This window comes from Amphiura filiformis, chromosome 19 (assembly GCF_039555335.1).
Source record: "Amphiura filiformis chromosome 19, Afil_fr2py, whole genome shotgun sequence".
Lineage (NCBI taxonomy): Eukaryota > Metazoa > Echinodermata > Ophiuroidea > Amphilepidida > Amphiuridae > Amphiura > Amphiura filiformis.
In genome coordinates, this window is record NC_092646.1 from 45420880 (window position 1) to 45492968 (window position 72089).

Sequence of the window (72089 nt, forward strand, 5' to 3'; positions counted from 1 at the left end):
CCATACACCCCTTGAAAGACATGACCTTAATTGTTTACCCAGGGAGTGTGAATTTCAAATGGGGTTACCTGAATGGGTGACTCCATTTGAATTCTACTCTCCCTGCATGGAAAGGTCATGTTTTTCATAGAAGGTGTATGCATTTCAAATGTAATAGCTCTATGGGACAATCCACATGGGCGAGCAGATCTAGATTAATGTACATCAATGTGGAACTTCCATGGCTTGCATTACAAGCCATATACAAGCCATATTTCTTCAAGCTTGTGACAAAATGAAGATCTTTTTAGGCAAACTCAAATGTTTGCACCTACTCCGACTAAGCAACATTATTCTGGGGTTATTAAATAACCCCAGAAGAAATTTTCTTCTCCTTCTTTCTAGCCAAGTTTTTTTACATGGCCTAAACCACCCTATCATGCCCCAACAGGCACTGGATGTCACAACCCAATATCCCCAAGCTTCCTATGGCCACTCAGACTATGTTTAAAATGTTGCAACACTCATTCAGTTACTGTGTGACATTTGTACCTTGCAGACAGGCCAAAAGCAAGTCCATATTGATTCAAGATTTTGGAAGTACCAAATTGATGCAAATTTTGTATAAATTGTGTAGATTGTCCGACTTAACTTCCATTTTACATGTACCAACACTTTGCAGCCTAGACAGAAAGCTACAACCTCCTAACACTTTATCTGGTGCTTTACCTTCCATCTTTCATCACCCAAACCCGACCTGTGTAATTTGCATTGAATTTCACTGGGAGAACTCGCCCACTCTGCCATCTTTGCACAGCACTGATGGAGGAGAAATAGTGTACCTCCTGATTGTTTCATGGTCACTTTTACTCTGCACCTGACAAACTTGGCTTGTTAACAATTGCCCTGTAATGCTAAGGTTTATAGCAATAGCTTTTTGAACTGACTGAAGGCCCAGAAGGTGCAGAGGGTTTCTGGGTCCAATTTTGAACAGGGAGTTTTAGTGAAAATGATGGGCTCATATCAAATTCTAGCTAAGACCCAGTATATAGACGAATCCAACGAGGCCAAGTCATGGTCAGGATTTGGTCGGCCATGACAGGTCCCCGCATGCACCAAACTGGTGTAGTGACTGCCCAATTGGGTGGATTAAAGCCGCTTAAAATTCGATGTTAGATTCTTTTTTGTGTTGTACACTGCCATTATTCTTTTGTCTACGTGTAACACAGGTGATAGAATGCAGTTTAAAATAGCCTCCAAGGCCTCATCATTTCACATTTTAGGTGAGATGGAGCCGACGGGGACCCAACTTTGGCAGCCATTAAGGTGTACGAATGTGTGAAATTGGATTCGTCTATAGGGCCTTTGCACCAAAATGCAAGCGGTACACCATTTTGGTCCCTATGAGTGACAATCCAATATGGCAGACTACATGGCTAAATGGAGTCCTCCCTCAAGCCAGGTAGGTGAATGTGTTGATGCTGTTCTCGTCTCTCTTCATATACTTGTGTTCTATCAACCACTCAATCTGCTCTTTGATCATCTTCTTCTGAGGGAGGAACATGTTCTTCAGGATCTCCACCAGCTCCGCTTTGAAGTTGGGCATTTGTGATCTTCTTCCTCATCTTCATGATCTTCACAATTGCCTCCTAGAAGAGCAAAATTAAAATAAATGAAACATGAATTTGATGACTTTTTGAAAAAATTGTGAAACCAATGGAACTATACATAATTTTTTTTTTGCTTTTTGTCACTAGCATCTGTAAAATTGGGTCAACCTTTTCGGGCTGTTGATGAAGGGGGCAGTAAAATTTACCATTTCTGAAGCCCCTCAGGTAGGAGCATCCACAGTACGCCACAGAATAGAATGATACTGAGACTCACATTTACTTTAAGAAGTTTCCTGTTAAGATTACAATATAGTTTACAATACAGTTAATAATTGTTAGATGGACCAAATATCATCTTGTCACTTGATATGTCCACAAGTTGAGATAAATGGTAAGGTTGACGTATCATAACCATAACATTCTACAAATCTATGCATACCTGTGTTCTTAGGATTCTGAGTTGTACGATACCTTCCTTCTCCTCCTCTGCACTCCTCTCTGTAGACAGCTGTAGTCTTCCTATCAGGTTGATCTTGCCTCTCTTCTGGGGTTTACCATTTTTACTGGGAGGAGAAAGTAAACAAGTCCACAGATATAATGCAGAATTAGTCACTCATACATAGGACAACTCTACCAACTAGAAACATTCAATTTGGAATGCTATTTAGAAGCATTGGATGGTCAAATTAGCCATCAGAAGCTCATGGCGTGGTTTTCCTGTAGGTTTCAATTGCAACATGGTAAATGTGGCAATTTTTCTGCTTAAAAATCTATTATTTCAGGAAAAGCTCTCGAAAAATTTTATAGTCTGACGTAATCGTTTCATAAATATTGCTTTGTGCACTGTATGCAAAACTCAATATTCTGACTTTTTGTAGGAAGTTCTTCATGTAAAATTTGCAAAAACGTTACTCCTATTGTTCTGTGTGTGCAGGTAACAAACATGCAGGCACTGAGTGGTCTTGGCCTCGAGCCAGTGCTCTAATTAGATAGTAAACTTAGCCAGCATTCAACTTAAGCTAGCTACAATCATGCTAAAACTGCAATAAAATGTGATTAGTTGACTGCCCACATCGTTGGTCACATCACATACAGACCTATAAGTTTAATACCATTTTAAACAAAATTATTTCACATAAAGAACTATAACTTCAATACCATGTCACACAATGTCACTCGAAAGATTGGCATGTAGAATTCACCAAAATAAAAACTTTCAAGTGTCTTCTTCATAAAAAAAATACCCTTTGAGGAAAATGAATTTAGCAATAAATAAGTTTGCAGCAAAATCTAAAACCAGTATTGTATAGCTCTGTATGTGAAACACTTTTGTCCATTTTCGTACAAATTTAATGACAAAATCTGTTTTGAACACTTTTAAGTGTATCAAAATACTTACATGACTGCAAATTGTTGGTTAATCCAGAAATTTGTACCATCGTTAAAATCTTTGGGTGACCTTGCTTCTGGTTGGCATAGTAGTAACTGGCGCTTCAATTTGGCAAAGGCTACTAATGACTGTAAGGTGAGGAAGAGATCAAAATTGAGACCATTGAATATCTGACATGATCAAAACCCTCACACATGTCAAAAGAGACTCAATTCTCGGATCTGGCCCCAGCAAGGCAAACAGTCAACTGTAAAACAATTTTGTATGAGATATACGCACTGGCCAAGCCAAATCATTTATTGTAAACTATGAAAAGCCTTCAGATATGGTGGATGCAACATTCCTAAAACGTAACTTTTGAATTAAATTCTTATTCTTTGGATGAACAAAACTTCTTTTCATTCAGGCTCCCAGGCCTTCCAAAATGCAACTGATTACCTCCTTCCTTCCTTCTCTCTCTTTGCTGCCTATCTCTGCCTTAGACTAATTCCAATCAGCCGTCTACACTTCGCATGTACTGTGTATGCTTCGTAGTGACGACTGATTATCTTACAGCCAATATCATGACGGACTTCTGAAAACTATTCAATGCGACTTTTGCTTGTAGCGCCAGAAGCGCGACTGACTAGCGGCGCCCGTGTACCGCGTCAATTTGGACACAACTGCGCATGCTCTATGCCACAGGAATCCTGTTGCAAAATCCGTCACTTTTTTTCCACATAGTTTTCTCAGTCGTCAATCCAGATGGTTGACGACTGAGGGCAGCAGTCTATCTCTGCCTCCTGCTACCCCATCCATCTATCTCTCCTATCTCTAGCTCTGTCTACCTGTTATGTGTCTACCTTTCTATGTCCCTCTTATTCCCAAAGTGTCACATTTTAGCAGTAAGACCAAAAAAAAATAATTGTTTGTTTGTCCTCCACAGCTTTGAAAGAGGATGTGCTGGCGGGCAGATTTTTTTTTGGGGGGGTTGATTTGACGCATTCCTGGTCCTAGCTAGAGCTAAATGCTACAATCATTCATGGTGACCAAAAAAAACACCACATTTTGTTTCATTAATATGCAGTTAAAGTTATAATTTGTGTTCATGTCATAGTCTTTTAATGATTTCAAATCCAATGTATTTTGAAGTCACTAAAAATAATAGACTATGACATGAATACAAGTTATAACTTTGCATATTGAAGACACAAAATGTTTTAGGGGCTTTTTTAATTTTCAACCATGAAAGATCTTAGTATTTAGCTTTATAGCTAGGTCCAGAGATACTTCAAATCTGAAAAATAAATTGAATTTTACTTATTTTTATAAAAAAAAAAAAATTGAAAAAAAAAAAAGTATTGGTCAGGCCTTCATCTGAGGAGCGGGTGGTGGAGGACAAACAAACAACTTTTTTGGGGGGCCTAATCCTGCCAAATGGAGCTGACTAATCAATCTCTTACCCATAATGTTTTCCTGAGTTCATTATCGGGAAGCTCTGTGGCTAGTCTAAGATTCTCAAAAGAGATGATATCTCTCCTTCTATGGTTCCATGTGAATAGTACTGCCATTTGAAAAGTTGTGACCTCCAGGTCAAATACACCGACTTCATTCTTGAATGTGATCTACAGGTGTGAAAAACATGTGTCATTAGTTTGTAACCACAATGTTGTAACCCCAACGCTTGTTCATACAGAGATAATCCACATCATTGGTTGTGTGAATGAAGCATTCGTCAAATCAATATCCCCAATCAATTTGTGCAACCATCAAGCATGTGCACCTGTCAATAGATCAGGTTGTTCCTACATTATAGAAGCCCCCTACTTACATCCCTTCCCTGGTCCCTCCCTCACCCCTGCTTTATCATATTAATTACAATTCCATTGGGCATGAGTTGATACCACTGTAGTTTCTTAACACTATGTTTGTTCATGCAGAAGTCCTGTACTTCCATTGTTCCCTCCCTCCCTAGCCCCTCCCTACCTCCTATTTTTCATATTACTTAGAATTCCATTGAGCATGAGATGATGCCACTTGTTCCTATAGAAGTCCTCTTCTATCATCACTCATCCCTCCCATCCTCTATTCCTCTCTCACCGCCCTCCCTACCTCCTATTTTTATAATATGACTTACAATTCCATTGGACATAAGATGATGCCACTGTAGTTTTCTACCACTATGTTTGTTCCTATAAAAGTCCTCTACTTCTGGTATAAAATCTTCTAACTCTAATGGTAGAGACACAGGTACACGCTCACTACTTCTTGACCATGCCCCAGCATTGAGGATTTTGATGTTGATGTTATCTGTAAGATCATTTTATCAACAAAATAAGATTTAATCTTTGGACATTGGTGTAATTGATACACCTCTAAAGATTGATGAAATCTTGAGAGGGTTGAAATGGCCTATTACATTGCATGTATTTATCTTAAGAAACATCCCATGTTCTTTTTGACCCACTCTCATTTTCCGGTTCATACAGATGCGATTGGCGTCATCTTTTTGGTGAGACTAGTTAGGGAACAAACCAAAAGTTCCATGACGTCCTATAAACGAATGCGCTTTCCTTACGAGGCTGAATCTCACCCTCCTTAAAACGTAGGTGCGACATGTTGAATCTTCCAACCATAAAAATCAACTATGACTGATATTTAACTTGTTTTTATAAACGTAATTGGATTTTATGACCCCCCCACAAAATGAAATTTGTTGGCCATTATTGAACATTCAGTATGTTCCTTTACATATATAGGACTTCAGTAGTCTTTTGGTTTGTTCCCTTAAACAAGCAAAGATTGAATAAGCCACCGCATATAAGAAATATTGATTGCAAGAGTTGATACTACTAGTACTTAGATGGGTCATTAGTTCACTTTTAAAATAAGTTTTGATTTGTGATTGATATCATTTGCTGTGGAAGAAAATTCAACTCTTTAATACTGGCAAAATGGAATAAATTAATTGCACCCTTCATTCACCATTAATTACCATTAGCCCAGAGGAAGAACATAATTTAACTCACTGTTTCGGGTACTATAACCATGTAAATCTGAGGAAGGGTGTTTATTATCTGAAAGGTATCAAGATGATTTTCCATTGAAAACATGATTAATTTTCATTTGTGTTACTCATTCCTTTACAGATAATATGTCCAGTCTGTCAAGTTCCAGAATGAATATAACCATTTTTTTTTGCATAATTTGCCGTTTAATTTGCGAAAGAACCGAGTACCAGGATGAGCTAGCATACTTAAAATGGCACCGAATGAGGATAGAGCACAGATTCCTATACTCTGATCAGCTTATAAGAGGCAGGACTCAAAACATTGTGGATTGATATATAATGGCTTACACACACCAGGGTGCAGCACTTTGCAATGCATAATGTGCAAATGACGCTCAACTGATGCACACTTTTGTGAATAATGCGGGCGTAAGTTGGGACTTAAAGATGATGTGTGCAGTAACAGAAACTGGAAATTCTTGCCTATTACAAGTTGATCATACTCATAGTATGTGAATTTTCATTGAAGAACCTTTTCTGTGTAAAAATTTCAGCTTGGAACTTAAATTTTTGATGACAATGAGAGCAATTTCTTCACTAGATAAAAATTGATGATGAGAAACACCCAAGTACTTGACAGAAGGAGCTTGGTTGATCCTTACTATTTTATGACATTTCAATTTAGTTATTTTTGAAAATATTTCATCTTTGTATGCAATGTACTGATGAAATAAAATCTTCAAATATTAATTCTGATTAATTAGTTGATAGTTCATTAATAATGACAAGTATTGAGGCAGCATCGACAGTCGATGCAAAGATTAAATAAATTCAGCCGAGGTGCCTGAATTTCCTGACAACTGGGTGTCTGCAAATGACTGTGAAATGGCAGTGGAAACACATACATCCCTATGGAAGACATGAATTTAATCTCCCACACAGGTAGTGTAAATTTCAAGTTGAGTCACTCATTCATTTAACCCCATTTGAAATTTTCACTTCATGTGTGGGAGATTAAGGTCATGTTTTCCATAGACAGTGTATGGGTAAAGGGGTGGGTATAATAAAGTCCTAACCCACCTAAAACACATGTTACTGGTTTCGCGATTGTTGTTTTTTGACCAAGTACATGAGAATGTCCATCAATAAAGTATACAAGCATAAAGTATAGGATTTCTTCAACAGACTAACTGTTTTGTTGAAATCATTTGTACAATTTTTACACACAAACCGGTCACTTGTAAATTAGTGGGTTAGGAACTTTTTGCCCCAAGAATTCCACACTAGTTTCTAGAACTACTTATGAGATGGATATTTCTTGGAAAAAAATTTCGAATCTAGTCGTTGTTGATGTAAGAAACACATTCTCAATGATTCCAGATCAAAATTGTTGTTCATAGAAAATCTAGGACCCCAGGTTTAAAGTCGGTCGCAATATAGTGACTATATTACACCCACCCCTTCAATTGTAACTAGAATATAGCCCATACTTTAAATCATAACATTTGTGAATAAAATGTTAGTGATGAAATTCTAATATAACATCGTTGGGCAGGAAAAACCTCCTATGTGGTCCCCGAACATGTTAAAGCAAAACCTACTATATAACTGGTTGGCAGTTATGTTTTAAACATGTTCAGGGGACATATATATATAGGTTTTTCCTGCCTAACGACGATAAGCACAATGTATCTGACTCACCTGTCCCTGCTGCGCTGTCATAGTTGTTTTATGTAGCTCCTTGAATGCTTGGTTTAAGTCTTCACTTACTTTGATATCTTGGAACATTCTAGCTAGTTTGTTGACATAATCGGCTGGCATTCCTACCTCCTGTGTAACAATAATGAACAAAGATATAAGTTTGGTGCTTTGATTTTAGTAATGCAGTATTCTATGTATCAGTGGCATGCACAGGGAGTGGAAGGTGCCCCCTACGGTTATCTGCAAAATCATGCTAAAGCAGCCTATTTGGATAACGGATTATATTTCAACCAAACAGCACCCAGGTGGAATCCTTATCCCTCTATTCGTGTCCATGTGTGTATTATTTATAACTGGCAACAGGTGTACATACTGCACAGGAATACTGACGTTTAAATTCACATCTAATTTTTCCCTTTTAATCGGTATCTTGTAAATTCTGATTAATTAATTTACCATGATTTCACATTAGTTTTCAAATTGCTTCTACAAGACAAGTCAATTATGTTAAAAACATTGTTCCAAATGTGCCATAGTGCTCTTACCCTTAACCATTCTACCATGTTCTCCTCCTTCTCACTGTCAGCTGATGTGTCCAGTATAAGCCGTCTTGTCAGATGAGCCTTGTGATATCTCATAAATACATCTTTGTTCTGTACATATTTTAGCACCAATAACTGCAAACAATACAGAACATAATATATATAAATACTGTCATATGGGCATGAAACTTGGTGGGTACAGTCAACATTTAGAGCCAAATTTTGGAAGATCATTTTGGGGTCACCAGGGGTCATCTGAGGTCTATTTAGTAAAAACTGTCGAATGGGCATGAAACTTGGTGGGTACAGTCACCATTTCGAGCCAAATTTTGGGAAGGTCATTTAGGGGTCACCAGGGGTCACATGAGGTCAAATAAGTAAAAACTGTCGAATGGGCATGAAACTTGGTGGGTACAGTCACCATCAGCCCCACCATCAGCCAGGTAATCGCACCCACCTGAGAACCGCCAAATACGGGTAACCGCCTAGTCATAATATATATTACATAATGAGTGGGTGGAAACATATAATCCACATTCAGCATAAACCAGATTCAGGTGAGATTATCAGTTTTGCTTTATTCTAACACATCAACACACACACATGTCTGTGTTTGCCTCCAAACGTGGACATTGTGTTTTGCTATCTAACCGAGGACGTGTGTATGATGTTTTCATCGCCTAACCGTGGACTAAAATGGCGAATTTTTTGTGTGTATAATACGAAACGGAATTTTAGCCATCACCCTGCGGACGGTAGTTTTTACACGTGTGGTCCTCGGTTTCAGGCAAATAGCGTTTAAAGCATCTAGCATGCATTTGAGGTCTTTTGCAGCAGTTTCAGACCGAGGACAGTCCACAGTTTGAATGTGAAATGTCATGTGTGTGTCCTCGTTTGTCGGCAAAGAGATCACTCAATATACATTAAATATATACACATACCACATTCTTGAGTTTGCTTTCTATCTCTTCCGAGGTGAGTTTTTTACTAAGTGCTGTTTTCCTAAGTAGCATGTCACAGTAGTTGGCTAGTAGCTCCGGACACTTGGATTCAGGCTGCGTTTTACTGCTGATACTATATGGCATTAACAATGACAACATGAAAAGGAAAAAGTCATTCAATGGGCTATTCCAGTTGAATCCATACACCCCCTGTGGAAGGCATGACCTTAATCTTCCACACAGGGAGTGTGAATTTCAAATGGAGTCACCCATTCAGTGTCGTCTGCTCCAAAATGGGCTATTCCAGTTGAATCCATACACCCCCTATGGAAGACATGACCTTAATCTACCACACAGGGGGTGTAGATTTCAAATGGAGTCACCCATTCAGTGTTGTCTGCTCCAAAATGGGCTATTCCAGTTGAATCAATACACCCCCTATGGAAGACATGACCTTAATCTACCACACAGGGGTGTAGATTTCAAATGGAGTCACCCATTCAGTGTCGTCTGCTCCAAAATGGGCTATTCCAGTTGAATCCATACACCCCCTATGGAAGACATGACCTTAATCTACCACACAGGGGGTGTAGATTTCAAATGGAGTCACCCATTCAGTGTCGTCTGCTCCAAAATGGGCTATTCCAGTTGAATCCATACACCCCCTATGGAAGACATGACCTTAATCTACCACACAGGGGGTGTAGATTTCAAATGGAGTCACCCATTCAGTGTCGTCTGCTCCAAAATGGGCTATTCCAGTTCAATCCATACACCCCTATGGGAGACATGACCTTAATCTTCCACACAGGGGGTGTAGATTTCAAATGGAGTCACCCATTCAGTGTCGTCTGCTCCAAAATGGGCTATTCCAGTTCAATCCATACACCCCTATGGGAGACATGACCTTAATCTTCCACACAGGGGGTGTAGATTTCAAATGGAGTCACCCATTCAGTGTCGTCTGCTCCAAAATGGGCTATTCAGTTGAATCCATACACCCCTATGGAAGACATGACCTTAATCTACCACACAGGGGTGTGAATTTCAAATGGAGTCACCCATTCAGTGTCGTCTGCTCCAAAATGGGCTATTCCAGTTGAATCCATACACCCCTATGGGAGGTATGACCTTAATCTTCCACACAGGGGGTGTGAATTTCAAATGGAGTCACCCATTCAGTGTCGTCTGCTCCAAAATGGGCTATTCCAGTTGAATCCATACACCCCCTATGGGAGGTATGACCTTAATCTCCACACAGGGAGTGTGAATTTCAAATGGAGGTTACCTGAATGGATGACTCCATTTGAAATCTACACTCCCTGTATGGGAGATTATTAAAGGTCTTGTCTTCCATAGGGGGGTGTATGGATTTTCACTGGGCTAGCCCAATACAGTGCATGGTGTATACGTCTAAACACAATTAACAATTTTATTGAAATATTGGTTAATTGCAGTCCATGATGTTGGCATAACAAATGAATTATAATGAAAAATTCATAACAGTTACTGCATGAATCAATTCTACTCAACCGGTATGTGACATGATCTGATATAAACAGACTGAAGTAGGCGATAATGAAATTGAGAAAAAGGCAAAAATAAGGAGTAAAAAACAATAAAATACACAAGAATATATATTGAAAAAAGTTAAGAATCAAGTATGCTAGTAACTTACAGATTTGAACATCAGTAGGATTAGGTACTGATTAAGTTATAATAACTCAATTTTCAAAACTTCTAACTATGGTCGGAGTGATCAGATTGTCTAACATATATATGCAAATATTACTCTTCAGGCACTCTCTGTACTGTACTTTTGTCAATTTATTCAACAATACATATTTCAAGGCAAGATGGAATGCTTGGTATAACTGTAGCTCCGAAATAAACACACAGGTGTATAATGTGGTGCAGAAGACTGCATGTATGCCAGTAACTTACAGATTTGAACATCAGTAGGATTAGGTACTGAGTAAGTTAGTAATGGTAATAACACAATTTTCAAAACTTCTAACTTTGGTTGGAGTGATCAGATTGTTTTACATAATTATTCCGTATTTCCTAAAATAGTCACCCCCCTCAAATAAACGCCCCTGACCACTTTTTTCAACCAAGATGTTTCAAAAATGCCGATATTTCCATGCCATCTTGTGTTGTAAGCTTACCAAGTTGCTCACATGGTCGATAATAGCAGCAATCATAGACGAAAATCTGCATCAGAACCAAAAGTCAGTGTTTCTAGTTCATAGTTCATAGTGACTTTTAAACTTACCTAATGATTTTAACTGGAATTGTCATGCTAAAAATGACCTCTAATAAACGCCCCCCATTTGGAAAATGCAACGCCCCCCGGGCCGTTTATTCGAGGAAATACGGTATATGCAAATATTACTCTTCAGGCACTCTTGGTGCTAATTTAATCAACAATAGGTATTTCAAATAATTCCAAGCCAAGGTGGAATGCTAAGCACAATTGTAGCTCCGAAGTAAACACACAGGTGTACAACGTGGTGCAAATGATTGCATATACGAACCTTACATTGTGTATATGCTTAGTACGCTGAATGTTTGCAATAGATATGTTACACCATGGCTAAGAATTACTTAAAAAACTGTAGTAGCAATTTTCTTGGAAATATCTACTTATGATGTTAAAGTTAACCCTGGTCAGGCAACACAAAGTCAAAGGAATGGAACCTTTTTTTTTCAGTGGATGGCACCTGGCCCACAGTCACTTAATGGCTTGGTTTTTAAAGTACTTAGAAAACTGATCAAAATGTTTGCAACTTACGCTTTGTTCTTGACTGGTAGGTCAAGCCTAAATACCTTGGTATCATTGACTATGTGCATATATGCCTGTATGGGAGGCAAGAAAACATAGTGACAACATTAAACAATTGGGTGGGAATATGGAAAAAGTGACAAGACAGGTGTAAGAAAAGGCATGATTTTATTGTCTGATCCGATGTAAAGCTATCATTACAAAGCATTATTCAGTTGCTGATGTACAGTATGGGTAAGTGCAATAGATGGGACAACCCTGACAGAGAGATACTATACTTTGGTTCACCTCAAGTTTGGCAGTGACGTCATTGCTTCTTCGTGGTTGCGCTGCAAGCGTGCCAACAAAACGCTCATGTACGCGTGCGTGCACACTTAGGGCGTTTAACTCTATGCGCGCGATTTGATACTGCGGCACGGGAAATACGCACATACGTCACTACCAAACTTGAGATGAACCAAATTATAAATATCCTTTATTCAGGCTGCGCTCATATGTGAGGCAGATGTGTTTTTGAATCAGTAAATGTGGCTATTCCAGTTGAAATCCATACCCCCTATGCACAGCAGCTAAAGGGAGTATCCCATCATGCATTGCAGTATATCTCCATAGCAAATCTTACTATAAATAGGCTAATGTTGTGGGTATGTGGGTCCACGCAAAAGCTCCGTCAGTTTCTTTCCAAATGTCGCCAAATTAACACGGGAGATCGAGGAATAAACGACAATGTGTTTAAAATTTATTTGGTTGAAAACGGTCAAGAATTGGCCTCAAAATCAGTAAAAAGTGGGGTTTTCGGGCAAATTTATAGCGGTTGCTTTGCGGTGTCCCGCTAGTGTATACAAAATATAAACAAGAGCCGCTTAGATATTGAGAGCTATGGATAGTTTCACAATACTTTAGAGATCATATTTTTTCAAACAAAAGTCTAAGCTCCCCTGGCATAAGCGAGTAATTGAAAGTTGAAGTGAGGGATTTTGTGTACATTTTCTATGGCATGTGCAGTTCTACTATGGTACTACAGAGCATGATGGGATACACCTATCAGCTGCTGTGCCCCCTATGGAAGACATAAATTTTAATCTTCCACACAGGGGTTGAACATTTCTAAGGAGTCACCCATTCAGGTAACCACATTTGAGGTCTCCACCCGCAATGTGAAAGATTAAGGTCATGTCTTCCAAAGGGGGGACATGGCTTTCAACTGGAATGCTCAATACAGTATATTCTTGTAATAATATACAATGCTTGGGAGGGCAACACTGGGTATTGGAGTCAACATCAATAATGGTCTGTCCTCAGATGAAATCATCCAATATTTACATGTCAATAACATAATATAGAGAGTACATTTTTCCCCACAACAGGGCAGATCTGTAACAGTTTACATGTCATGTATGTATATATATAAGTTTATTTGCCTGTCACACAATTTGTTTACAAAAAGACAGATATTGCACAAATTGTGGGTCTACATTCACAGGCTTAAAAACAAAAGTCTTGCAATTTCTGCCTAGCTAAGGTTATCAGTTTATTTCGGCCTCACAACTCAATTTACAAAAAGACACATTTTTGTACAAGAATTTAGTCTACATTCCCAGGCCTAGAAACATGTTCCTGTCAATTTCTGGTGCTGATCAAAGTAAGATGAAGAAACTGGATTGAACACTTACCTTGTCCCTGGACGTGAGGAATCTTGGGTCATCGTTGAAGGCATCTTTGACTAGGGTACTGAATCTATTAAATAACTCTAATAACTGCTCCACATATTTCTCGGAATCCTGCAAAATCAAACAACAAAATTTACTTTGCAAACAAATTACACAATATGTGTACATCCATATCAAAACGATGCACTTGTCGGCTGCTACATGTGTCTCATTTAACATAATAGCTAGAATAAATACCAGACTCATCTCAAGTGGGCGTCACTTCAAAACATCCCCAGGTCACATAGTTTAGGAACATGTTCTCTGTATTCCTAAATCAAGTGACTTTGGTATGATTTGAGGTGACCTCCACTTGAGATGAGTCTGGTATTTATTCCAACCTAGTATGTAAAACGAGACACATGTAGCAGCCGACAAGTGCATCGTTTTGATATGGAAGTACACATATAGACATTTTATTTCACCCCATACACAATGTACATACCCCCACCCTACGTGTAACCACCTGCAAGCAGGACATAAAAACACAATAAGAATTTGTACACACATGGGTTTTTCACCTTACAATGGATGTGATTAAGGTTTTACTATTCAAGTGCCGACTCACCATATACCGGCATCTGCAGTCATTAGCTATATATATGCTTTCTTATGGCATTTTACATCTAGAAACACTGTCTGGGAACCCTGGAAATCCATGCTTCCTGTCCACTGTTGTACAGAGATTTCTCATGTTGTGTATCCTTGTTTGCATGTGTTAATAAACACACAAAGCACACACCCCCACCCACCCCAATACACCCCCATACCCATGACTTACTGTTGTAATGACTTCAGCTGATGCAAACATATCTGCTAAGCCTGCTTGCATGATGTGTTGTTCTAGATCTTTGAGCATGGGTTGAATCCCATCGGGCACTCTGTCCATCAGTCTGAACATTAGATTTAACCCTGCAAACACATAACACACCCCCCCCCCCCCCCCCATACACCCCATACCCCTCATGACTTACTGTTGTAATGACTTCAGCTGATGCAAACATATCTGCTAAGCCTGCTTGCATGATGTGTTGTTCTAGATCTTTCAGCATGGGTTGAATCCCATCTGGCACTCTATCCATCAGTCTGAACATTAGATTTAACCCTGCAAACACATAACACACCCCCACCCCCACCCCAATACACCCCATACCCATGACTTACTGTTGTAATGACTTCAGCTGATGCAAACATATCTGCTAAGCCTGCTTGCATGATGTGTTGTTCTAGATCTTTCAGCATGGGTTGAATCCCATCTGGCACTCTATCCATCAGTCTGAACATTAGATTTAACCCTGCAAACACATAACACACCCCCACCCCCACCCCAATACACCCCATACCCATGACTTACTGTTGTAATGACTTCAGCTGATGCAAACATATCTGCTAAGCCTGCTTGCATGATGTGTTGTTCTAGATCTTTCAGCATGGGTTGAATCCCATCTGGCACTCTATCCATCAGTCTGAACATAAGATTTAACCCTGCAAACACACACACACACCCCCACCCCCACCCCAATACACCCCATACCCATGACTTACTGTTGTAATGACTTCAGCTGATGCAAACATATCTGCTAAGCCTGCTTGCATGATGTGTTGTTCTAGATCTTTGAGCATGGGTTGAATCCCATCTGGCACTCTATCCATCAGTCTGAACATAAGATTTAACCCTGCAAACACATAACACACCCCCACCCCCACCCCAATACACCCCATACCCATGACTTACTGTTGTAATGACTTCAGCTGATGCAAACATATCTGCTAAGCCTGCTTGCATGATGTGTTGTTCTAGATCTTTCAGCATGGGTTGAATCCCATCTGGCACTCTATCCATCAGTCTGAACATTAGATTTAACCCTGCAAACACATAACACACCCCCACCCCCACCCCAATACACCCCATACCCATGACTTACTGTTGTAATGACTTCAGCTGATGCAAACATATCTGCTAAGCCTGCTTGCATGATGTGTTGTTCTAGATCTTTGAGCATGGGTTGAATCCCATCTGGCACTCTGTCCATCAGTCTGAACATTAGATTTAACCCTGCAAACACATAACAGAAGTTGTTGTCAGAGCGAGCGCTGGCTGCCGTATTTGGATTGCGCGCTACCATATTTGCACAGATTGTGATACACACTTTTGTCATTGGTCATCTTGTTTTAGCCTGATCGATTTTTGGAAAGGGAAGATGTAAAAATCATCTATTTTTATAAACTTTTGAGCAAAATTTTGTGTTATTTTGTAAGGTGAAGAGATTAAAGTAACGGTTATGAATGAGGTTAATAACTTTGCATCGGTAATATGTCAGGCATTGTGAAAAATCTAAACATTTTGCTTTGGACCTCTGCGCAGTTATTAACCTCTAAATAAATACGAGCATATTCCAAGACTATTTGAGTTGAAATTATCTTCTTTGTGTAAATTTTTAGCAAATTTTGATGCTTTTTAGAGATTCAAATTTGCTTAGTTATGATAATTAATAATAATTATATTAGTAATATGGATTCAGGCCTGGGCAATTATAACACATTGACCCCATTTCATGGGTTGTATCTCAAAATTTTAGACTTAATACTTTTTTCATCTTTTATGACCACCTAGAAAAAAAGATCTTGGTATTTAAAGAAATTGTACATTTGAAGCATATAGCTGAGAAAATTGCATTTGAATGGCAGCTCCTTTACATAATAACATATGGAGTAATGCATTCGTAATGTGCACTCACATAACAGGAAATAGAAAATGATTGAATACACACAACCTATATAACTACAATTTACATACTGTGTAAGTAGTTGGTTTCACGTACAGATTTTTCACAATTTCCAACACAAGACTTTTGTGTGTGTCGATATTTTCGCAAAATTAATGCCTTGCCAATGTTATCATATGACAAATTTTATATACACAGGTTGTTAAATTTGCGATATTACCTCTATTCGTGAAAATAAAACCCTCACAAAAATTACCAATTACACAGTACAATATAACAGGAAACAAATGTAACCTAATATATCAATTAGGGAACAAACCAAAATATCCATGAAATCCTATCCTAAAAATGTTATTCTTATCACATTCCTGTTTTGTTTCACATGGGGTAGCTTCATAACAAAACTACTTGCGTTAATAGTGCTTCATCAATCTTTCAGTTTGTTCCTTAAAACATATTCTGCTTTATATCATCGACTTAGTTTCAGTCTCATTATTCTTGACCAGTGGTGCACACCCTGAAAGATTTTCATATATCAAATCTACACACAATGTAAAAACATTGTATGCTTTGGACCAAGGTTTGTCTCTTAAACCCATGTGCATAAGTATGTCATAGCCATCCTAGCAAGTAAGGCCTAAAAAAAACCTGTTTGATTGGCGTAACTTTACCGACCCTAAAAATAGGCCCGACCCTAGACTTTTTTTCTTATTTTTTTTAAATAAAGAAAAATTTAAATTTAAAAAAAAAATGAAAAATTCATGATTTTCAGCTTAAAATGTGTAAATTTTTTTTTTTTTTTTAAATTGCCGAACGACATACCGTAATTTTTTTTCATGTTACGCCAATCAAACTATTTTTTTAGGCCTAACCCCCCTATGCGCTGGTCTTTTTAACAGGCTCCTTTTTATTTATTAAAAAACAATATACAACAAAAAGTGGCCATGTAGCAGCAAAAAAGAGCTGAAATAGTGGGCTAAAAACAAACACAAAATCCCTGCATAGCACAACTTGTTTTTCTAAAATAAAGCATAACACATAGCTTTTTTGTAAAATGATTGAGAAACAAGCCTCATATCAATAACTTACTTTCCGTTTCATTACTCTTGATCATAGGGGCACACTCCGTAGGATTTCATCTTTGAAGGCTGTTACTAGAACTTTCACACACCATTCTATGAGCTGCAAAGCAAAGAAATGCGTATTAATTTGGTTTCAATTCCTGTAAGCACTGCAGCCAAATCTGCTATGCTGCTTTGATACTAATGAACTAGTGACTACTTAATTAGAATTAATGGTAAAATATTACTGACCAATACATGACATACAAATATTTAATGTTATCACAATTAACAACATTCAATCAATTGATATTTCATATAAACTGGTCCCAAAAAGTAACTTACCAGGTAAGAAATTCGTCTGTCAAGTTCAAACGACAAATCGTATTATACTGAATAGCATATGAGTGGAAGCGGTGTACATGTACGCGGAGTGTGACACCTCATTTGTCGCAAACAGATCAAAACTTTTGAAGTTATGCTCATTTGAACAAGCCTACTATCAAATTTGAAAGTTGCAGGTCCGCCCCAATGAATTCACACAATAAACAGACACATGAAAGGATGTTCAGAACTTTTATTCTTTGTCAACTCACACTTTCCTGCTCAAACCTTCCTCACATGAACTTGGTCTTGTCAGGTCTTGAACCAACGACCACATGAACGCAATACTCTGGACACACCCAAGGTCCCCTAAATCCCTGGTCATCATATTGATTCTTTCATTCGACTTAATTTCTTCAGATGATTGAATAAGGACAATTGTCATTGAACTTTGATCATTCTTCATCCTCACAAGAAGCAATAGGAAAGTTAGTCATGCAAAGAAGAAGAGGAGAGCACTGATTACACCTGTATACTGCCAACCATCTCAAGTGGTATGAGTGCAACTTTCATTCCAGTGGATAGGTTCGGTTAAATAAGCATAACTTCAAAATACTCATCCGCTTGCAACAAATGAGGTGTCAAAATTAGCGTAAATTAACACTGCTTCCACTCATATCCCATTTAGTGTAACACAATTTGTCGTTTGAATTTGACAGACAAATTTCTTACCTGGTAAGTTTCTTTTTTGGAGCAGTTTATGACAAGGATCAAGTCAACCACCATGCATCAAGAGTTGATCCTTACATAATTCTTTACTACTTTCATTACAAAATACTAAAATCTGTACTAGCATGGTAGCAGTGTAATATTCATCTCCAAAATTGTTCACATTAATATTTTTTACTGATGCAGAGATATACTCACTTTTGGTCCTAAACCGCAGCAATAATGGGATTACACACTGGATATTCTAAGTGTGAACTTATAACTTGAAATCTCTTTAGGCAACTTACCGCTGATACTGAAGTGCTGCCTTTACATGTTTCTAGATACCGTGAAGCTCTCACTTCCTCTTCTTTTAATTTACTATCAGCCTGTTGATGTTTCAAAAAAAAAAGAAGAAATAATTGAGCAAACATTTCCAAGTTTAAAAGTTCATAAAAATACTAAGGCCAAAAAAAAAAAGATTCGTCTCAAAGCTTGCGCGCGTGTTTGTAAAATCCCACGATTTGACAAAAAACAAATGCGGATTTTTTTTTATTTAAAAAAAAAAATTTTTCCATAAAAAATCGGCGAAAATAAGAATTTTTTCTCAAAATACCATGAAAAAAAGTCGGAAAAAAAAAAAAAATCGCATTTCGCATTTGTTTTTAAATTTCTCGTGAGCTTTGAGACAAACCTTTTTTTTTTTTTGCCTAATCAAACTGATACCTAAGTGCAGTGAGCACAGAATATTTTGTAGCTTTCTGTGTACAAGTTGCCCTGTACCAAAATGTACCAATCAGATTCTACAGGGGCACTAATCAGTTTGACAGTTTATCAACAACTTTTTAGATTACCACTTCCTATGCACATCCTACATCTGGGGATTTCCATTCCTTGCATATCCAAGATGCTGCTATGATTTGAAAATGGTAATTGAATTATTCCCCCAAACAAGTTATGCATGAATTTCAAAAAAGTTTATGAGGAATATCCAAGATGGCCATTGTCCTATGTGCAACTTGCAATTTGCTACTTTAACTGGGAGGATAAGATGTGTTGAGACTCCACCTCCTAAGTGTAACTCGCAATATCGCTACTTGAACCGGGAGTGTAGGACGTGTCGAGATCCCAGCTCCTTTGTACAGCTCGCAATATCGCTACTTGAACCGCAAGTATAGGACATATTGAGACCACATCTCCTACGTGCAACTTGCAACATTGCTACTTGAACCGGGAGGATAAGATGTATTGAGACTCCACCTCCTAAGAGTAACTCGCAATATCACTACTTGAACCAGGAGTGTAGTACGTGTTGAGACCTCACCTTGTTAAACTAAATCGGACCTCCCCAAGTAAGACTTACATATTTCATGTAGTTTTGCACTCCGTTTTCAGCTAAGTAATCGGGTGTCTGTGTCTTGTAGAAGGCTTCTGTGGCTTCCAGGTACGCTTTCTCAAAGTTCTCCCGGTAGATCTGTAACCTATCATCCGCATTGGAACACAAATTCACTGCAAAATAACGAAATAATAGGATAATAGTTGCAAATAGGTCGTCCAATATACAAAAGAATCAACAATTCAGTTTCAAAATGTGACTTTATCTGTTCATGCCATATATTAAAACCTGCCACTATTTCATATGAAAATTGAGTTCAGGAACACTGTATGTGCACACGTACACACCAGGGTTTACTAAACAAAATCATGAAAAAACACCCTATTTAGGACCCATTTCAGCCATGAAGCCCTCTGGGTGCACTCTGAGCCCCCCGGTAGTCTATTCTGGATACACCCCTGCATAACAGTTCAGAGATCTACCATGTTAAGCATCTGGGGTTTCTACTAGAGTCAGTTGGGAAACTGAAAAGTATAAAAATACTTTCTTAAGGTGGTACATGTACTACACCCCTTGATAAATGTATGACTATTTTTGCATTTTTCTCAAAAACTAATAAAACACCGGTAACAAAAGTTATGTATATTATAAGGGCAAGGAATCCAGTTACTACACTGGAATTTCAGTGACTCAAGACAAGTAGTTATTGATTTATTGATCAAATATTGGTTTTCCCTCATTTTTGACTGTAACTCCACAACTGTTGTCTGTGTTGTCTTGCCCCTATGATATATATACATATTCATATCTTACTTGTCACCAATGCGCTATAATTTTTGAGCAAAATGCAAAAATAGGCACAAAATTGGCCAGGGGTGTAGTGCCATCTTAAGCACCTCCACAATTGTTTGAGTTTGATGGCTTTATCAACAGTAAGTATGAAAAACCTAAACCCAACTTGGTCTTAGTGCTGGAGTTCAGATTAGGACTGAGTTTCCAAAATCACTCCTTGACTCCTTACCATATGACTCTCTGACTCCTATGACGAGTTGTTTCTCAAATGCCTCCCCATTTCTCTCAGCTAACACTAATTTCATAGCGCTGTCTTGAAGACGTTGCTTTATGTTGGAGAAGATGTGTTGATTCCAACTATCTAACATTAACTGCAAAATAGGAAAAAAAATAAAAACATAAGATATGTTGGGGATCCAGCCCAAGATTGGTACTGCCTATTCCAATCACAAAATTGACAGATCGGCTGATCTCAAAAATTACAGGGTCGCTAATCTATTTTTAAGTAGTACTGTTGCTATAGAAAAATTATCAAATTCGTGGACATCATGGAACATACTCTTTACGTGGCTGTGCGTTAGGGTGCATCAAACGCCCCTCATGTCAATGTTATTTTTTGCTTGAGTGATTAAAGTGTGCCACTTATCAAGTTAAATAAGTGCTCCAAATTTAAATTCAAATGGAGGTCGGAAATGGGTCCTCCATGAGCTCAAAGTTTGAACGTTATTTGTATGTATAACGGTAGAACTACAAATGAGGCAGCTATTTTGTTTTACGCACTTTTGGACATGTAAAATAAAGGCTGCCATATTGATTCTGCATTAAACAGTGTGTTTGTAACTAAAATGTGTCACCTTATACTTAACAAATCATAACAATCATGCTAGGATGATGTCACAGGTTAGACATGCCTTAAAATGAATAGCTGCCCCATGTATTTAAATACATAATAAATCATACATTTCTCTTATTTGCGTTAATTCACCTGTTACTATCAGAAAGTGGGCAATATAATAATCATGTTGTCATAATCTTTCAAGTCATAACTGTCACTTTTTAGAAGTTGTTAGTATAGATAAAGTTCAGTTGCAGCTATACAGTTGACGCTTTCGTAGATTGGGTTTCTTTTTCCTATCTTGTTCAACCACCTGCAAAACATTCTGATAATCAGCGTTCGAAATTTTGGTTGTCCGCTGCCGGGACAACTAAAAAAAAGTCGCCGGACAACCAAAATACTGATTCGGTTGTCCGCCGGACAACCATAAATCTAGCCAAAAGTCACATTTGTAGGCCTACGGACAACCAGAAACTTAGACGGACAAACAGAAATTGTAATCTGGTTGTCCGTGGGACAACCATTTATTTTTCCTAAATTCGAACACTGCTGATAATGTTTCTCACTGTGGGCTGTAGCCAAGAAATCTGCACTAAGTTTCACACCGCGTTCTGCTGTGTCATTAACCACATTGATGGCTTTGACATTGCTTAGGGAAGACAGATATGCTGGGGACTCTGGCCATGTGTCTACAGCATCTGTTAAGAACTCGTCGTTAATCTATAAGATGTTCATAGTAAACCACGAATCTCTGCCTGCAAAATCAGCTAAAGCTGTTGTCTGTGTGATGTTCTCATCAGAGAACTTTGGCTTGCCAAAGCCTGAACCATACCGATTAGTTGGTGTGACCATCACTTCATCAGGTTTAACTGCGAGAAGCCTACTAGCAAGAGCTTGCTTGTATACAAGAGTCTGCTTAAGTATTCCGATGTCAATGCTGATGTTGCTGCAAGTGCCCTAAAAGCCATGAAACGACATTTTGTGGTACATCTCCCAAGAAATGATCCCACTGGCTCTCTTCAGTTAAAGGTGCCACCACAGGAGAAGCAAGCTCTTGCTAGTAGGCTTCTCGCAGTTAAACCTGATGAAGTGATGGTCACACCAACTAATCGGTATGGTTCAGGCTTTGGCAAGCCAAAGTTCTCTGATGAGAACATCACACAGACAACAGCTTTTGCTGATTTTGCAGGCAGAGATTCATGGTTTACTATGAACATCTTGCAGATTAACGACGAGTTCTTAACAGATGCTGTAGACACATGGCCAGAGTCCCCAGCATATCTGTCTTCCCTAAGCAATGTCAAAGCCATCAATGTGGTTAATGACGCAGCAGAACGCGGTGTGAAACTTAGTGCAGATTTCTTGGCTACAGCCCACAGTGAGAAACATCAGAATGTTTTGCAGGTGGTTGAACAAGATAGGAAAAAGAAACCCAATCTACGAAAGCGTCAACTACTACTAATAATTTCTAAAAGGAAAGTGACAGTTATGACTTGAAAGATTATGACAACATGATTATTATATTGCCCACTTTCTGATAGTAACAGGTGAATTAATGCAAATAAGAGAAATGTGTGATTTATTATGTATTTAAATACATGGGGCAGCTATTCATTTTAAGGCATGTCTAACCTGTGACATCATCCTAGCATGATTGTTATGATTTGTTAAGTATAAGGTGACACATTTTAGTTACAAACACACTGTTAAATGCAGAATCAATATGGCAGCCTTTATTTTACATGTCAAAAAGTGCGTAAAACTAAATAGCTGCCTCATTTGTAGTTTTACCGCTATACTTACAAATAACGCTCAAACTTTGAGCTCATGGAGGACCCATTTCCCGACCTCCATTTGAATTTAAATTTGGAGCACTTATTTAACTTGATAAGTGGCACACTTTAATCACTCAAGCAAAAAATAACATTGACATGAGGGGCGTTTGATGCACCCTACTGTGCGTAGTAAGCAGTTATACGCAGATAGCCTCGCTAATATGGACGCGTAGAGTAGCGTTGTACGCGCGTGTAGTTAGCATGATTAGTCGCGGAGTAACAAGCGTAGTTGAATGTTCCACGATGTACATGAATTTAATATTTTTTCTATAGTGGCAGTGCTGTTTTCCTATCTCGCAAAAAAAAAGTTGCCAATCTATTTCTAGTAACTCAGCCATCTTAAAATTTCCAGCAAATCATGATCCGTAGTACCACTAGTGCATAAAATTTTAACAGTCATTTGATCATTGTTCAGCGTAATGTGTACACACGCTTAATTTGTTAATCAATATTTACTTATCTTCATCACAGGATGATATTTTCTAATGTGAACATGGGCACTTTTAATCTTCATAGAATGAAGCAATTCCCGGTGTGAACAAGGTCATTTGATTAAAATCTGGATGTGAAAGAAGTAAAAAATCAACAGCAGTACCCTGCTGATGACTGAAAATGTTTTTTTCTCTGAAATTATTTGTTTTGAGACCAGCTGTATGCAACTTCTTTTTGATGAAACTACAGAGACATTTTGACTTACCTTTCTAACAATGGTATCTTCTGTTTGTGCCGTCTTCTTCTGTTGATTACCTCCTGCTGTTTTTGTTGTGAGAGCTGTCTCCAGGGGACCGAATGGTAGAGGTAAATAGTTACACTGTGTGAAAAACTTGCTCCATTCTGAAATGTAGGCTTTCAGTAGGGCAGCATCATCTTGATCTCGTAAAACACGCTAAAAAAACAAAGTATGATTTGTGCTGCATTACTTTTTGGCGCAGGTGGAAAAAAACATAATTTAACCATGGTTTATTCCACTTGGCAAAAAAGTTATTGGCAGCAAAAATGGCACAAAAAAAAAGAAATAGAAAAGTGATATATCTCACTTTTTTCATCTCATACTAAGAAACATATTAAAGGAGTATTTCGTGATCCTAGCATCCTCTTTTTATGACATTTTTCAGTACATATCCACGAAAAAAGCATATTCCCAAAATTTCAGTTGATTCCGATTTTGCGTTTGCGAGTTATGCATGATTATGTGTATTACACTGCTCCATAGACAATACGTTGTAATTTCGTTCTGGTACACCAGAACGAAATTCAAATTTTGCGATATCTTTGCTAAACGAATTAATCTGCAAGAAATAGTTTGTACATAAACATTATGTAGCCAGAGTATTCCAGTGATAAAAATCTCAACTTTTTTTGAGAAAAGTGGGGGGATGAGGCTGTGGATCACGAAATGCCCTTTTAAGAAATTAAAGGCATGAGTTTTCATTGCTCTTTAGTGCACTTGTGTCATATCAAATGCTTTCATTTTTCAAAGGACTTGATGAAACAAAAATATGCTGATTGCCCAGTGCCCTGTCTGATCTCTCAGTGATGATAAAAACTCTCTTTGAAATGATTTATTTGAAGTTTTGTGTTAAATTTTATGAGCTTACTGTGTTACTATTTGCCGGAATTTTTGCCAGTTATTTGCCATTTTGGCTAGTTTGAACCAGGCAAAAACAGGTTTGAACCAGGCAAAAACAGGTTTTTACCGGCAAAAGCAGATTTTTGCTGCAAAAAAAACCCTGTGTTGGTACTAAAGATTTTGAAAACGAAACAAGGATTAGGGATTTTGCTTGAAGGTTACTTACAGCTTTGGCATGGGTGACAAATTCCACAATGTCGTACTGCAGGGCTCCATGAACTTTTCCAGGACCTTTGTCATCCCACAAACATACAGAATGTACATCCCTGAAACAAACAACAATTATTTTACAATAAACTGACAAACGGGTATCATGTATTACAACGAAGTCTCAAAAAGAACCCTAAACAAGTATTTGTGAGAATTGAAAATGCAACCCTTAACAAGTATGAAAATGCAATTTTCTCAAACGACCCTGCATGTATGTATACTGATTTATTTGCAATGTATATACCCTTTTTTTTTTTTTTTTTATATTCATGATATAAGGCCCTTTTTTACATGAATCTTTGGTCATATGTAATATCCCTGTGTGAGTATCAAAAGCCTTTTGCGATATACAATCATGCTGAATGTTATAAACCACTGTTAGGAGCCTCTAAATGTCTATAAAAAGGTTACAAACCACTGTTAGGAGCCTCTAAATGTCTATAAAAAGGTTACAAACCACTGTTAGGAGCCTCTAAATGTCTATAAAAAGGTTACAAACCACTGTTAGGAGCCTCTAAATGTCTATAAAAAGGCACTTTATGATGCATTTTCGCAAGTACAACCTTTTGTTTAAGCTTGTTTACTTGCTGGTTTGGTGAATAGCCGGATTTCGGCTGTTGATGGCGCTATTCTAGAATCACAGACTGCACTAATTTCAAATCCTGGCTAATGCCCCAGTGAGTATCAGGGCCTTGTAATGAATCTCACAAAACACAAATTTGGCAACCAAGCAGATAGATGGGTTCATATAATTTTGGACATTCTAGCTTAAACAGGAAGCCCCGCTTGACCAGTACTCCACAGAAGAACTGACTTACACCTGTTACTTTGATGACAGACAGAACAGAATTTACATGGATAAATTTTAACCTTGACTAATTCCCTAAGGAACTTGAACCAAAGTGGGGCTTCCACTTTAATCCCTGTGCTGGATGCAGCCAGCCAGGCAGGTAGGCAGGGTGTCACTTACCAGAACAGATCCTGCCATTCTGATCGGCTAACATTTTCCTGGCAGAGTAACTTCAGCACTGTCGGTCTCATGTTTTCCCATTTGTCTTCAAACTGTAGCTGTGTCTTGTCCTGTATTTAGAAATAAAAAATGTTACTGTGGTTTTTTTTCTTCTAAATTACCTCATTATTTTGGCTAGAATTTAGAAAACCTTCCTGACAGCAATAATGAAATATGAAATATTGCTGGCAAAGATTAGCAGTGTTTGTAAAATTTGACCAAAATCACCTAATTGTGGACCATCCTTTTGATACTTGAGTATTTGGACAAGCGGAACAGTTTTGACAGGCCCTTTGTCTACCTCTCTGTTTGTAAACAAACGAGGAGGTCAAATTGTCCTCCTCGGCGAATCTGAAAGGCAGCGTAATAGTACGGCACTATGCTATGCTATGGAGACTGGAGGGATGTACTGGAGGATGTGCTCAATGGAAGAAGAGAAATCTAAGGGGTGACCAGCCAACCTTTTCTGAAAATTGGTTGTGTTGAGATGAAATGTTGTTTTGTTTTTCACTATTTTTTGTTTCTAATATTTATTAATTTAAAAAATTATATAATATAATTAATAATATCATTTTTTATCATGCAGCAACTCGTACTATAAACCAAACTTCATATCCATCAGTTTTGACAGGCCCTTTGTCTACCTCTCTGTTTGTAAACAAACGAGGAGGTCGAAATTGTCCTCCTCGGCGAATACGAAAGGCAGCGTAATAGTACGGCACTATGCTATGCTATGGAGACTGGAGGGATGTACGGAGGGATGTGCTCAATGGAAGAAGAGAAATCTAAGGGGTGACCAGCCAACCTTTTCTGAAAATTGGTTGTGTTGAGATGAAATGTTGTTTTGTTTTTCACTATTTTTTGTTTCTAATATTTATTAATTTAAAAAATAATCTTACTATAAATAGGCTAATGTTGTGTGTATGTATGTGGTTTATGTAAAAGGCTCCGTCAGTTTCGATCCACATGTCGCCAAATTCATACGGGAGATCGAGGAATATACGGGAAATTGCCTCGACTTTATTTGGTTGAAATCGGTCAAGAATTGGCTGCAAAAACAGTGAAAATATGGGTAAAAATGGGGTTTTTGTTATGAAAATCAGTTACCAGCCTGCGCGTCACTGCAGCTGGCAGGCAGCGTGTCGGCGAAGCGAGCGTAATGCGATTACGCCAATGCGCTGCAGAACGGCGCGAGAGCCACGCGACTTATGCAGCCAGAGACCAGTGGACATGATAATACAGAAAAAAGGAAAAATAAATAAAAATTAAAGGACAAAAAGGTACATGGACGGGTCACGGGATTATGATAAAGATGAACACGTCCGCAAGATACACGCTTCTGAGAGGACGATACGGGAAAAATATGTGTTGTATAAACAAAATGAAGCGGTAGACCTATACTATAAAGAAAAATGAAATTAAAATGACAAAAGAGGTACGAGTAATTAGGCCAACGGGTTAAATTAACTAAATGAAACGTGAACAAAACAAAGAAGGAAAGAAACTAATCAGGAAATGTAAGAAAAAAAAAAAAGAAGCTATAATAATGATAACAGAATTAAATAAAAAACATGGAAACGGGAAATCACAAGCAGCAAATAAAAAATGAAGCTAAAAGGGAAATGTGGAAACAGGACACCTCGCCCACACGCAACTTCGCCTACACGGCATCTCGCCTACGTGCCATCTCGCCCCCTATTCAATGCAATGCATTGCAATGGCGGTTGTGGATGTATCATGACGATCGATGTGACCAGAAGGGTCGTGTGTTCCTGTGTTGGTAGCAGACTATACGATCAAGGATTCGTTCCAATGAATGCACGGGAATATTCAACAAATTTGTGTGTGTGTGTGTGTGTGTTTTATAAATTGAGGACCCTACCGTCCCGTCCCCGTGTAGATTATGAGACACCGTGCTGATGTGATTATAACAATATTTTTAATTATTTTAATATGTGTATGCATTTTTTCAACATGCATTTTTAATAATTTGATAACTTCGTGTTAAAGTGTGTTATACGTGAATTTTTATGAAGATAATTATAAAGAAAATATGGCAGTCTTAATTTTCTTAATACCATTGATTGTTAAAACTTTCAGCTTACTTTTAATATTAAAAACAGGGAAAATATGACACAACATCCAATGGGGGATTAACATAGACATAAAAACAAAGTTAAAAACCAATGCAGCTTTTTATCTTCAGCTTTTTATCTTCTCTTTTTTTGATCAGAGCTGGTCTCCACTATACTGAGAACAGGTCTCTTATTTTATCCCTTGAGAAAAAAAAGTCTTGTCTTTTCGAAACGTCTAGTATTTAAAAAAAAAGAAGTAGAAAAAAGGGTTTTTAACTTTGTTTATATGTCTTATGTTACTCCCCGATGTTGTGTCATATTTTCCCTGTTTTTAATTTTATCCATTGCTAGTGTGACACGTGCTGTATCCTTTTGGATCCATCCTTTGGTTCCCCGCTGGTCAGTTGGAACAGATTTTCCCTGTTTTTATACTTTTAATAACTTGATAACGTGTTAGTGTTTAAAATACATTTTGGCCATTTTCAACGAGCAGGGCCTGTGCTGTGCGCTTCGCCCCTTTTTACACCGCGGGTATTTGCTGCCGACGATTACTTGACAAGTCCCCTGCTGCGTGACTGCCAGCCAAACCACGGAATATTGCTATTTCATTCCAGCCCCTATAATCTGTGTATCAGCTCGCCGATCATATTATTATCGGGCGGGAGCTAAAGGAAAATTATAAAAGACCAACTTGGACCCAAACCATACCGATCAGATAGGGCCTACCGCGAGTCAGACTCAGATGCCAACAACAACCCACCAGGAACCACGGAAATCCATCCAAAAGTGGCAATATAATAATAAGAAGTTAAGAACACGTGCAGTAAAACATAAAATCAGACCAAATAAAAGAGGCGAATAAAAGTAAAACAAAATTGTGACTAAAAATTTTTTTTTAAAGTAGAACCACATAACAAAACAATAACATAACACATGATAACAAAAAGCAGAAAAACAAACATAAAAATAGAAAAAAAGGCCTAAATCCAAAAGGAAGCAAGACCAAAGAAAAGCATACGCAAAAAAATAAAGAAAAACATAAAATGGAAAAACAAAAATAGGACAAAAAAAGCCCAACCCCAAACATGTCAGAAAACAATACCAAATAAACGAAATCAAAAGGAAACAGTACAAAATACAGACAGACATAATATTAATTGATAAAGACAAAATAAAACAAACAAAAACGCATAATATACAAAAACAATACGATCGTATTCAAATTAGTATATAGTAGGCTACAAAACATTACAAAATAAAGACAAGGCGGTTCTCGAACCACGAGTCTCGCCTGCTTTCGTGACCGCCTGCTTTTGCGATTACTTTGGTAGAGGTAAATGAATTTATGGTTATCGGCTGGGCACGATTATCTGGCTGATGGTGACTGTACCCACCAAGTTTCATGCCCATGCAACAGTTTTTACTAATTTGACTTCAGATGACCCCTGGTGGACTCGAAATGACCTTCCCAAAATTTGGCTTTAAATGATGACTGTACCCACCAAGTGTCATGCCATACGACAGTATTTACTCATTTGACCTCAGATGACCCCTGGTGACCCAGAAATGACCTTCCAAAAATTTGGCTTTAAATGTTGACTGTACCCACCAAGTTTCATGCCCATATGACAGGTTTTACTAATTTGACCTCAGATGACCCCTGGTGACCTCAAAATGACCTTCCAAAAATTTGGCTTTAAATGTTGACTGTACCCCCCAAGTTTCATGCCCATCCGACAGTTTTTACTAATTTGACCTCAGATGACCCCTGGTGACCTCAAAATGACCTTCCAAAAATTTGGCTTTAAACGTTGACTGCACCCACCAAATTTCATGCCCATATGACAGTTTTACTAATTTGACCTCAGAATTCCCCTGGTGACCCCGAAATGACCTTCCAAAATTTGGCTTTAAATGTTGACTGTACCCACCAAGTTTCATGCCCATCCGACAGTTTTACTAATTTGACCTCAGATGACCCCTGGTGACCTCGAAATGACCTTCCAAAAATTTGGCTTTAAATGTTGACTGTACCCACCAAGTTTCATGCCCATACGACAGTTTTTACTAATTTGACCTCAGATGACCCCTGGTGACCTTGAAATGACCTTCCACAAATTTGGCTTTAAATGTTGACTGCACCCACCAAGTTTCATGCCCATACGACAGTTTTTACTAATTTGACCTCAGATGAACCCTAGATGACCTCAGTGACCTTGACCCACTAACCAATACAAACCGGTTCTGTCTCGGGTCAAGATGCACCCACCCACCAAGTTTGAGGAACGTGCAACCCCTAGTCTCCGAGAAAATAGGCGGAAGGCAAACTTTAACCAAAACTTTAACCAAATTTGTCACATCCACACACACACACACACATACATACACACATACGGAAAAGTGATTATATAGTCTCCTGCCTTATCAGGCGAGACAAAAAGGATAACCAAACCAAAACGAGCCAAAATATAACTAGAAACGGAACAAAAACAAGCAAAAAGTCATAGACCTATCCCAAACAAAGAAATTATTCACCAAACAAAGAAAAGCATAAACAATACACTAATTAAAGGAAAAACTAAATTGAAAATATATAACCAAAAACCCACTCAGACAAAGCTCTAATAAATCCAAACGAAGAAAAAACAAATAAACATTTAACAATATAACAAATTATAGCAAGAACCAAGAACAACAACAAAGCCAAATACTAAAAAAACATTACGAAATATAAAAGAAAAATATTACAAATTACCCAATAAAGAAAACATGCAAAAGTCCAAAAGACTATTAAAAAAAGCGGTACCGTAGGGAAACGTGAGGCCTATTAAATTTTGATGCACTATACTTTCCTTATTTCGAAAACGCAATACTGAACTACTATTCTAAATTGCCGCTATAGCTAAATTAGGTGAGGGGGAATTTCGGGGGAAATACAACTATAGGGCCTACTTCTCAACTTCAAATCACCACAGCACCATCATCAAAAACAATCATCACCTATCGACACGGGCTATTCTCAAGACTACAACAGGACGTGGTCACTATATTCTCGCCATTCAATGGGGGCGATTTAATGAATACATCATTGATAGTACGATCTGAATACACACACATCCTGTGCGCATTGATTGTATACATCCACAATGCCATTGTGGTGCATTGCCGCTATAGCGGAGTAGGGGGCGAGATGGCAAGTAGGCGAAATGGCGTGTAGGCGAAGTGCATTGTGGGCGAAGTGTCCTGTATTCGGGAAATGTACCGTAACAAATAACAGATTTAGAAAAAAATGGGAACGGGTTTAAATAAATACCGGTAAATAACATGGAAACGGAAAATCAAAATGTATCTTTTCGATGATTCTACCTGTCCAATAATTCTTCCTGTTATAGTGAACGCTCCCATTTACTCATCTAGCGGGGACCCGCGCGAAGCGCGGGTATCCCGCTAGTATAATATAATTAATAAATAATATCATTTTTTATCATGCAGCAACTCGTACTATAAACCAAACTTCATATCCATAAGATATTAAACCTTGAATATCAGACAAGCATAGTGTTGACATGTCTATTGATCTCCAAATTACAAATAATATACCAAGGCCAAAGAGCTTTTGTATTGCAAAACAAATGCGCCCACACACAATAACGAACGAATTAGAGCATATTTAGGACGTGTTTTACTAGCAAACTATAATACTAATATAGATTCTAAATCAATGGTGCTATTCCTGTAATTCTTCTGAATTCGAACACAACATCAATATCGACATAAAAGAGAAGGAATGTTGTAAAATCTTAAAATAATTTCATTACCTTCAGCATCGCACTGCCTCCGGTGGACGCCATTTTGTGAAGTTTTCTTCCCTTTACTGTGACCTTTGACCCCTGACTTTGCAGCTGGTACTTAGTCTAAAGTTTCAGTCGTTTAATTCACATACATACAATTTTGTTTTAAAAGTGCTGTGCATAAATGAGCGGGGGAGGAGGGGTAAAATTGTGGCGGGGCAAGAATGTTTTTTGTCAAGCTAATAGGGGGCAGGGCAAGCAATTTTTGACAGGTCGAAATTTTGGCGGGGTACTTTTTACGGAAAAATTCCAGCACGGGTTTTCGGCTGTAGGGTAATTCCAAAAGGCTCGCCAAAAATAGCTCCACCCCTCCCAGCCCACCAAAAATTGCTTTCCCCCCCCCCCCCTTCTTGGCCTGCCGAAAAATCTTGCCCCCCCACACACACATGCCAAATCTTCTGGATCTTAATTTGTAAACCTTAAAGGAGGATTTAGTGATCACTCGCCAAAATAAAAATAAAAAAGGAGGGGGGGGGGAGTAGGTGGGTGGGGTGGGGTGTGAAAATTTGAAACGTTCGATGGGTTCAATGTAAAATTAAAACTTCACATGCATTTTTCTGAATTCCAAGTGCTTTTTTCCTCAAAAAAATAGAATTGATTCCGGATTAAAGTTTCATAACGAGAACGCGCATTGCGGACTTCAAGATAAAAAATAATAATAGGCCTAATTATAAAAAAAAGCGGGAAATTTAAATCAAATTTGCTCCACAGCTCCAAAGTACACAATGTGCTTACACTGTGATTAGCAGCCTACCCTGCATGTCTGATGTGTAAAATGCAGCCAATGGGCTGTTCCAGTTAAAATCCTTACACCCTCTAGCTGGAGGTCATGACGTCAATCTTGCACACAGAAGTGTAGATATTAAATGTAGTCACCCATTCAGGCAACTCCATTTGATATTCACACTCCCTGTGTGGAAGATGTCTTCGGTGGGGAGTATGGACCCGGAGTATGGAATTCAAATGGAATAGCCCAACAGTTCTTCTTTTGTAGGATTTGAAAGGCCCCATGTCACATGGGAATGGTAAATCACACATTAGCAGCATTTCTCCTCATTTTCACAATTTTGCAGAAAGTTCAGCAGCTTGTTTTAACAGATTTTGGAAGTTGCTGTTTTTGTGTGATATCTCCCATTTTCCCCCATGCGACACACAGTGTCATCGACCCTATATCTTCATGGCAGGAATCGCCATGGTAGGTTAAATCCACAGCCACGATTAGCCATTTGGTTCAAACCTTTAAAGCTCTTTTAAAACTAATAATTAGTCGAGGGACATAACTAAGGCTACTCACAATAGCCGGGTAATCGATCTTGGTTGTGCGTGATTAAGCTTGTATACCCCATTGAGGTCAATGGTCATCGACTTTTATACTGCCTACAGTGAGTGCAGCTGTACTACACGCTGCACGCTGTAGTCCATAACAGGACCAACGCAATATAAAATGGTCAAATTTTGAGTTCAAAGCGCACGGCCAATTTTCAAAGCGCATTCTAGCGACTATCATATCTGTTCAACACGTATTTCCAAGTTTATGAGACCACATCTGGTTTCTTAATAGAAAAATTCATTTGCGGGAGATATTCATCAATTTCTAACCCAGTATCGGAAGATTTTCGTCTGATATCAAAATCGTGCATAGCAATTCACGTGTATCGATCCCGTGTATTCATTTTAATGTCTCTGCTCCACCAAATAATTATTAGCCAGGCGGTGTCGGTGTGCGACATGGGGCCTTTTGCAAAACAAATTAATCTGCAAGAAATTTTTGGTACATAAACATTATGTAGCCAAAGGCATGCAGTCCAGACGTGGGAGACGTATAAAAATCTCAACTTTTTTTGAGAAAAGTCACGGGGGATGTGAGGCTGTGGATCATGATCACGAAGTGCCCTTTTAAGGTGGTACTACACCCCTTGATAACTTAATTTGTGACCATTTTGTATTCTTCTCAAAAATAATGAACACACTGGTAACAAAGGTTATGTATAATAGGGCAAGGAATCCATTTACAGAAATGGACTACTGGAACAGTGACAGCTAGTGACTCAAGACAAGTACGTTATCATAAGAAAAGAGGTACTGTTAAGGAATATGTAAATGAACCACTTGTTGGCACTGAAATTTCAGTGAAGTAATTGGATTCTTTGCCCCTAATATACATAACCTTTGTTACCAGTGTGTAGATATATTTTGAGAAAAATGCAAAATTAGTTACAAAATTTATCAGTATCAGGGGGTGTAGTACCACCTTAATGGTCTAGAAAAGTTGTATAAGCGTTTTCATACTGTTGGCCTAACCAGTGGCGGCACCAGCCTTTTTTCGGAAGGGCATTGAGGGGGCAAAGTAAATTGCTGCAAAAGTGGAAATTTTTGAAATTTTTGGGGCAACAGAGGGTAAGAGTTTGACATGGGGGCAATTTCCCCCCCATGGCACCACCACTGTTGCTAAGCCTTTTTAGAGCATTTTATTTAAAAGGCGCCCATGAATGTTTGCCAACAATTGCTTTCCCCCCTCTCAGCTTGCCAAAATTGCCTGCCCCCTTTTGGCTCACCAAAATTTCTTGCCCCCCACAGGGCTAATAATTATTGCACAGCCCCTTCAAAGTGTGGTTTTTGGTCGATCGCGATCCGAGGATTGTTAAAGCCTAAAATGTCTAGGCCTATGCCACCCTCCCCCATTGATCTAAAAATTAGAAAATCCCATAGGAAAATTGTTGAAAAGCGCTTGTGCCCCCAATCAGATACGATACCCCCCATCATGGTTGGTGCCTCCACCCCCCCCCCTCAATATGATGACCCACGCTATGCCACTGGGGCTTCAACTTCATCAATAATGCAGTTTTCAATTCAAATTTTTCATTTCAAAAATACCAAATGTAAATTTGACCACAATAATCCTAACAATTTAATTTTTTTGCACTTGCGCTGACATCACTGAATGGCACTGGAAACAATCAAATTTCTATGGTCTGTGATTTGATGTTGAAATCAGCAAAATTTTAGTTACACCTTTTCACTTCATTAACTGTTTAAAAAAAATTAAATTGAAACCAATGGCGTAGCCAGGGGGAGACGTCACGGGAGGGGAGAATTGCCCAACAGAAATTTTGAGGGACAAAATGGGGACGGCAAAGAGTGAATTGTCATTAAAATGACTAAAAATGGGACTAAAAATTTACTAATATAATGAAGACGACAAATTGGCTTACCCCCCCAACAAACAGACACACACTAAAAGGCTGGCTACGCTGACACCCATCGTAATGACCAATTTGGTTACGGGCCTGAATCTAATAACAGCGGAGACATGTTTTTGAATAAAAGCTTGAGATTTTTTCTTCCAGTAATTCTAGGTGTCAAAAATGCTGCATCAAAATTAGTTTTTCACTAATTTGAAAAACCGTAGAAGGGTTTTGCACCGTAAGTCTACACAATATGTAGTAAATATACTGTGGGTATTAATATGAGGGTTGACTACCTTGCAAAAATGTACTATGAGCTGTATTGGCAAGGGCGCTAAAACAACAGACATTGCACATACAAAATGACCCTGTGATACAATACTACAATTTAGTGATGATGTGGGGTGTGGTGCATGCTGTTATACTTTTCAGTTTCATTTCAGCAGTCAAGTTAATCAACAGAATAAGGTCAACAGACAACTTTTTCAGTTTCAATGCAAAATAAGGGTAATTTATTTCATGCATAAATAAAGGTTGTTTAACACTGTAAATCATGATCAATGTTGATATAAAACTCAAGTTTGGTTTTAAACCTCCACTAGCTTCCACTACTCAACAACAATATTAGCAGAAAAATACAGCACTAATTTGTTGGAATTAAAAAAATATTATCTTGGTTTGCCAAATGAAACATCTAAATCCTAATCCTTTAGTTAGTTTTAACTGGCAATAGAAGTCAAATTTTAATATTTGGACAATTTGAGGGAAAATGGACCAAAAACATGTCACGATTCATAATACGCTGTGCCGCCAGCGGTTGCTTTTGCAAGCCCAAATTTCGACCTCCAGGGTCGACATTGCCGTTCTAAGCCACCATTGGATTTTCACGCTAGTGTGATAATAATAAGGTTGAAAACAACTCCACGAAGGATTCTGTCTGATCAATAGATAGAAAATGGAGCTCCTGTAATAGTAAATTCACAAATTGCTGTTTTAGTGTGCATTCATTTATATTGACATTATGTTCCTGTACATGTGTTGTATTCGTATTACGCAGGCTATGGATGTTGACATTTTCCCATGATGCACTCACGTATTTTGGCCTCTCCCAGCAACCGCTGGTGCCACATTGTATTGTGAATCGAATCAATTCTTGCATGTTTTCTTACAACTTACAATTGTAGTCACAAAACACTCAGACTTGGCTCAAGTCTAAGCATTCAAAATCTTGATTATAGGCTAAGAGTGAGCTCAAAATTGTAAAAGTTTATGTTATTTATAATTGGTTATGGAAAATATTAGAAAATGTGTTTTCCAAAAGTTAGAATGCATAACTTGAAATTAGTCTTTGTACAAGTCTTTGGGCTTGATTGTCACATCATACGAAAAATACCCTAAAAACACACATTTTTGGCCCTTATTTCCAAAAATTGACCAAATGTTAAAATTTAAATTTCATTGCCAGTTAAACTAAATAAAGGATTAGGGTTTAGCTGTGTTTCAAAAATATAGATGCTATATTTTTCTGGAATAGGGAGTAACATGTACCACAAATATGTGACCCCTCGGCACAACTGAGCCATGAAGTCGCCAATCATCATTTTTGAGATATTCAACCAAAATATTCTGCATGAAATTAGCTGTAAAATGATGTATATCATGTCTATAGTACTTGACATTTAAGTAGTGAAAATCAATGAAACAGTCAATAAATCCTTTGTTTCCTATTGTTTATTGTTAAGTTCGATGGAGCATATCTCAATAGTGGCACTGGCGACATCCGGGCTCAGTTGTGCCGAGGGGTCACATATGTACAAATCTAATCCTGTCATATGAAGCATGACAATAAGTGTGCCATGATTTCCGTCAATCAGTAAACATTATTGTAACATAATTATCTCCAATTATTATATAGTTTATTTCAGTTCTGTTCATATAATCTTACTATAAATAGGCTAATGTTGTATGTGGGTGTGTGAACGGAAAAGCTCCGTCAGTTTCAATCCAAATGTCGCCAAATTCATACGGGAGATCGAGGTATATACGGGGACGTGTTTAAAATTTATTTGGTTGAAAACGGTCAAGAATTGGCTGCAAAAACAGTGAAAATATGGGTAAAAACGGGTTTTTTGTTATGAAAAACTGCAGCTGGCAGGCAGCGAGTCAGCGCCGCGTGCGTAATGCGCACTACGCCAATGCGAAAGTGAACGGCGCAGAGCCACGCGACTTATGCGAGCCAGAGACCAGTGGACATGATAATATAGAAAGAAGGAAAATAAATAGAAACTAAAAGACAAAAGGTACATGGACGGGTCACGGATTATGATAACGGATGAACACGTCGGAATACATGCTATGAGAGGACGTAATAAATACGGGAAAAATGTGTGTTGTATAAACAACATGAAGCGGTACTAAAAGAAAAATGGAAATTTTAAAATGGCAAAAGAGGTACGAGTAATAGGCCAATGGTTTAAAGTAACTAAATGAAACGGGAACGAAACAAAGAAGGAAAGAAACCATGTAAGAAAAAAAGAAGCTAAAATAATGAGAACAGAATTAAATAAAAAACATGGAAACGGGAAATAGTAAGCAGCAAAAAAAAAAAGAGAAGCCAAAAGGAAAATGTTAGAAATAACACATTTATAAAATAATGGGAATGGGGTTAAATAAATAAATAACATGGAAACGGAAAATCACAAGCTAAGCAGCAAAAAAAAAAAAAGGAAATGTAAGAAGAGACAGATTTATATAAATAAAATGTACCTTTTCAATTATTCTACCTGTTCAGTAATTCTTCCTGTCTTAGTGAACGCTCCCATTTACTCACTAGCGGGGACCATGCCTTGCGCCGGTATCCCGCTAGTAATAATAATTCATAACCTCATGAATATACGCAGCAAGTGTGATCCAATCACAGATAGTAACTTTTAAATACGCTGGCGCAAATGCAGGTCATTGAAAAGTATAATGACCGCGTCTCGTGACGTAGCTAAAAGTACGCTCTACAATGACCGTGTTACATGACGTGTTACGCATTAGAACAATTTACGCGGACGCTGGCCGCCGTATTTGGACATCGCATGATTGCGTGCTAGTGTGATTGGTCGCTAGCGGTATTTCCTTAATGGGCTATTCGATTTCTTAGAGGGAAAACGACAGATAAAGTTAAAGTTGTGTTCTATTTTCAAATTAAAAGAAGAAAATGTGACGTAAATTTAATTAAATAAAGTGAAAAGTGACGATGAATGAGGTTAATGACTCGCGCATCAGTTATTTTTTCGGGTATTGTGAAATATCTAAACATTGTGCTTTGACCTCGAATATCCCTCGGGGCTGCGCCTCGGGATATTCCTCGTTCCAAAGCACAATGTTTAGATATTTCACAATACCTCAAAACAACTGATGCGCAGTCATTAACCTCTAATTGGGTCACAGCAACTTGCCACCAAAGAGCAAACTAAAACCCCATTACAATATGCACTGCAACATCCATTAACAAACCAAAATGCTTTATCTAAATGCATTCGGGACGGGTTGTGACAGCCCCTCGGGATATTCCTCGGTTCCAAAGCACAATGTTTAGATATTTCACAATACCCTCAAAACAACTGATGCGCAGTCATTAACCTCTAATTGGGTCACAGCAACTTGCCACCAAAGAGCAAACTAAAACCCCATTACAATATGCACTGCAACATCCATTAACAAACCAAAATGCTTTATCTAAATTTCAATGAACAATATGTACCAATGAAAACAACCTGTTCTACAGGTGGACAACCCTTTCAAGTAGGAAAGTAAAAGAGCAAGGTACACCAACTAAGTAAAATACATACTAGACAGTATGCAGCGGAAACAACAAATGTAGGCATTGGCAGTAGGTTAAGTTTGATTGCCAAAAATCACCAGTTCCAAGGCCCACAGAAACCTAAACCTGCAAAAACAACAATGGGAATACAAAAGTACACTACAACAAGTGATGAAAATCACTGTGCACATAAACAGACACAATAAACCAAACAACCAATGCAGGCACAAAAATAGGTCAAGTTGGTGTACCTTGGTCTTCTTTTTCATTTCCAGTTCTTCATATTCAAGGTATCCTCTTGTATCATTTATTGATACTTGATGTGTTATGTATCCATGTCCGTTGGATTCACCATTACCCACTTTTTCTTTCAAGTAGGTCGTCTGCGTGGTTTACTTTGCGAGGGCAGCTTTAGCTGCCGCAAGCGAAGTAAACCATGCAAACACGCCGGACGTGAGTTGTTAAACAGTGAACAATGGTAAAACATGATTGAATCCCTTTCAACAACAAAAATAAGCTAAAGATCATCTATTTCACATGATTAGTCATTGCTACTCAACCTTACAAGAATATCATTGATTTCTCTGTTGATATCAGCAATAAAACTACAAAATAAAACAGCAATGTTTAGCCACTTTCTCCAACTGAATTTAACATGTAAACCAAGTTCCAGGCATGACGAATTTTACTCGTTCAAAGCGTAACACGCTTCCTTGCTTCCTTTGCACGCTACTGGAAATGTGTGGATTCATCACGGATTAACAATGTTTGGCTCCTGTACAAAGGTATAGGAAGAGTTGTTGAAATGATAACTTTGCATTGTATTTTTCAATATTTCATTATTTTCATTTCATTATACACAAAACAATGTATGTTTTTGAGTACAATGGTAAGAATAATTTCACGAGGTGAAATATGGACTGTTCCATTCAATAAGGCTTTCCCAAATTGAATGGAGCAGTTCATATTTTCAACAAATGAAAATGTTCTTTCCATTGAACTAATACAAACATTAAATATTTGTTTTATGCAAATCATATATAAATTCCTTTTCTTTCTATAAATTACCAGGAAAATATATATATATATAATTATATTTACTATAAAAGCAACACCTATTGGCAATTCGAGGTGGTCACTGTATGCACTATACCCTTAGCGTGAGTGCAATGGAAAATTGACTATTGCACTCGCTTTTGCAGCCGACACTAAAAATAACAAAAATAATCAATAACAATTGGCCAATCAAATGGCAAGAAACTTTGTATGAGTTATATAACAAATTATACACATAAAATTAGCATTCAAATTTGATATGCTTGGATTATAACTACTTAGTTATGCTGCTGAACTCCCAAATTTGGTATTAGAATGGAATCATAAAACAAATCAACTGGAGCCACTTTTATCTTGAGAGGCTACGGTATCGCACCTTATCCTAGGTGCATCTTCAGGCCATCTGATGATCTGGCAGCAAAAGGTCATTGACCTGTGACATACTGGTGTTGTCAGAGGTCGTTGATTTTGAGTCAACATAAAAGTGAGTCCAGTTGATTAGTTTTGTGATTCCATTCTAATATTTAGTATACCTGGATGAACGACAACCTAATATAAAGCTGTGCAATTTATCATCTTATGTGTACATGTAGGTGATATTGCTTGTAATTCTACATTTGATTTTGAGATGAATGACAGTTTATCTGGCAAGTATCAATATAAACACTCACACAAAAATATTTCTTAATGCAAATCAACAAACAGAAATTAATAAGATCTTTATACCTAAATGCTATAATAATAGGTGTTCACAATAGACAATTATTGCAACACAAAAACTGCCTTGAAGGCTAGAGCTTTGTACATCTACAAATTGCAGTCACAATTTTATTTGTAAAATGGTGAATTTAATAACAAACAATACAAAAGAAATAACCAGTTTCTTTTGTTATACAAAATTTTGTTTTAAATCTGTCACCAAATATTCAAGTTACAAACAGTTTCAGCCCAAATCTTGAGTCAAATAATAGTCACCCAAATTAAAATCTTCACCATTGTTTTTTGGACAAAATATTTCCAAAACAAACACAGAAAATAACTTTTAAAAAAACCCGCCCATTTCACTTGCTTTCATGATCACTTGGGACACCTGCCACCCCCCCTTGCTAACCCCCCCCCCCCCCCCCCCCAAAATCCCCTCTCTACAATCATAGTTCGTCTTTATCTTCCACTTTAGCCTCTTCATCATTTGAACTTTGACCTGTCCAGTACTGGTGTGCTAACAAGGCTGCATTCTTACTGCCAATAACAGACATTTCAATGGCACTAGCGGCCCATTCTATTGCATTAACATAATACACACCTGGGTTCAGTTCAAATGGTGGGATTTGATCTGTGGTCCCATAGTATGGGTACGCTAACCAGTCTACAAAGGTTCTTTCTTTAACCGTCTCAAACAAAGCTTCCACTTGTTCATCATCTAATGGTTCTGTGCTGAACACTTTATAAACATACCCTTCTTTAGCAGCCGCTTCCTCCGGTGTAACATCTACCGGGAAATTTTTGGCTAAACTACGAAAGCGAAGTTTAGGTTCAACAACTTCTATAATCGAATCGGGTAGTGATTCTGGATTGTCTAAACCAAACGTTGATGCTTTTGGAACACCGTCGATGAAGTTTGCGACAGTGTGGCGGTATTCTCCCGGATAAGGCCCACTGGGGACGTGGGACCCGGCATCAAAACCGGCAAAGTTGATTGGATGCTGCATCGGTGGTTTACCGTGCTGTGGTATGTCGACGATAACGATATCATACTCTATTCGGTCTTTTGACTTCTGTTTGGCTTCTGCATAGCTCTGTTGCCATGGAACAGAATGTATGATGAATGTTTCCCTTGGCTCCGATGTAGAATTGAGTTCCACACTCATGACTAATGATTTGTACACATTGGCTTTGGATTCTTTGAGTAGTGCTTCGCTGACTTTGTAATTGCCTTCATGGACTGCCCAGAGACCAGGTTGGACACCTGCTACACCAACCATACCTGCATGAAGAAAAAATTGATAATCAATATCAATTATCAAGATGAAATCACATTTTTTTTTATGAGCATATTATTCATGATTTTTCATCAGGAAATTGTTAAAATAGAATTTAAGAGGTTCATAAGGTATGTAAGTAACAGAGGTTTGTAAATACAAATAATATACAATTTGCAAATAAGCTCATTAATATTCATAAACAGGTCTTATATTAAGTATGCCTGGATCATGAGCTAAAATGAGCTCCTGGTCCCAAATATAGTTTTAAGTTTTCAAACTGTACCATGTAGTTTTCGTTGTTTGCTTTCATATTTTGTTGTCTGTCCCTGAAGAAGAGCAGTTTATCTGCTCGAAACGTTGGTTGTTTTTTTGTCTGTTTGGTTTGTTTATATGTTATGTGAACACTGCAAACACTGCACAGTGATTTTCATCACTTCCATCCAGTGTACTCTTGTATTGTTTTCCTGATACTTCTGTGGGCTCTGGATTTGGCAATTTCTGGCCATCAAACTTTGCCTGTTTTTATGCCTACATTGGTTGTTTAGTTTATTGTGTTTAAGTGCACAATGATTTTCATCACTTGTTCTAGTGTATTTTTGTATTTCCATTTATCAAAGTTGTTTTTGCCGGACCAGCACTTCTGTGAGCCTTGAAACTGGTAATTTTAGGCTATCAAACTTTACCTACTTCTAATGCCTACATTTGCTGTTTTTGTTCCCCCGCTTACAGTCTAGTCTGTATTTTACTTGTTTCCCCACGTCAAGTTGGTGTACCCTGCTCATTTTCTTTCCATATTAATTTAACTTCCCTGACCCTACCTGCAAAGACACTGATATCTTCAAACTGGCCGTAGCTAACCCTTGTAGCAGCTGCTACCACCTCCCCAATAAACCTATCTGAATAGCCATGACTCTTCAATAACGGAATCAGTGGGTCCCTTGTTCCATTGATGAATGCTTCTCCACCCATGGCATCAACCATGTCCTCTACAGTCTTGAAAGCCTTGCCTTCATCTTGTAAGGTGTATATCCTGTAGAAAAAACACAAACAGAAAAATACAACATCTAATTTATACAATTTATTACCATCATCATTGTCATACTGATTAATCACCATTACATTACAGTTAGTTAGGGTTTAAATTTGAATTGGGTCTTCACATACGTGTGAACATGTCACAAAAACACTTAACATGCCTGTATCATGTGTAGAATTTTACTCCACATGTAAACAAATAATTAGTGCTGTCAATCGGCACCGCTTTTTTAATGTCGACATGTCGATATAATTCAGATACCGACATATTATCGACAGTGTGTCGACATAAAAAAATTAAATTGTTTTTTTTGTTTTTGTTTTTTTTCAAAAAATATTTTTGGCCAGAAAAGCAAGTTATAGGCCCAAAATGACTTGGTTTTCAAGGTTGAAACCAGAGAAATACTGCTACTCAAAAAAAATTCCCATTTTTTTTACAAAGTTGATAAAGTTGTACATTTTAATTACTTTTGTTTCTTTGAACAGCTCTCAATGCATACTAATTCAATGTGTCCCTGACTGTTCAATAGAAGCAAAGGTACCGGTAAACAAAATGTACAAATTTATCAAAAAAAAAAAAAAAAATAGGCTTTTTTTTTTTAGTAGCAGCATTTCTCTGGTTTTCAACCTTGAATAACAAGTAATTTTGGGCCTATAACTTGCTTTTCTGACCAAAAATATTTTTTGAAAATTAAACAATTTTTTATATCGACATGTCGGGATACGTGCCGATGTCGACATAAGGCATGTCGACGACGGCACTACACATAATATTTGGTAAAAAATCCTAAACTATTGGATTATGCTATTGCTGGGAGGGTATTTCTTTCCATGTGGCACTAGACAATACATTTAGGCTACAAATATATTGATACACAACACTGTCACCAGGGATCTGCAACTGGCAGCGTGCAGTGCTTGACAGAATGACGTCAGACGCAACGCAAACTAGTCTTTTTAATTATGTCTCTGACTATCGCAACACATAGTGGCGTACGTGAAGGAAAAAATACGTTTCCGAGCAAAACGTTTTTGAAGGATATGCCACTAGTAACAGAGTCGATACTCCTCCACTGTTTTCTCTCAGTGGCCCGATTCCATTTGAAATTGAAGTTTATGGTTCAAACTACTAAACTGTATCTTTAATAGTTAACAAGGAATAAATATTATAGGAAAATAGCTAGCTCTAGACGTTCGCTTTTCGTATCTCTTTCCTTGTTGGAAAGGTATAACGTTGAGCAGATAGGAACATGTACCGTCATCCGGGACCTACTCTGCCATGTTTGGCTGAGTAACGGTACATGAACACGGTCTTTTGTGCCTAGTCATTGTGTAAAGCTGTGTTTATACTAGGCCTGGCATTTTCGGGTAATTTTGTACCTGGGTACCCGCCCGCAATTTTCAAGCGGGTAACTGGTACCAATTGCAACAAAAAAAAAAAAATTTTTTTTATTTTTTTAAGTTTTTATTTTTTGGTTTTGTAGTGTCTCTGGACCTAGACCTAAATGCGAGGATCATTCATGGTTGACCTAAAAACAAAAAAAAAACAATTTCAAGATATTTTGTTATTTTTTATATGAAAATTGATAATTTGTATTCATGTCATAGTCTATTAATGATTTCAAAATGTATTGAATTTCGGGTACCCGGGGAGGGTATTTCCTACCCGGGTAATGTAATCTCGGGCGGGTACCCGTTTACCCGACCGAAATTGCCAGCCTTAGTTTATACCCATCATCAGACTGAATCCTTGACCGACAGAGGGTGTCAATATAGACCTCTGGCGTCGCTTTTGAAAACAGCGATTCATGCGCATGCTCAGCAGGCAAATACGACGGCGATTTAGTACACTGATCATGAGTGCGATTCAGATTTCTGCAAAAGCGATTGAGTATAAATGCGTCTTTAGAAATGACTGGCGATTGTGTGTTCTCAAGTGGGTTTTATCATGTTAATTAGTGACCTGACACACATTTGTATTGGTTCGATCAAGCATTGATTTTTTGTACTGGATCGTTCAAGCATCTCCAACAAATTTTTCAATGTAAGTGCCTCTGGCCCTAGTGGAAGTAAAAACGGATACTATGGCCAGAGTTCTAGGGCTAGCTAGCTCTAAACCTATACGCCACTATGTGAAACGGAAAATTTGGAAAATCACTGTACGCCACTATGTGTTGCGACCGACGAATATATGAAAACACTTTTACAAGGCAAAAGGCAACTTTTCTAGGCATTGTGGACATGGTGCCTTTTGGAACAAAATTTTTCTATTACTAACGCCCAACTTTTGAGATGGTTGGTATGTTTGAAAATACCAAATTAACCATCAGGCACACTGTTTTACTGCCGCCTTCAGAAACTCAATCATCACAACAACAGATTATTTCTGAGTTTAATTGACAGCTAGATGACGCACATCGTCATCATCCCTATATCTTTGTGTTAAAAATTGCAGTGATAGTACAGCGAATCCTCTCGTTTTTTAACAGCTAGGCATCGCGATTTTGTTCGAGATAGGCCGAGCGACTCAGGCTAAGCATACCATGACTATCATATGAGATACCACAGCGTTTCTATATTCTACACATTATTACGATTTGTGTATGCTCTAGTACCCCATATGATGTTTCTATTACAAGAAAAAAATTTGTTTTCAGGTAAAACCAGAGTTTTTTGTTTCCAGTACACTCACTCAAAAATCAGTACACTAATTAGCGTGGCCTTGCAGCTTGCTGTGGATATCTTTTACTGCATTTTTAATGTAAAAAAATTGAAATCCAATGTAAAAATTGAGATATATTTAATTTTGAGAATGACATTTATACTATAGGTATAAAGGAACGCGTTTAGCCCATCCAGGTGCACGTCCACTAACACAATGCATATGTAAACTTTCTTTATCTGTGTCAATAATAGAATATTGATTTCAACGGAGTATTGAGCTGTATGGAAAAAATATTTATAATACAGGGTGTTGACACTGTGTGATGTCACACACAAACTAATCTTTTTAATTATGATTATATTTGAAAACACTCCCAGTTTGGAATGCTTACTTTTCAAACTGTGTCATCCATGCATCCACCTCTTGATACAAACGAAAAAAATCGAACCCATATCGCCATACTAGTTTGCCTACAGTCACCAGATTCCACTTACTCTCTGTTAACACAAACTCTTCACCATTATGAAACCCTGTTGACGTGGGCACTTTAGTACGCTTTGATAAACCTGAAAGAAACAAATTGGTATAAATATGGATATTCATCATCCATAGTATAGGCCATGAGGCTACAGACTCTAAAGACCCACCACATATCTGAGGGATCACAAATTAAAAGTCCAATATTTTAATAATTTTAATTTTTTGGGTATTATATTTTTTGTTTATACATGTTAGATAATGCTCATACATCATAATAAAATGAAAAATTGCTTTTGAAAAAAACTTGACATATTTCCTTGAACCATGTTTACACATTATTGACAAGCCACAAGGTTACTGTAGTCACAGATTCAGATTCTCTGCTCAGTGGGTCTCTGCTATACATGTAGTATAAATTTTATCTAGAGCTCTATGATCATGATGAAATAGTATAAAATGTGATGATTTAGTGGGTTTTTTTAATTCTACTCAATGGGGAAAATATTAAGGAAACAAAATTTGAAATTTCTCCATGGTTCAGTTCTAAAAATGAAAAGTTAATATACAAAATGACACCCCAGTAATATCCAGTATGTGTTTGTCCTGGCAAGCCTCCTCAAATAGTATGTTACCCAATTAAGTAGGCTTAAAATATAATCAAGTCAATTTTCACCTCTTACCACCAAACCTTACACAGCTCCCAACTTAATATGTTTTCCAGATATTTGGAGCGACCTTTAAGCAAATCAGTCCTATTCATCAACATGTTAGCTGAATAAGGTGGTAATAAAACATTCAACCAAAATAAAATGATTCCAGCATGACACCTGTTACCAGCTGTCAACATTTAATAAACCATTTGCTTCAGATAAGTATCACTTTCTAGAAACGAGGACTGAATGTGGTCATATGATGTGCCACATTCGTTCCATTAACAGCCCATGCCCCTATAAGGCATATTATTGTAAGACCATGATTTTGTGGAGAGTATTTGGCATTCATCTCTTTCATCAAAAAACCCTTGTTTAGAGACAGATGCTAGAAGAAGGAATTCTACGGTAAAAACATAGTTCTAAAGAACTTCTATACAAGTCCAATTGAAACACTTACTAGCTACACTGTTAGGTCTGCATCTGGCTGAATAATCTGCTTGACAGCATCATCTGGCTGATGAAAGCAGCATACCTTGAAATGTCTTGAAGTGTTTCCTTTGGACTTGTAGAGAAGAAATGTTTAATTCCTGAGTATGATTAAGAACTTTCCAAAGATTTTTGAAATCACTGCTTTTCTTGAAACACAGTCAGTTTTTGTAAAAACATGAAGTAACATTACAACTCACCTGGCGGGTAGCAAGGTGACAAAAAGTGGGTTGCCCAAAGTTACGTGAAGCTGCAAAAAAGTGCAAAAATTGCACAAAGTGCAAAAAAGTGGAAGCGCCCATGGGTGCCCTTTGCGATGTGCCTGCAACTCACCAAGTTGATCTACCAAGTCAACCAAGTATTTATTCCTTCCATGTATGATAGACCCTCCAGCTTCATACTCTCTGCCAGCTAATTTGATGGTAGCAGTACGCCCTCCTATATCACCTATGTTGTAAAGATCTATTTGAGCTGTCTCACCAAACAGTTTACGCAGGAAGTATGCTGAAGATGTGCCACCAATACCACCACCGATAATTGCTGTGAAATGAAAAAATACAGCAATTTTATTTAGTACATAAGATCCCTTCTTCATTTTGATTGACATCACTTCTTTTATATTCATATTAGAGAATAACAGTATTGTTTTGAGACAGCAGCCGTGTGTCTATCGCCTGATATAGCATTATTTTTCCACAGAGAATATGCAGCATGTGCCTCGGGATAGATCCTCTTTTTCAACCAGCTTGTAGTACCCAATGACTCCCCTTTTTGTGTTACTGGCCTACTTATTACCCAATGACCCATTTAAAAAATACTCAGTGACCCCGTTTTCTTATTTCCTGGTACTCAATGAACACGGGGGTGTGGCACTCAAGTTCACAGTTTGCACATGTGTGTGACCAGAGATTTTAAAAACATACCCAAAACAGTTGCCCTTTTGAGTAAAAAACACCCCTAAACAGGAATTTAGCACAGTTTTGTCCCGGGGAGTTTTGTACATCAAATTTTACTCCCAAACAGGATTGTACCTGAAAGATACCCCTAAGATTGTATCTGAACGGGTACCACCCTTACAGGTTTTTGATAACAATAAACCCTTATACATGTAGTAAATGTTTTCTAATATCTATATTGAGCTGAGGAAACATGCCAGGGAAACACACTTTGTGAAATAGCAGGATCATTAAAATGACCCCTAAATACACCAACTAGCAACTAGAAGTTTAAAAACCTGAACGGAATTTGTGCGATTCGCGGTTATTCTCTGAAAAGGAGCCTTATTTCATTTCTGGTCATGCATGTGTACACTGCAAAACTTGAGTGGCCCCCGGGCAATGAACCCCTTTTTTATTTCCATCGTACCCAATGACCCACCTTTTTCAAGTGGTACTGGTATGGGTTCTCTTGAGAAATAATGCATGAAATTTTTTTCAGGGGATGCACCCTGCCCCCGGCTACGCTACTGGGCATATGTGAAGCTTTTAAATGTAAACAGAGAAATATGACGGCGATTTAGTACACTGATCATGCGTGCGATTCAGTTTTCTGCAAATGCGATAGATATGCATCTTTAGAAATGACCAATGATTGTGTGGGTTTTATAAGCGACCAAACACACATTTGTATTGGTTCGCTCAAGTTTTGAAATGCTTTCAACTTTTGTACTGGATTGTTCAAGCATGCTCAACAAGTTTTTCAAAGTGCCTCTGGCCCAATTGTAGTACAAATTTCAAACGTTTGAGGACTTGTTCTCAAGTTGTAGCAGGTGCCATAGGGTGCATGTCTTCAGTGTTAATTCTTTTCATTATTTATAAATGTCGCAAAATATTAATAATAATATTGACAATAATTAACAACCTGTTTGACCTCTCTCCATACATTGCTCACCTGTGTTTTCATATAATTTTGTGGTGAAAAATGATTACAAATGTGTAAATTTGCAATCATTATTGGAGCAACAATTTCTTCCTACAGATGGCTATGTGCATGTGAATGCACATATTAAACACATATCACATTAGACACAAACACAGCCATGACAGCCTGTTGCAGTGTTGGAACTCCCGGTCGGTGCCGGGAGTTTCAATTAATTGGAACTGTCTCTGGCCTTGCCCTATCTATCCTAGCAGTAAAAACGGCATAATATGCACGATTTGAGGTTGGTGATTCGGCATGTAGATTGCATGGCGATCGGAGTGTTATCTTCAGAGGACCTCAGACTAAAATAACGGATACTTTATGGCGAGGACCAGGTCTAAAAAGGCTAGACCCGGACCCACCTAGCACCTGTCACAAATGGCTACATTGCTTAGAGGTTAATGACTGCGCATCAGTTGTTTTGAGGGTATTGTGAAATATCTATAGACTATAACATTGCTTTGGAACCGAGGAATATCCCGAGGGGCCGCAGGGGCGCATCCCCGAGGGATATTCCGAGGTCCAAAGCACAATGTTTAGATATTTCACAATAGGCCTACCAGAAAAATAACTGATGCAAAGTCATTAACCTCATTCATAACCGTCACTTTTCACTTTTTTTAATTCAATTTACGTCACATTTTCTTCTTTTAATTTGAAAACGGAACACAATTTTAACTTAATCTGTCATTTTCCCTGTAGAAAATCGAATAGCCCATTAAGGAAATACCGCTAGCGACCAATCATACTAGCACGCAATCATGCGATGTCCAACACGGCGGTCAGCGTCCGCGTAAAATTGTTCGAACGCGTAACACGTCACATTACGCGGTCATTGTAGAGCGTACTTTTTAGCTACGCCACGAGACGCGGTCATTATACTTTTCAATGACCTGCATTTGCGTCCGCGTATTTAAAACTTATTATCTCTGTGATTGGATCGCACTTGCTGCGTATATTAATGAGGTTATGAATAATATTAATCAAATACGGATACGCTGTCTGAATCATGAATCATAAAGTTTACAAATTAATACCAATTCTAGGTCTCCGGTAGTTTTGTGTCACAGGCACTGCGCCTTTCTCTGCAGCGACTGCACCCCCAATCCAGGCGATCAACACAGACAACACAGAACCGGCAGATACGGCTGCAGCTACACCCCAGTATCCCCGACTCCCTGGGCGACGTCGTCTAAAAACTTGGGAAAACATATCTGTCGAAGCCGGGGTCGAAGCTTGAAGCAAAATCAATGATCATCTGCAGCTGTCCTTCAGACTCCAGTGTCAAGTTCAAGATAAGGACAAGGTCGCACCGCCAATCAATTATGGTTACAGACTGTCTGTAACAGTCAAACAACCTATGGTATAGAACGCAGAATAGGTACCAAATATGTAAATCGACATATTAGTGGCTGTGCAATAATTATGACTCATGAGCCCCCGGGCGTGCCAAAAATTACTTACCCCCTCCCTTCGGCCTGCCAAAATTGTTTATCACCTCTCAGCCTGTCAAAAAAAATATTTGCACCCCCCCCCCTCATTGCACATGATGCCAAATTCCAATTGGTCTCAATCCAGTGCAGTGCAAACTTTGATGCCACATCACTTTGTAAGTGCTCTTTAGCAAAGTCATAGTTCATTGAATTTCATAGTTCATTGAAGTACCCCCATCACCTTTTGGCAACATTATCGGCCCATTTTTTTGTTCTAGTCACTTTGGGCCCTGACCCCCGGGGGGGGGGGCACTCGACTCATAGCCTGTATGAAAACTAAACGATAGGGCCTACGTACAGTTTCCATCTCATTGACAATACACCCGAGTACACAGATATTTCCAGCACAGCGAGTCTATGTTATGGGCGGCCGTGAGGGCCAAAAAGCTCTCAAAACCACACAAGGGTCTCAAAAGTACAATAAGGTCTCAAAAACACACAAAGGTCTCAGAAACAAAAACACAACAAGGTCTCAAAAGTATAATAAGGTCTCAAAAACACAGAAAGCTCTCAGAAACAAACACACAGTAATGTCTCAATAGCACAATACGGTCTCAAAAACAGAGAAAGGTCTCAGAAACAAACACACAACAATGTCTCAATAGTATAATAAGGTCTCAAAAACAGGGAAAGGTCTCAAATACAGAGAAAGGTATCAAAAACAGAGAAAGGTCTCAAAAACAGAGAGAAGGTCTCAAAAACAGCGAAAGGTCTCAAATACAGAGAAAGGTCTCAAAAACAGGGAAAGGTCTCAAAAACAGAGAAAGGTCTCAAATACAGAGAAAGGTCTCAAAAACAGAGAAAGGTCTCAAAAACAGAGAAAGGTCTCAAAAACAGGGAAAGGTCTCAAAAACAGAGAAAGGTCTCAAATACAGAGAAAGGTCTCAAAAACAGAGAAAGGTCTCAAATCTCAAATACAGAGAACGGTCTCAAAAACAGAGAAAGGTCTCAAAAACAGAGAAAGGTCTCAAAAACAGAAAGGTCTCAAAAACAGAGTAAGGTCTCAAAAACAGAAAGGTCTCAAATACAGAGAAAGGTCTCAAAAACAGAGAAAGGTCTCAAACACAGAGAAAGGTCTCAAATACCTACAGAGAAAGATCTCAAAAACAGAAAAAGGTCTCAAAAACACGTTATGGTCTCAAAAACACGTTATGGTCTCAAAAACACGTTATGGTCTCAAAACATGTTATGGTCTCAAAAACACGTTATGGTCTCAAAAACACGTTATGGACTCAAAAACACGTTATGGTCTCAAAAACACGTTATGATCTCAAAAACACGTTATGGTCTCAAAAACACGTTATGGTCTCAAAAACACGTCAAGGTCTCAAACCAGGTATTACAACCGACCGTTATACTGCATGCGGTACTGCACACATCAGCTTTCAGTTTCGCATGTGAAACTACACATTCCGTCACGCACTTCCGCATGAGGAAATACATATTCCAACTTGCATTTCCGCATGCGGTGATGCAGGTCGGGATGTGCAGTTCCGCATGAGGAACTGCAATATTTTTGGTGCATTTCCGCATGGGGAACTGCAATATTTTTGGTGTATTTTCGCATGGTGAACTGCAATATTTTTGGTGTATTTCCGCATGGGGAACTGCAATATTTTTGGTGCATTTCCGCATGGGGAATTGCAATATTTTTAATTTTGGTGTATTTCCGCATGGTGAACTGCAATATTTTTGGTGTATTTCCGCATGGGGAACTGCAATATTTTTGGTGTATTTTCGCATGGGGAACTGCAATATTTTTGGTGTATTTCCGCATGGGGAACTGCAATTTGTTTGTGGCATTTCCGCATGCAAAATTAGCTATGCGCATATTTTTTTAGAATTATGCAAATATGTGATTGAAAATGCAAAAACTAAAACAGTCAATACATTTCAACAGTAGGCCTATACAGTGGCGTAGCTGCCGGGGGGCAGGGGGGCAATTGCCCCCCTGGCAAAAATTGCCTATTTGGGCCCCCGCCCCCTCAGACCCTGCGCCCCCTAGCGCTACTTGGGCCCCCGCCCCCTAGCGAAGGAAAAAGGAGAGAGAGAGAGGAAAAAAGAGAGGAGAGAAGGGGAAAAGAGAGGGGGAGATAGGGAGAGGAGGGGAAAGAAGATAGGGAATCCATACGATATGCAATACCGTACGATTATTGCCAATAAGCCTGGCAAAAATGGTCTATTTGGGCCCCCGCCCCCCATGGGGAAGAGGAAGAGAAGATGGGGAAGAGAAGGGAAAGAGAAAGAGGGAATCCATAGGCCTACGATATGTAGGGCCACGATTATTATCAATATATTTGACAATATACTTGTAATGACTTCTTGAAGACAAAGAAATATAAATCTTTTGAAATGCTAATTGCACAAAAGCACATAAATCGTTGTTTTTTTAACAAAGAAAAGATAATATCAGATAACGTTTTAAAAATGTTTTCATGATCTTTATAAACCGACATTTAAATGTTATTTAAAAAAATGTTTTGACCAAAACCAAAATACATGATGCAGTCATGTCTACAGTAGAATTCACCACGACCTTTGCAGGACTTAAACCCCATTAAAAGCTATTAAACCAAGATAACACTCATTGAAAACAGCTCAACTATGTTAAATCAGATCTTCTCTGGTTAAATCCACACTACACATGTTTCTGTTTTACCTGTGCAATGAGCAATGAGCTGGTATGATAGTTTCAGTTGGATGAACGATTATAAAGCAAACGCAAGGTAACAATACTGTGTAGGCCTTTGTTTACGAAATGAGACAATAGTCTGCATATTGTTAACCAGCATTCTTGAAAATGAGAAACATAATGGTTGCAGACTTAACACGGTTTGGAAATAATTTCTTCATATTTTTTGGTGTTATCTGTCGTTTACATATCCTTCCTAAAACACCAAAGTGCGAATATTTCCAAACACCTATAACATACACTAAAACACCAAAGTGCGAATATTTCCAAACATCTAAATTTTGCTAAAAATTTAGGACATGTTACAAAACTATATTTTCTAGAATTTTAGAAGAGTACTTTTAATATTGGCCGGTTATTTTTCACACAGTGACGTTAAACTAAGCAATTACCCATATTTCTATCATACACTATTTGTAGAGGTTACGCGTCAATGGTAAGAGCACTGTGTATTGTGTATAGGAAAACGGACAGTAACTGCAGTATGAGTAATCAAGTGGATTTGTAAAGCACAATTTACCAATAATTCATTGACGAATTATCTTCATGATTTTTGAATGCATGACGTGCCGAAATTACGAAATTTACACAAGCGTCCCCTCTTTACACTATAAATCCCTTGCTGTATAACTTTTTTAACACGTTAGGCGTTTAGGCATTTTTTTAAAATTATTGTCTACATGTATACCTTTTCAAAAAAGGGTTTCATATTTTGAAACATATTCTCCTACATGTCTGAACAGATTCATCAGGATCGGTATAGTAAACTGGTTAACAAAGTTCTTTGTATCTGATCCAGAATTTTCACTTACTAGTTGTGTACGTTTCAACAACACCTGTTGTCTTTATCAACACTTGATGGGTAGTGACTGCTACTGACAACCGACGCTAGAAGTAGTTCCAGCGTTGATCTTGGAGTTGCCAGTTGGTTGTCATCAATACGCTATCTACTGCTGATAGCAAGTAGTTCATCAATACGCTATCATCTACTGCTGATAGCAAGTAGTCCATCAATACGCTATCTACTGCTGATAGCAAGTAGTTCATCAATACGCTATAGCTGATAACAAGTAGTTCGTCAATGTGCTATCTACTGCTGATAGCAAGTAGTTTATCAATGCTCTATCTACTGCTGATAGCAAGTAGTTCGTCAATGCGCTATCTACTGCTGATAGCAAGTAAATCATCAATACGCTATCTACTGCTGATAGCAAGTAGTTCGTCAATGCGCTATCTACTGCTGATAGCAAGTAGTTCGTCAATGCGCTATCTACTGCTGATAGCAAATAGATCATCAATACGCTATCTACTGCTGATAGCAAGTAGTTCGTCAATGCGCTATCTACTGCTGATAGCAAGTAGTTCATCAATACGCTATCTACTGATGATGGTAAGTAGTTCATCAATGCGCTATCTACTGCTGATAGCAAATAGTTCGTCAATGCGCTATCTACTGCTGATAACAAGTAGTTCATCAATACGCTATCTACTGCTGATAGCAAGTAGTTCATCAATACGCTATCTACTGCTGATAGCAAGTAGTTCATCAATACGCTATCTACTGCTGATGGTAAGTAGTTCATCAATACGCTATCTACTGCTGATAGCAAGTAGTTCATCAATACGCTATCTACTGCTGATAGCAAGTAGTTCATCAATACGCTATCTACTGCTGATGGTAAGTAGTTCATCAATACGCTATCTACTGCAGATAGCAAGTAGTTCATCAATACGCTATCTACTGCTGATAGCAAGTAGTTCATCAATACGATATCTACTGCTGATAGCAAGTAGTTCATCAATACGCTATCTACTGCTGATGGTAAGTAGTTCATCAATGCGCTATCTACTGCTGATAGCAAGTAGTTCGTCAATGCGCTATCTACTGCTGATAACAAGTAGTTAATCAATGCTCTATCTACTGCTGATAGCAAGTACTTCAAATATCACTCATATATTGAGATAAAGCTGATACACACGAGAAATGGTGTACATTCTTTAAGGCTTGATATAGGGTGTCACTTCCACCCCATGTGCGTGCATGATTCTTCTCGGGTTTGGGGAAACGTGTTGATAAGAACAGCAAGACATATGGAAATATAAAAACGATCATGCGATTTTTGGCTTATGTGTTCTTTGCTTTAAAAAAAATCCATTTTTGTACAAATGCGGAAGAATTACGGAAATGCGGAAGTTTACCTGACTAAAACTGGAAAAATATGGCTCTACCCATTTTATTTATGTTTTATTAGAATTCATTCCAATTTTATTTTATTTTATTTTATTTTATTTTATTTTATTTTATTTTATTTTATTTTATTTTATTTTATTTTATTTTATTTTGTATTGTAATGTTTTGTTTGATTTGATTTTGATTTTATTTTATATTGTATTACTATTATTTTATCTTATTTGATATAATTATTTTGTTTAATTTTAATAAATTAAATTAAATTTTGTTTAATTTTGTTTAACTTGCTTTTATGTTTATTTATTTGCATTTGATTGAGTCAAGCAGTCAGCACGTTGTCAAGTGTCCGGGTCAAGTAGGTAGGTCAAGTGTAATCTATTATTTTGGCAGGTTTTCGTTTTAGCTAGTATAATTACAGGTTTGCGTTGAGAAACGAAATGCCGTGAATTTAGTTTCAAATTGGGCTATTCAGTTGAAATCCATACACCCCTGTGGAAGACATGGCCTTGCTCCATGTCTTGATCTCCCACACAGGGGTGTAAATTTCAAATGGAGTTATCCAATCAGGTAACCCCATTGAAATGCACACTCCCTGCGTGGAAGATTAAGATCAAGTCTTCCTAGGGGGTGTATGGATTTCAACTGGAATAGTCCTTTGAGCATGCGCAGATGTGATAACGTCAAGTGCCCAATTTAGGCCAAGTGGCGCGAAATTGAATGACAATAGAATCAAGCTGTGATGGAGTCCAAGCTCAGTTGCTCCGAACTGTCGTCTTATAGGCTTCAATTTCCTTTGCAAATTCCGTCAAATTGGTAAGTAATTTGGTTTATTTGTCATTGTAGGCCTAATGCCTATGCTTTCAATTTTGTTCACATATATGCACATCAGTATTATTGAACTCGTAATGATTCCAACAAACTGGCAGTCAAATATAAACCTGTAATTTTAGACAGGGTTCTCGGTTCTCGGGCTAATAAAATCGGTGTTACTGTGCAAAACAAAATATTAACATAAATAAATGAAATACGAAATTATCCTCATATCCTCATCTGTATCATTCATAATCACCATCATCGTCATCTTCATTGTCATCTATCATCATATGAGGTGGCCTGAGTAGGTAACTTCGTTGTCATTCCTCCTCCATTGCAAAGCGATATGGAGAAAACCAAGCATTATTATATTACAATAGATACAATAGAGTCCCTGATCATCACTGATTTCTGCCTTTGGTGAATAATAGCCTATTATTAGAATGTTTGAATCTCGCGCGTATATGGTCGAATCCAACGAAAAGTGTACACAGCATGTTCAGGGCCATAACTTAAAAGTATTAATCAATTGGCATTCGTTTTTGTATTATGTTTATTCGCCTTGATCATACGCTTCGCGCCATATATAATAAGACCCCTTCTGTGAAAAACTTAGACACAGAGACCCCAAAACATGCTATTTTTACCCATTTTTTCAAAATATTTCTTAAAGTATTTTTAAAAACATCTAAATCAGTTATGAAAAGAAGTCATTGGATTGAATCTAAATTGATTTCCTGAAAGGTGTGTATTCAAAGATTGCCTGTTCAATTTTTCACATATTTGTACATAATTATGAATTTTTTGTGATAATTTTTTGAGTGGTATTTTTTACATTACCTACGAATACAATTTTTCATAGCACTAGATATATCTTTAAAAAATGGAAATCACTAATAAATGCGCAATTGATACAAGCTTTGATATGTCCAATACTGAAATGCATTGCATTCGGACATCTTTATTATTGTGTTTAGCTGCCAGAAATTCTAAATGGCACAAAGGTAGGTTTGGTAAAAAATATGCATTACCTCCGAATACATGTTAAAAGCTGTGCCATTTTCACAAAGTGAGAGAATAGTAAACAATAGTTAAGCAATAGGTGCAGGGTAATACACTCTTTATTTCTACCAAGTTTCAATAACCTGCGTTTAAATATTTCTGAGATGTCAACAATAAAAGCAAGTATTCGTAGGTAAATTTCGGTAACCGAATGTTACCTACGAATACACTTTGACATCATGACAGTATTGTGAAACACTGCCATTCATGCCAATGCCCATATTGGTACATAACGAAGGCCTGTATGTTTGCTATCAAATCATATGTCAATGAAAGTTGCGAATTCACATACATGCCCACCATGCAAAACTGAATACGGCTTAATTGGTGGAAAATATGTACTGAAATAGACGATGGTCTGCTCATTTGAAAAAAAAATCAGATTCAAAGAAGATTTGAAGGATAAATACTTGGATTCGTCAACTGTCATGTGTGCTTCATTTTAAATGTTTACCGACCTTCTGGTTTCTGAGTAATTTGTGACCAAATTGATTTATTCGAAGGTAACTTTTGACGTTTTCGCTAAGGTTACCTACGAATACCATGGAAAAAACGACTGTTCTCATTGTCTCATGATCTAGACAACACATTGATGGACCCTGGTATAAAGCTAATTGTAGTTGCCCTCAAACGAAAGGCCACAAGACGTAACTGACTCCAAGATGGACTTCACAAGTCTGCAATAACGGTTTTAAGCGATTTGTGTGCAATTAAGCAAATTAAAGTCACTTTAGTGCCTTTGTTTCTTACTTCAATCCTCTTTCAACTGCTGTGAACCGACATTGTTAATACATGATAGGGTCTAAAGTATCAATAAATGCACATAAAGAAAATAATACATTCAAAGTGCTTTATAAAATGAAGTTTTGATTGCGATATCCACCAAAAGTCTAATTCTTACCTACAAATACTGAAATGTTACTTACGAATACAGCATAATACATGACATGTGTAATGAAGTGTCCCTACCAATGGAAATTAATTGTCAAAAACTTTAAGCGGTACCCTAGGACACTATTATTACCCATATACGGATTCATTCAACAATTATTTATTATGTAAAATTGCTGATTAACTACTTGTATATCAAAATGAAGTGGTCAAAATCTTGCTAAAAGCATCAACAATTTTTGGATCTAAGGTAATAGCATTTATTCATTTGGACGTACCATCTGAAAGAGATCTAAAACTACCATTTTATTAATTCATTACCATAATAGCAAAATTTAAACCTATAAACTCAATATAGATATTGTTAAATCGCTCATGTTACCTACGAATACCCGGGTTTCTTCACCTTTTCATTGTATAAAGCGTTAGGTGTATGCGTATAATTCCTAATATTCTTGAAAACATATATCCTACTCGTTCTTATACAATGTGTAAATAATTGATTCATACTCATTTGATAAATAAAATACAGAAACTGACCTAAACTTCTTTTTCAAACATAAACTAGCATAAATTGACTAAGATCATATTGATCGCGTTATAAAAATAAAAACAAATATTTTCTGGTTGAGTTAGCATTTTCCTGACACCCTGTGGTCTACATTATACGAAAAAAGCGTTAATGGGAATATTCCATTTGTTTTAGGTTGATTAGTATTGCGATAGTGAAAGCATCCTAGTGGTATTCGTAGGTAACATTGGGTTTTGATATCACATTTACTATCACGCGTCCTGGATTTATTTTTCAAGATTAGTAATGGCACTTTTGGTTCCTATAAGGCCAATATGTCATCAATCAATGGGCAAAAGGAAAAATTGTGGAGACATTTTTATTTCGGACTTTTATTTTTGGCCCGTGGACACTTTTGGTTGGATTCGACCATATGCATATATAGGTCTATACAACAGGAAATGAGAAGAAAATTGAAATTTAGCAAAACAAAATACTCTTTAATTTTATATTCAAAATTTTCAAAAGTACTCAAATTGCTTTTTCAAAATCTGGAAAAAATGTAGGCCTAATAAATAATTTATGTAATAATTGCTTAATCGCCCCCCCATCCGAATAGGAAAAACGTTGACAGTATTCTCCAATTAAATATACAAACAAAAAAAGGAACATTTTTTGTATGAATTTGACCAGTTCTATATGATTCAAAAACACAAGCTGGGAAAATGTAAAAAAGAAGAAGAAGAAAAACAAATCATTTGAGAAGGCTTGGGTGTAGTCCATACAGGACCAACGCAATATTTAGCACCATAATCAACGCCGTCAGGCGTTGGTCCTTACAAATCCGTTCGCTACCCCCAGCAGTGCACCCTCGTTATAATAAACAGTGACCAAAACCAAACCAGTCGATAAGTTACGTCATGAATCCAAATATGGGAAATAGTCCCGCCCATCATTCGGGCCATCATTCAACCGCATCTATTACATAACTGGGACTCTCAAGTCATCTCAAGTACTTGGTATCCCAATCGATTGATTTTGATAATGCAATCAAAGCAATACAAACTTTTGAGGTCGTTACCAGTGCATGGAGATAGTAGATATCTACTATTTCCATGACCAGTGTAAATCGGGCTGGTATGAATTAAATGAAAGTGTTTTGTTGCTATATCAGTGCATGAAGGTAGTAGAGAAGGAGTGAGCTCGCGTTAAGCTCATTACGTGAATCCTATTGTATACACAATAGAGACAGATATACCTTTGATCTAATGATCATCGCCGATAATTTCTGGAATGACTCCGTCTCATGGGGGTTCATATTTAGTAACAAGTAAATCACGTATGCGCAAAACATGTATTATGGATGCGCATACATTTACTTAGCTGTTGAACTTGAATATTCATATTTCATTTAATATATGATGTTTTTTACGATTAATATGTTGAAACATGTTGTTCCAGAATGTTTCTAAACAGTTTATTTTGGAATAGTGCAGTTCACACACATTTTAAGGACGGGTAAAATTGTTTTAACCACTGTTTTAAAAATACGAAGATCTTATTAAAATAAATTGCGCATTGATGAGTTGAATTATACTCCCATCAAACGAGATGTATCTCAGTGTTGCCCGGTACTGCCCGGGTTGGTCCGATTTTATTTGTTTACCCAAAACTTTAACAATTGTTCCTCCCCCGAGGTTTCAAAATAAACCGCGTCCCGAGCCCTCTTTTAAACTAGCCAATAAAAGAGATGTAAAGCATAATGTGCATCATTTTCATCAAGTTAGAATGACTTATGCTGTTTCATCATATTTATAGCGCACACACGTGTGCGACCATGCATGTATACAATACAAAAGATTATAAGTGATAATCGTGTTACATAATCAAAACGTTGATCTGGAAACCTCAAAGGGCGGCAATTATGATTGTACAATAGAATGTGTGCGAGCATTCTCCTCCTCTACTACCTCCATGATCAGTGCAGAGATAATGTAGGCCTAATCAGTGTTAACAAAAAGTCATTTGTATGATTCTAGGTTTGATTTTCTTTTTTTATTTAATATTGTCACATTTGTCGATAGGCCTAACCGTGATACCATTAAAAAAGCTAAAAGAACATCAATTCTACAAACCGTTTATTTGGAACTGAACTTTGATTTATTAAAGTCATAATGTACGATCTTATAATATGAATTTGGTTAATTTTTTTCAAACCTGATTTTATGGCATATTTGTAATGTATACACATGTCACAACTTGCATTTAAATGGAATCAGCCAAATTTGTTGCGTTTGTAGGTAAACAGAGCAAAGTTCGACATAAAGTCATAATTCAAGAATTATGACTTTATATCCTCCTATAGAACTGCGTGTTAAACGGCCAAAATAACAAACAGTGTTTACCTCGTTATTTCAGTTCAAAATGGACAGAAGGCATTCCCGATAATTAGGGCCTATTGCTGGTATTATTTCAGCATTTTGAATATATAATGACAAATTTAAAATTTGAAGAAATCGTACATTAACCCTTTAACACCAAACTGGAAATAACAGAGTGAGTAAAATAAAATAAAAGGCGATACCACTCGTAAGTAGGCCTACTGTTGAATGTGTTGATATTTCAAATGCATGTGAAAAAAAAAGGAACGGAAAAAATCACAGTATATTTCTTTAATCCCGAAGGCATGAAAGGGCCTGTGATTACTATTTGAATTTAGGGTTTTGATTTAAACTATTTTAATATCAAATCTTTAAAAAAAAAACCATGGTCGTCTCGTTTTTAACCGAGGGGCATGGGATTCATCACTTTTAACTAAGTCATTCACGGACGGAGCTGAGGCAACGGCTCTCCGCTCCGTTGATAGTAATACTTTCCTGGTCTTTGTTTCATTTCAAAGTTACAAACAACTAAAGACAAGACAAGACAAAATTTTAAAAAGTGCACTGCTTTCATCGTTTTTCATTTTGGCAGCCGTCTGTTTGTATGAGGCGAGGTCCAAAAAAGAACACTGCAAAATCTAAATGTTTATAGGCCTAATTTGCCATTATTTGGTAGCGATACAGTACTTAAAAGGCTAAGGGAACGTTCATAAATACTTGGGGGCTGGAAAATTTTGATTTCGGCATGTTAAACTTTTAGAACCACTTTTTTTTATAGATTCAAAACTTTTTGGATCCTTTTTTTGTATACACCAACATATTTTGTACCCCCACACCAAAATAACTAAAAACACCCGTTTTAGGCCTACTTATGAATTCCAAGGGGTCATAGGTCGCAGAAAAATGTTATGATTGACGTTTTTGATCCAAACATCCATCTTAGTAAACTGATACACTTTGCAAGATGTATATGTCAATTTTCAAAAAAATTCCCATATAAAAATTTGTTCTTTTGGTCAAAACTGAACAAAAATCACCAAAAAAAAATGCCATTTTTACTCATAAATTACGGTAAATGTATTGAATTAAGCGATGGTCCTTTTTGCCTTATTCAAGGGTCCTAAAAGAATGGAGAAAATTTGAACATCATTAAATGAAGAGTTTGGTTCCAAAAGGCATTAAGTCCAAAGACTGTTTTGATTTGTGTGATTTTTTATTTGAAAATATTGAGTAGCAGTAATCTTGCCACTATAATAACATTGGCGTAGTAGAATATATATAGTTATAACAATTTTGGCAAATAATTGCAAATCCCTTTAACTTCCCACGTGCGAAGAAGAAAAAGGCATCAAGTGCAATGGCAGCCATTTTAAAACCTTGGATTTGACAATTTTAGGGGACAAATCTATTATTGAAAGAGAATAAGCCAGATGTGCAAACATATCCATTCCAATCGTTAAATGTCATTAGAACTTAAGAATGTAAAAATATTCCAGCAGTTACACAAGGCAGCTATTGAACTAATGCCTTTTGGAAACAAACTCTTGAAATATTGTGTTAGTAAAGAAAGTGAATAGGCCTACCTCACTTTAATAGGAATTGGACTAAACTACAAATCAAGTAAATGACTACATTTTATGGCGATGTCGACATTTTAAAGAAAATTAACACAAATTGGCGCTGACTGGAAAATAAAGCTTCCCATATCCTGTCGGAAAACCATGTCCATGTAAAAAACTCCCTTCGTCTGTTGGCGGGTAACTTCTTGAATTCCTAGTTTATTCGAAGCGTGCAAAATAGCGGCGTCATCCATTTTTATAGTATTGTAAAACAAATAATAATAACTGAGACCTAATGATAAAATGAAACGATGGCCACCCGCCCCCCCAAAAAAAAAACCTGTATAATGTGCGCAACCTACAAAGTGAAGAACTTGAAAAAGAACATTTCAGCCCGAGTCACGGGTCAAATAATCGCCAAGTATTTGATTTGATTTTTGTTGGTATTAATGGCGCTTTCAACCTATTGATTATTTGCGCCAGTATCTACAGTCACCTTAAATCTGCTATTCAAGATAGATAAAGAAAAAAAACATAAAGAAGAAATGCATAAATCGCCAAGTATCTTCTTAACCATTGATTTATATGGGACAGGAATAGAGGTTATCCATGTTCTATAAGCTGCATGTCCTATCAACGACTGCTATACCTTGTTTAGGACATTCTAAAGAAGTACCTGCATGTGCAACCATGACTGTTTCAAAATAGCCCGCCAAAGTCATGCAGGTAACTCCGAGGTCGTGCATTGAATTAGTTTGAATGACGAATACTACGGGAACCAGTGCCTTTTGTTAAAAGTCACACATGAGTGAAGTGGATAACCTCTATTATCAAAAGTCCCGGGGAAAATCTTCAATAGTTTCCCAATTGAAGAGGACATAGATAAATTGAATGAATGAATGAATGAATGAATGAATGAATGAATGAATGAATGGACATGATTATCGATATTGTTACGCAATAGTGGTGTTAGATCCAAAGCTGGAAGCTAGTAGTTGGCAGGTGGAAGGCAAGTCTAATCTGATTGGCTAAATGTCGTCAGTAGCTGTCAGTAGGCGTGGTTAGTCAGTTTGACATTTCCCTTGACTTTCCAAGGGAGGATATGTCGGATCTATAAGGACCAACGCCTGACGGCGTTGATTATAGTACTAAATATTGCGTTGGTCCTGTATGGACTACTTGGGTGGGGTTCGAACCCGGGATATACGCGTGATATTAAAAAATTACGTTATGCGCGCTAACCGATTGCGCCATGCAGCCAAAGATAACTAAGTGAGGTAAAACGACAAACTTAATGAAAAAGAAGTCGAATGTTTATAAAACTAATTGATATCTCTCATTTGTGTTTTATTTGCATGATTAACAACAGAAATTAAACTTTATCCATATTTAAGCAAACAAAATACAAAACAAAGGCAATTCAAAATCCGCCTTTTTTTTAAGGGAGGGGGGTACGAAAAACACACTGCCGCGAGGCGTTCAGAAATATATTTGTTATTGAAACAATGCGCCAAGTTTATGCACGATATATCATGTCCGACTGCCTTAGAATATTTCAACTTTTGTATATTTTCCTAAAATGATGTAATACAAATATTTGTGTGGAAATACACGAATATTATGCTCATATTTAAGCTCTTTTAAATAACAATTTAGTCTAATAACCAATAAGTCTAAAACCATTTAGTCTAACAACCATTTAGTCTAACAACCATTTAGTCTAATACTCATTTGGTCTATAACTAATAGGTCTAATAACTATTTGGTCTAATACTCATTTGGTCTACACACCATTTAGTCTTACAAGCATTTAGTTTATTAATAAATAGACGAAATGGTATTAGACTAACTGGTCATTAGACCATACGAGTATTAGACCTAACGGTTATTAGACCAACCGGTTATTAGACCAAATGGTTATTAAAAATATTAGACCAAATGGTTTTTATACTATATGGGTAGACTTACCGGTTATTGGACCAAGTGGCAATTAGCCTTTCTGGTAATAGACCAATTGAATATAGACTAAACGGGAATTCGACGAAATGGTATTAGACCAAATGGCAATAGACCGATAAATGCGCGCCCTCCACCTACAATGTAGGTTCTAGACCCTCCCTCGGGTCCGTGGAGAACGACTGGTAATGTAGATTACATAGCATTAAAAATCAACCCAATCAGCGCTCAATGGACTTTCGCGTTCACTTATAATACGAGTATATTTCTATATTGCTGCATGGTTGACTGTGGTGGGTGTAATTAGTGGCGTCGATTTGTGGATGAAGAGGAATGGGTTTTTGGCATTGAAGAAAATAAGGGGGGGAGTTGGCATTTTTTTCATAGGGCATTACGTAATTATTTATTGTTACATTATCCAGAGATGGAACCGAACCGAGACTGGGGGCCAGTCTATGTAGGTTCCCGCTTTCAGCCATTGCACCGTTATCTCTTCCTGCTCGCGCTCATGAAAATGGGATTGTACCTAGTGGATCGATAATATTGTACTCATTACATTTTGTCATGTTTCATTTTTATTGATTTATTGTGTTTCCTTGTTTTACTTTGTAATTTTGTGAACACACCGTCGGGTAGACGTGTGCCGCTGATATAAAAGCGTTTGTTCTAATAATAAAAATAAATAAATAAAATAAAACTCAACAAAACGGTTTCTTTTTATTTATGAATATTAACTTCGTTTAATATGCTAAGTAAAATTTAATTTGCATAAATTTAACTGAGCACCAGAGGTGTTATTTGAATTACTGTTATACGGACTGCGGGAGCCCTCTATAATTTTCTCTTGTCATGTAACATTTTGCATTTAAATCGAGCTCTTAAGGGCTGGGGTATGAACGTTTGGACAGTATTTATTTTGGGACATTAGAGCACATCAGACATATCGAATTGCATTCTGAATACGAAGAATGTCATTCTGATATCAAATAATTTTGGTTTTTGAAATTCGCAATTTAATACACATTTTATGGCAAATCATTAAAATTGATATTTTGATATTTAACAGTACTCGAAGTAAACTTTATAAATCTGATGATTTATACTTAACGTGTATGTAGGTGGGATGAAATGCCGACGATCAATTGAAAATTTTGACCTTTCGTATTGAAGATATGGATTTTTTTTTCCCAAAACACCAAAAAAAATTAGGTCTTTTTTGGGAAAAAAATCCATATCTTCAATATGACATGTCAAAATTTTCAATTGACCATCGGCTTTTCCTCCCTGCTACATACACTTTAAGAATATATCATTAGATTTATATAATTTACTTCGAGGACTGTTATATATCAAAATTTGAAAAATATCAAATTTTTATAATTTGTCATAAAATTTGTATTATATTGTGATTTTCAAAAATGAAAATTATTTGATATCAGAAAGACATGCTTCGTATTCAAAATGCAATTCGATAGGTCTGAGGTGCTCTCATGTCCCACAAAAAATACTATCGAAACGCAATAAACGCTCATTTTAGATCCCTTAATGCATTAAATTTTGTTCTGTAACTTTATCTGAGACTAGTAACCAACTCAGATTCTACATGTATGTTGTGATCCTTTCCATAGTGTTTCTAGAATGTCCATGGTATTCCTTTTGTTTAGCTCGCTGTCCGAGACCGTTATCTTGAGCTACTGTGTTGATAATGGTCTCTGGGCAGCTAGCTACCTCCATTACTCTAGGTAATGGTCGAGGCAACGAACCCGAAACAAAAGGAATACAATGGATAATCTGTGAATAGAAAAGGGTCAGACGTACAAGATATTTTCTACGTACGTGTTGACAATTCTCAATTGAAACGATTACATTGTAGTCCAATAAATTCCCGTAACAAACGTGCAAATCATGTTAAATTTGTTGTATTCAGAGATTCAGTACTTATAGTAGGTATGAAGCATTTAATTTAAACAGCATCCTTATTTGGAGGGAAAGATCGTTTAACTTTAACACTGAGGTCAAGTTCAAAATGCTCAGACTTGGTTAAAAACATAAGCAATGTGTTTCTCTAGTCATAAGGATTCAGAAAAAGTATAGTTTGACCTATCTACGATGTAATATTATTGAGTTACGAGCAAAAAGACAACAGTGTGACATCATAGATCTAATTTTGGCACCACAGTGAGCAACATTGAAAAATGCTCCGATTTAGTTTAAAATGGTTCCAACTTATTGGTCTTTTCATGATGAATCAGAAACATACTTTGCCGCTATGTAGGATACCCATTGTTTTATTGAATCAATTTGACCTTGACAAATTGTTGTGTTATCTGGATAAGAAAGCACCCAAGATAGTTAAAACTATTATTCTTCTGATTTCTTGCGACAAGACAAATAATTTGAAATCAGTTTCATCAAAATCAGAGGGGACAATTGGGACAAAATTGGACCTATGACGTCATAATGTTACTCTTTTGCCCATAACTCCATAACCGTACATCATAGAAAAGTCAAAGCATACATTTACCAGAGGATCACGATGGTGAGAGGTTTGAACAGGTCTGAGTAATTTTGAACTTGACCCTCTGTGCAAAGTTCACTGACCCTTTTCTACTAAAATGAGGGTATTGTTAAAATGCCTCCAGAGCCTAGATTAATTAGCACTATAAGTACTACTCATCTGCCAAATATGACAACTTTAACATGATTTGCACGATTGTAGTGCATACAAACTGAAATCATTGCACTATTATCCTCTGCAAGATGTGCGAAACGTAACAATAGTTCTATTCATTTATCAAGCTGTACAGCGTTATACGCCGTAGAAGTGACGTCATAATCGGATTAACTACCATAGCAATAGATGAATACAATTTTTGAATAGACCGCCCTGCACTACAAGCAGATTGCACTAATCACCTGTGTATGTCAGCAAACATATATACCGTAAAACCCCGTCTACAAGCATATATAGTGTTTTTTATAAAAGCTTAATTAATTCGAAGCAAGCGTTATTATACCAATACAATTGATCGGTCTTAAAATAATACTTGTTTGTATATGCTTGGACTTTAATTTATTTGCTCAAACTCCATAATGGCGACTGGATTAATATAGCTTTCATCAGAAGCACACTATATGCTTGTAGACGGGGTTTTACGGTATTGGATACAATACCGCTCTTTTCAAAGAGACTAATCTTACAGGTGCGAGTAATCAGCCTTTCTTTGACATTTATGGTTCAATGCATCGGTACCGCGTGAACGTTGTAGTGCAGGGCGGTATAGTCAAAATTGTATTCATCTATTGCTATGGTATTAATCCGATTAACTACGTCACTTCTACGGCGTATATCCCATCAATACTTAAGTTATCACATTTAAACTAACCCAATTTAGAACACTGACAAGTAAAGGAAATGCGACACATTCATAGTCTGGTTATGGTTACATAATATTCTACAACATGTAACAATAGTTTTATTAATACTATTAAGGGCTGGGGTATGAACGTTTGGACAGTATTTATTGTGGGACATTAGAGCACATCAGACATCAGACATCGAATTGCATTCTGAATACGAAGAATGTCATTCTGATATCAAATAATTTTGCTTTTTTGAAATTCGCAATTTAATACACATTACACATTTTATGGCAAATCATTAAAAATTGATATTTTTGATATTTAACAGTACTTGAAGTAAACTTTATAAATCTGATGATTTATACTTAAAGTGTATGCAGGTGGGATGAAAAGCCGACGATCAATTGAAAATTTTGACCTTTCGTATTGAAGATATGGATTTTTTTTCCAAAACACCATATCTTCAATATGAAAGGTCAAAATTTTCAATTGACCGTCGGCTTTTCCTCCTGCTACATACACTTTAAGAATATGTCATTAGATTTATATAATTTACTTCGAGGACTGTTATATATCAAAATTTGAAAAATATCAAATTTTATAATTTGTCATAAAATTTGTATTATATTGTGATTTTCAAAAATGAAAATTATTTGATATCAGAAAGACATGCTTCGTATTCAGAATGCAATTCGATAGGTCTGAGGTGCTCTCATGTCCCACAAAAAATACTGTCGAAACGCAATAAACGCTCATTTTAGATCCCTTAAGCTATACTAGGTTTTACATCCAATACTGAAGTTACTTTATTTTACAAAATTCAAAACACCGATACAAGTAAAGTTAATATCACCCTTAGCAAATACGACATACTTATTAGTCTAGTTAAGGCCACATTATATTCTGCAAGATGTTCAAAATCGAACAACAATTCTATTAATTTATCAAGCTATACTAGAGGTCGTGTGTCTTGAGCTCGCCACCAAAAAAAAAGGTGGCGACGTTACATTTTGCCAAAGTCGACTCAAAACAAATGATGATATCTCTGTCAAGCAAGAAGGTATTGTCATGCTTGTGGTATCATTTTATTGCTAAATAAAATGCACTTTCAACCCTGTAAAAAGAAATACTTGAACTTTTTTAATACTAACACTGTGCTTGCAGTGCTTCATAGAATTCAGAATGGGCAGGGTGGCGGTGGTGGGGGATGTGGTACACACAAACTCTATGGGATTGGTATTTTTAGTGCGTAATCTGCTTCTGTAAAGGCTGTAAATTAGAATTTGGACTCTATTTAGCATCTAAAAGACTCATAGCCTTACAGCTAAACAATTCTACTAATTGTTTTTAATCATTTATGATTGGTTTAGTCTAGAAAATACAAAAAAAAACTTTTCCATACAAAACTGCCCGTTGTCATATTAAACACTGTAGTAAGTAATGCAGATGTCTTCAAAATCTAAAAGTTACTGTAAAATTTTAATTACTTATCTTATCATAGTCAAAGTATAGATTTTCTGAAGGGAAATTTGACGAGTAATCTAAATATGGACATATTTTTTCCGTATGGGTTATGGGGAAAATGTTTAGGTTCAAAATATGTTGAATTAAAAAAAAATCTAACATACTTTGGGACACCCTATATTCCGAGATTACCAAACAGCTGTGATTTCGGTTTCTTCCAAAGTCAGTTGGCTCTCCATATCCTCTAACCAAATGAATGTTGTTTACTTCCAGTTTATTACTTTAAGTTGGTAATAAGCAATGCATTGAGTGACCCATTTTTTATCAAAATCTTTTTTATTCCACCCTGTATAACTTGCAGGATACCATGTATAATGAGTTGAAATGTATATATTTGAATTGCTTATGCTTTCAGCTTTCCAAAAATGTATACTTTTGCTAGTTTAGGGTTGATGATTGTCGAGATAATCTAATTAGAAACCCTGTTGGTGTAAAAATTCATAATATTTGTTATGTAACGCTAAGGGTGGCGAGTTCAGGACACACGGCCTAGACGGTTTTACAACCAATGCTGACAATACTTTATTTTACAAAATGTAAAACACCGATACAAGTAAAGTTAAATACGACACTTATTAACAGTCCGGTTCGACTGCCTGCCCAGTCGACTGCCTGCCTGCCGGGCCAGGCAGCAAGTTGCCTTCGCAGGCAACATAGACTTTGGTAATTCTTCCGAATTTGGCAGACTAAGCATTGCATTGTGTGATACCATGTTGCCTGCGCAGGCAAAATGCTGCCTGGTCAAGAAATGTTTCCTGGGCAGACAGTCGGACCAGACTAATTAAGGTTGCCTTATGTTCTGCAAGATGTTTAAAGTGTAACAATAGTTCTATTAATTTACCAGCTATACTAGGTTTTACATCCAATACTGACTGACGATACTTCATTTCAAACTTATTCTTTGCATTTCTACATGCATACTGATTTATAGTTATACGACCGAGCGCACAGAAGAATACTATTTGGGCGCACTACAGTTTAACTGTGGCAAATTTAACTTGACATTCTGCTTTTCCTCATAATCACATTTTCTTCTCATCTAGATTTCAAGTTTCTGGTACTTAAGTGATTAAGGGCGCCCTCTGTCTAATTATGCATGAAGCAAATCATCTGACAATCCCAACTGTTATCTTTCAATTAAAATATAACAATATGTTGGTATGCCTCATTTCCACAGTATAAAAATGGTTTTTGGTGTCAATAATTAAAAGTTTGCGGTGTCAATAATTAAAAGTTTGTGGTGTCATTTACACAATAATGTTTGAAATACTTATGAATATGAACAAAAAAGCTCGGCATTTGGTTGATTTCAACCCATCTCCATTGCATCTATATGGCAGGGTTGCGCGTAAGACCAGGGACCGTATAATGAAGGGACTGGAAACAGCTTATTGATGGCTATTGTTATCAAATTATCTGTTCGATACCATGCGAGGGCTTGTTGTGCGATGGGGCGATGTTTGAATTCTTATTATTTACTCATGTTGTCCTTCTCAATACCAAAAAGTTATAAAAAATATTCCAATATTTTCTAAAGTTATGTCAAATTGGGCTAAATTTTTATAATATTTCGAGATTAATGTCTGTGTAGCGTTGAGAATCATTTACACAGGATTTTTGAAGAAAAAATGTCATAATATTTTGGAATTGGAAATGTAAAATACTAGAACAAACACTAAAATATTCCGTACGCTAAAAAAAAGTAGATATTTTATAGCGCTTTATGCCGTAAATAGCCTCAAGCCTCAAAGTGCTTTACATTTATTCTGTCGTCATTAGAATAAGTCGGAACCACGTTTGCAGCCTACAAATGGCGCAGGATTCATCAGTACAACGACTGTGACTACCCTAACAGCTTCCCATTGCACCTGGGGTGAGGCAAGCGAGGAAAAGCGCTTTGCCCAAGGTGGGGGGACGGGGACTCGCTTTCAGTTCCTACTGATTTTGCTACTCAAATATAGGGTCCACAACTTATAAGTCCCCCCCCCCCTAACACTTTTTAAAATAAGACCAAAAATATTTTACGAAATCACAATTGTTGATTGTGTAAGAAAAGAGCATGATGCAGTCATGTCTACAGCAGAATTCAATTCGACCTTTGCAGGACTTAAACCCCATTAAAAGCTATTAAACCAAGATAACACTCATTGAGAACAGCTCAACTGATTAAATCATATCTTCTCTGGTTAAATACACACAACATATGTGTCTGCTTTACACGTACAATGGAGCAATGAGCTGGGATTATCCTTTCAGTTGGGTGAACGATTATAAAGCGAGCGCTAGAGAACAATTCTGTGTGGTCTTTGTTTACGAAATGAGACAATACGTGCTTATTGTTA

General features: G+C 37.3%; 2 protein-coding genes across 2 annotated transcripts; both read right to left on the reverse strand.

The window, feature by feature from the left end:
* Nucleotides 1-365: 365 nt before the first annotated feature.
* On the reverse strand, nt 366-32118 carry LOC140141365 (cullin-5-like). The gene is given in 22 exon segments (XM_072163202.1): nt 366-1567; nt 1569-1628; nt 2029-2152; nt 2989-3107; nt 4422-4583; nt 5096-5268; nt 7670-7699; nt 7702-7798; nt 8215-8346; nt 9153-9285; nt 11947-12011; nt 13611-13718; nt 15572-15702; nt 17462-17500; nt 17503-17554; nt 18774-18854; nt 19829-19974; nt 20823-20964; nt 23961-24149; nt 25060-25159; nt 26074-26183; nt 32006-32118. Coding segments are annotated over 22 exon segments (2361 nt in total). The 5' UTR covers nt 32039-32118; the 3' UTR covers nt 366-1432.
* Nucleotides 32119-41224: 9106 nt separating this feature from the next.
* On the reverse strand, nt 41225-50659 carry LOC140141366 (prenylcysteine oxidase 1-like). Its single transcript, XM_072163203.1, has 5 exons — nt 50349-50659; nt 47725-47931; nt 46164-46338; nt 42891-43102; nt 41225-42074 (listed from the first exon to the last, which is right to left on the reverse strand). Exons 1-5 carry the CDS (start codon nt 50521-50523, stop codon nt 41239-41241), a joined length of 1605 nt encoding a protein of 534 aa, XP_072019304.1. The 5' UTR covers nt 50524-50659; the 3' UTR covers nt 41225-41238.
* Between the last annotated feature and the right edge of the window lie 21430 nt (nt 50660-72089).

Excerpts from the sequence above, each read along its gene's own strand:
- LOC140141366 (XM_072163203.1), bottom strand. The coding sequence starts at position 50,523 with ATGTTTTCCCAAGTTTTTAGACGACGTCGCCCAGGGAGTCGGGGATAC. Across the intron at positions 47,932-50,348 it reads CTACCGGAGACCTAGAATTG|CAATTATCGGTGGTGGTATT; the intron begins GTATTAATTTGT and ends TTCATTTCACAG. Across the intron at positions 46,339-47,724 it reads TGACTTGGTAGATCAACTTG|GTTTATCAAAGCGTACTAAA; the intron begins GTGAGTTGCAGG and ends TGTTTCTTTCAG.